At 33.3% G+C, this 72,089-nt stretch overlaps 1 protein-coding gene across 2 annotated transcripts; it reads right to left on the bottom strand.

The window, feature by feature from the left end:
- Window positions 1-34,860: 34,860 nt before the first annotated feature.
- On the bottom strand, window positions 34,861-69,217 carry LOC118180008 (acyl-coenzyme A diphosphatase NUDT19-like). 2 transcript variants are annotated; one of them, XM_035349162.2, is made up of 4 exons: window positions 69,062-69,217; window positions 56,964-57,715; window positions 47,688-47,895; window positions 34,861-39,612 (listed from the first exon to the last, which is right to left on the bottom strand). In XM_035349162.2, exons 2-4 carry the CDS (start codon window positions 57,708-57,710, stop codon window positions 39,392-39,394), a joined length of 1,176 nt encoding a protein of 391 aa, XP_035205053.1. In that variant the 5' UTR covers window positions 57,711-57,715; window positions 69,062-69,217; the 3' UTR covers window positions 34,861-39,391. The 2 variants fall into 2 exon arrangements, with proteins under 2 accessions (XP_035205053.1, XP_035205052.1); XM_035349161.2 differs by lacking the exon at window positions 69,062-69,217 and adding an exon at window positions 68,778-68,935.
- Window positions 69,218-72,089: the final 2,872 nt, after the last annotated feature.

Below are 72,089 nucleotides of genomic sequence, written 5' to 3'. Positions count from 1 at the left end.
GCGGATCCGCAATTTGGAACACCTAACAAAATAGATACGTTATTAGGAGCCGAATATTGTTCTTTGAGATTTTAAACCAAGGAAAATTTCAATTAGAAAATCAACCGTTGATATTCCAAGAAACAGTTTTTGGATATATCGCGTCTGGTGCATGCAAGAGTAACTCAGAAGTATATTATTCTGGTTTAGTTCTAAATAGTGAAGAAAGAGTAGAAAAAATTTTGCAAAGATTTTGGGAAGTTGAATCCATTGAAAATTTCGAGGATGCTTTGAGTGAAGAAGAAAAATATTGTGAAGAACATTTCAAGCGTACTCACTATAGACAAAATGATGGAAGATATGTAGTTCAGTTACCCATAAGGGAAGGTGTAGAATTAGGAGAATCGAAAACGCTGGCTGAGAAAAGATTGCATCAAGTGTGGAATCGACTAGAAAGTGATTCGAATATGAAAACATTATATAAGAATTTTATCAAGGAATATAAGGATCTGAATCACATGGAAGAAGTTCAAGAAATTGAAATATTGACTTGCAATTATCTTAGTCATCATGGAGTTTATCGGCCAGAGAAAGCCTCTACCAAGCTTCGCGTTGTGTTTAATGCATACGCGGTTACTAGCAATGGAAAATCACTTAATTCAATATTAATGAAAGGGCGAATACCTCAAGAAGATTTATTTTCTATTATTATTAGATTTCGAAAGTACAACTATGCATTAGGAGCTGATGTTCAGAAGATGTACAAACAAATACTTATTGAACCATCTCAACGAAACCTGCAGTTGATCTTGTGGAAGGAATCAGTTGGTAGTCCTGTGCAGACTTATCGTCTAAGGACTGTAACATACGGAACAGCAAGTGCACCATTCCTGGCAACAAGGGTCCTGAAGCAGTTAGCAATGGATGAAGCAACTGACTTTCCTCATGCCTCAAGAGCCATACTGAAGGACTGTTACGTGGACGACATTATCACTGGAACTAATACGCTGCAAGAAGCCAAGGAGTTAACCTGTCTTATAGACACAGTTAACCTGTCTTATAGAATGTGGTGGAATGCAGTTACACAAATGGTGTTCAAACAATCCATAATTATTGAAGAATAAAGAAAGTGCAACTCATGATTACTCCTTTCAAGTTACGGATAAGCCTCAGATTACAAAGGCCTTAGGAATGTCATGGAATACGTCTACAGACTGTTTTTCTTACGATTTAAAGATACTTGACTTTGAAGAAACAGGAACGAAAAGAGATGTCTTATCAACAATAGGTCGCCTCTTTGATCCGTTAGGTTTAATTGGACCTGTTACGACAAAAGCTAAAATATTTCTACAAAACCTTTAGCTTCTAAAATTAAATTGGAATACACCTCTTCCTAAAAATTACTTTGAAGAATGGAAGGAATTTCTGCATAGTCTAAAAATAGTCAACGACTATCGCATACCTAGATTTGTTCTAACCAATGGATTACAACAAATAGAAATTATAGGATTCTGTGATGCTATTCAGAAAGCCTATGGTGCTGCAATTTATGTGAAATGTATGTCATCTTCGAAAGTATGTTCATGAAGACTTCTGTGCAGCAAGTCTCGTGTGTCACATCTGAAGTCAATTACCATTCCTCGTTTGGAACTTTGTGGTGCAGTTTTGTTGGTAAAACTAATGAAAAGAATATTAGAGGCCATTCAGCTGCCTATAGTCAAGGTGTATTACTTCACTGATTCGTCAATAGTGTTATCATGGATTAAGAAGGAACCTTATCAACTAAAGACATTTGTTGCTAATAGAGTATCTGTTATTCGCAGCATGACTGCTGTTCATGAGTGGTACCTTATTAGCACTCACAATAATCCAGCTGATTTGATATCACGTGGAGCTGAACCTAAAGATCTTCTTCATAATGATTTATGGTGGCATGGACCAACTTTCTTGACTAAGGAGAGGTTTTTGACTAATCCTTGTGAAGTAATTTCATCTGATATGGATGATGTGGAATATGCTAAAGAACTCAAACATAAGGATAATGACTTAGTTAATTTAAATGTGAACTCCAATTCCCTTGTTTTAGATCATATTCTTAACATTAGTAATAACTATATTCGTATTATTCGTGTATTAAGTTTTGTTTGTAGATTTATAGCCAATTGTAAGGGAAAAAGTTAATAGGTTCTTTAACTGTTAAAGAATTAGATGATGCTGAGAAAATCATGATCAGGTATGTACAGTTACAACATTTTAGAAAGGATATTCTATCTTTAAATAATAAGAATTGTGTTTCTTCCAAAAGTAAGTTAAAATTTTTATGTCCATTTTTAGATAATAATTCTCTTTGGAGAGTAGGAGGCAGACTTGCCAATAGTAATCTTAATTACAACCAAAAGTTTCCTTATGTAATGCCAAAAGATCATGTATTTACTAGATTAATTTTTCAGTATTACCATGTTAAATATTTACATTTTAGTGCTCAAGCACTATTGCATCAGGTTCGTAGTAAATTTTGGGTTATTAATGGTTGAGATATAGCTCGAAAGGTTGTACATGAATGTGTAACATGTTTTAAGGTTAAATCAATTGTATGTGAACAACTTATGGGAAATTTACCTGGTGAAAGAGTTAACCCAGGGTTTGTATTTAATACTTGTGGACTCGATTTTTCTGGTCCATTCCTCATTAAGTATAAAAATCAGAGAAAGGGTAATTATGCAAAAGTGTACCTTGCTATATTCATATGTTTAGCTACTAAAGCAGTACATTTAGAGGTAGTAACTGATTTAACCACAGATTCATTACTTGCTACTATTAAAAGATTTATTGCTAGACGTGGAAAATGTAATACCATAATGTCAGATAACGGTACTAATATGGTTGGTGCAAAATCAGAACTGAAAAAATTGCATAGCTTAGTCCTCAAATCTAATTCTGATATAGCAGATTTCTTAACATCTGAAGGTATAAATTGGAAACTAATTCCACCTAGAGCACCAAATTTCGGTGGTTTATGGGAAGCAGGTATTAAGTCATTTAAATACCATCTTCAGCGTACAATCAGAAGTTATAAATTAACTTTAGAGGAATTTTGGACTGTTGTCACACAGATTGAAGGTATTCTCAATTCTCGTCCAATTTTACCTTTATCAACAGATGCAAATGACTTTGGAGCTTTAACGCCGGGTCATTTTTTAATTGGATGTTCCATTACTTCATATCCTGAACTAGATTTGTCTCATCTTACAGATAATAGACTTTCTAAATGGCAAGTTCATTCAAGTTATTTGGAAACGTTAGAAAACTGATTATTTAAATCATCTCCAACACCGCGCCAAATGGTTTATTAATAAAGAAAATTTAAAGGCAGGTATGTTAGTTGTGTTAAAGGAAGATAATCTTCCGCCATTTAAATGGTCTTTAGCTAGAATTCTAGAAGTTTTACCTGGTAGAGATAATAAGACCAGAGTTGTTAAAGTGAAAACATCAAATGATGGGTATGTTTGATGTATTAGTAAAATTTGTTTATTACCTATCCAGGATAATAATGCTTAGTTTACATTATTATGTTCTTATTGAAAATTGTGCTTTACATAAAAATGGAACTGTTTAAAGAATAAGGTGAATGTCATAGTGAATGTTAATGTTCTCAAAATGTTTATAATATTTTATATTATATTCATGATGAAAGATTATCTATTAGCTTTCATATTGTGTTGTAGAATTAGTTATTTTTGGAATGTTAAATTGTATGTTTGTTTGTAATTTACATGTTGAAATTTGTAATTTCAACGGGCGGCGGCATGTTAAGTTAGAATACAGCGCCACCTATTGGATAAGGAGAGAAACTCTCACTTGGCCATCTGGATTCGGCTAAGTAACATGCCAGAGCATGTATTAGATCTGAATAGTTAATTACTGTTAATAAATTAGTTAGTTTCTTTTGCTATACAGTCCACTCATTAGTTTAGAATCATAGTACAATATTTAAACTATAATACTTGTCTATTGTTTTTAAAATTTTTGAAAAATTTATCTTGGCCCACCAAACTTTTTTTTTTCGATTTTTGGCCCGTTGCCGAAAACTTTTGCCCATCCCCGTGGTTGTCTCTTTATTATGAAGGCACCTAATAAATGGACCATCTTTACCTCCTATGAAGGGACAGACAATTACATCCATGCCTTCTCGGGGATTCCAACCCGGGCCCTTCAGTGAAATAACAGCACTGTCAAGAAATAAATTGCAGCTGTCTTTATAGTGAAAAGCAATAAATTAGTTGCTTGTCGAAGAAGAGTCTCATTAATCGCTCCCACCAGCCACCCCTCCTTGGGGCAGCTGGAAATTTGAATTTCCATGTTATGTTCTTTACAAGAGCTTCGTAAAAGGTCGTATTTAAGTCTTTACAATTTCCTCGTCATTAGCTTACCGGCTACATCTGCACCTATAAGTAATTCTTTGGAACCAAGGCTTCTAAATGTTTCTTAATATCAGACAAATCATCTTCACATAATTTGACAAATTGTAGTCTTGTTAAGAACATCAAAATTACAATGGTAATTGTCACAGACATATGAGAGGTAAGCTTTGTAAACGTTGTGCTCGCGAGGATTCTTGTTTGAACCGCCAAATAAAGAGTGTTTCAATTTTTCCTTTCTCGGCAACTTCTCGCCGAGCTTTTTTTCAGTGTTTTCTAACAGATAGGACCTTGGGGAGGTGGAGTCGTTTATAGCACGGATTTTTAAACTCTTGTTGTTATTCCTCAAAACAGCAACGAGGTTTGCAACAGAATACTTGGAGTTAAAAAAACATTAGCTAAGGTATCGTCTTGCTTGGCAGTAGCTTTCTCGCTCCTAACATTCCGTGTATTTGGAGTTAATTTTTGTGTGTTTCAGCTGAAGGCTATGATGGTATTTTCCACAAATCTTGTAGTCAAATTTACTTTTGCGCAAACTAGAAATATGGCTTAGTTTTAAAAATTTAAAACAATCTCCCCGTTTTAGAAGGCATTTCTTTCTTTGCTCGTAAACTAAATTTGCTATATTTCTGCATGCTGCACAAGGATGGGGCTTATCGCGGAATACACACTCGTGTTCTTTACTCTGTTTACCCTGGGATGAGGTTAAAAGCTCCATATGCGTCGGGACTACTTTATTTTGATTAGAAAAATATTTGGATTTATCTTCGAACGATTTCTTTCTTTTGTTTTCAAGCCAAAAACAAATTGTACCCAGATTAATTCTCTCTTCCTTTTGAATTTCATATCATAAAAATTGCATCAATGTTTCTAATTTATTGAAAGTTTTATCACCAGATCCAACAGAAACAGAATTAAAGTGCCGCCTTTTCGATATGCGTAAAACCTCAACTGGTAGGATAGATTCAACTAAGCGGTACAACATAGATATATACTTGTCACTAGTAACTCTAAGTATTTTCAGAGATCTTAATTGCGTTTCTAATCTGTCATAAAGTTTCGCAATAGGTAACTTATGTTTTTGATCTAAAGTATTATTAAACACAAAGCTTAACAATCCCCTGACATAAAATTCAACTAAGATATATATTCTCTCAAAACGTATGTATAAACACTCAACAACCTGTTGATAATTTTCAGCTGTTACAGGAAGCGATTCCACCACTTCCCTAGCTCTTGACCACTTTTGAGTAGATTGGAGGAGATACTGAAATTTGTCTACCTCCGGAATTTTTACATCTTCATAAATTTTCTTAAATAATCCCCCAAACGAAAGCCAGTCCTTTAAGTTCCAATCAAACTTTTGTGATTCAATCTCGGTAAATTTAAAATTTCTTTTAGAGTTAGTTTCGCTTTCAATTTGTGTTCCATTCAAATCTCTCGGCGAATTCAATTCAAGTTTCGTTTTATGGTCAATAAATGTACTGCTATACCTGTCCGTATTTTCGATTTCATCATCCAGCATTTTCTGAGAACAATTGTCATCGCTCCGCAACGTGTTAAGAATGTTCTCATCAAGGGATTCTGTTTTAGAATATTTTTCTTGCAACTGTGCTAAAAATCCGGCACAAGAATCAAGATCAATAGTTTTTAATTAAAAAAAATCCTGTGCCTTTTCTGTAAATTTCGGAACACTATTTCAATAAGAGCTGCACAGTTTAGTTAGCTGAGCCATAACTTAAGGCTTATTTCCTTTTAACAGCCGCCCAGACGGTATAGTGGTTTGGGAAGCGTGACTGCGATACCGAAGGGCCTGGGTTCCAGTCCCGGAGAGGGCATGGTTGTAACTGTCCGTCCCTTCACAGGAAGCGATGGTATCCCACCTATTAGGTGCCTTCATAAGAGACCACCACATCTGGCCTTGTAATAGATTCATGGACTGTGTTACACTCTAACTGTTCACAATCTGCCATTAGAAAAAAAAAATGCTTTTAACAAATATTCATAAATCGAAAGTATACTAAATGAAAGTACAATGTCATGAATTCAGATAAGATAATAAATACACTACCCGACATTGAAAATGCAACACCAAGAAGGTGTGGCCCGTAAATTATGCAGATTTCAGGGTAGACGCACGTTACCGAGTTATGCGAATGATGTGAAATGCGAAGCTCTCCAGCGCACGTTGAAGAAGATATAACGGAACGAACCTGCAGAATGTTCAGTTTTGGTGCGGTTAGTTCTATTAGGGAAATCATTGTAAAAAATTTGTTCTTGTCTCAGAGGACGCGCGTAGTAGCAAAGAATGCCAGGCCGTCGACAACGGAGGTAGTTTCAGCAGACAGACGATTTTAGGAGGGGCATGGTAGTCGGACTGACAAGGGCAAGTTGGTCCATATGGAAAATCTTAGCTGACAAACACTTAGAGAAACACAGTGCACCGGCTGTGGCGATGATGGTTATACCAAAGAAATGTGGCAAGTTGGAGGGGTGTTGGTGCAGCCAGAGTGATGTCAGCACGCGTGAATAGACGCATCCTACGACAAGAGGTGGCGCACCCGCAAGCCATTTCTACCTCCATTCTGCAGCATGTTCAAGACACTTTGGATGTTCCCAAATCGACTAGAATCTTTTGCCGTCGATAGGTGGCTAGTGCCCTGCACTCGTGGGATCCCTCAAGAACATTGTCATTGACCCCACATCATAGACGCCAACGTCTGCAATAGTGCCGGGCTCGAGCGATGTGGACGACGGAATGTCGCAGGGTCATGTTCTCAGATGAGTCACGCTTCTGTTTCTCTAATGATAGTCTCCGCGTACGAGTATGGTTTCGATGTAGAGACAGGCCTAATCCGGCAGCAATTGTGGAATGCACCACCGTGCGACAACGCGGCATCATGGTTTGAGGCGCAATAGCGTACGATTTGAAGTCACCTCTAGGCAGGGAAGGGCTATTCAGGGCACTATGACGGTCCAACGATACGTGGATGATATGCTCTGGCTGGTGATACTCCCCTACCTTTAGGAAGTACCCAAAGCCCTAGCAGGATAACGCCCGACCACACACTGCTTGCATCAGCCCACGTGCTGTGCAATGTGTACAGATGCTTCCCTGGCCACCGTTCTCTCCTGATCTCTCACCAATCGCACACATTTGGATGTAATTGGATGCCATTTGCAGACCCTGCCATTGTCGCGTTCAGAAGACGAACTGTGGCAAATGGTTGAAAGAAAATAGAGAGTCATTCCTCAAAACACCATTCGTAGTCTCATTGACACTGTACCTAGACGTGTTGTTTCGTGTTTCTTCGTCCAAAGGTGGTCCTATAGCCTATTGAGTCGACGCTGTTCTCACTCTGTACTATGCATATCATTTATAAATAAAGATCACTTATTGTTCGTTGCTGTCTCTCTCTGTTTGCCGAGTTTCATTCCTTTCTGACCACTCCTTGGAGTTGCATTTTCAATGTCGGCTAGTGTACTATTCTTCACTAACTTCAGATTATTAAAAATCCTTTATTTGTAGAAAATAATTATATTCAATATTATGAAACATTTCATCAGTATAGAATATATCTACTCAAAATTCAACATTTTTTAAATAAACATCTTCGTAAATACAGAATATATTCCATTCATTTATGCAGTCCGTCAAAGATCTATCATTGCATCAACGTTTGTAATTTATTTGCAGTTTTATGATCAGATTCAAGAGAAACAGAACTTAAGTGCCTTTCGGATATGCGTAAAAGCTCAACCGGTAGGATAGATTCAACTAAACGGTACAACATAGATGCATACTTGTCACTGGTAACACTAAGTATTTTCAGAGATCTTAACTGTGTCTCTAATCTGTCATAAAGTTTTGCAACAGGTAACTTATGTTTTTGATCTAAAGTATTATTAAGAACAAAGCTTAACAGTCCCCTGACATAAACTTCAACTAGGATATCTACTCTGCCAAAACATGTGTATAAACACTCAGAAATTTATTAACTAAGTAACAATTTACAAACTAAGTAATTTATTAACATTTCTTCTCATAAATTTTATTCATACATCATTTAATCATATGTCATCGACTCTAATGTCATTTAACATGGAATGTTATTCTATTCATGCATTTGACATTCAAATTCTTTTACTTCAAAACAACTTTTTTGAGACCGGCGTCCTGTTCGAGCGCCATTTATGTCCCACCAGAAATTCCAAAACTCGTAATTAAATAGATGAACAAATAAATCTCATTTACCTTACAGGTCTTTTGTTTCCGTCGGCGTTGTTCTAAATCATGAGTCACTTTACGATCCTCTTTAATACAATCACTTTATTAACATAATATTTACAGGGAAAAAACTTGAACATTTCGGTGAAATAACATCGCTGTCAAGAAGTAAACTGCAGCTGTCTGTTATAACGAAAAGCAATAAATTAGCAGCACAGTGAAGAAGAGTGTCATCATAGTAGTGCTGCCTTGGAACGTCTTCTCCCTGAAGCCAAAACTCCACAGATAAAAAATCATGGAGGTAGAATGGCCCACCACCTGACAGCAAGAGCAGGACACTAGGCTAGTCCCCTAACATTATAGGCAATAATACTTTTCTGTAATGAAATTTAATCAAAAATCTTAAAAGGAATATCATTTTACATTTTTTTGAAATTGTGAGCTGTTCGACTGAAGTTCGGCTTAAAATCTCAGATTGCATCGACTCTACACGAGAAAAGACGACCCAATTGCTATTTGTTTTCATAGCCGCCTTAGAAATGCTGTTAGCTACTGACGGTAGGTTATAAGAAATTTTAATTTTCGTATAATTCTTATAAGCGAAATTAATCTAATTTTTAATGCGGCATTTTGTTCTGTATTCATGAAATTATTCTTAGGATAGACTTAGAATATATTGATTCAGCTCTTCCGAATTTAAACTGCAGTGAAAGAAGTGGTAAGAATTACGAGTCCACACTCAAGAGATCATTAAACGAAACATAAACAAGCAAGTTCTGAAGTCTCTTTATGAGAATGTGCTGATCAGCTTTACCATCACAATCATATGATTTCAATTGCCTGTCTTACATCTTTTGAGATATTTTCAAAAGAATGAATCACGAAAGGTGCATCTACCTCAGATGATGTCATTTATACAAGAAAAAAACATTATGTCTGTCATTATAGAGTGTCCTGTAATGCAATTTAAAATTATTAATTATATAGAAACTGACAAATGTTCTACTTTGCTGGGATTGCGTTATTTTGATATTGTTATGGTATGACACTTTGATTTACCTTCCACATCTGATTTTTACTATTTAATCAGAGCATATTATGCTGCATTATAGCACAAGTGTGTGCTTCAGTGTTTGCATTTTATCCCTACTATTCGTATTCGAAATACAGTAAATCTTGTTGCGGTAACTACTTCCCTAAGACGACCCTCTCTGAAAGTGACCCGTATTTCTGAGACCATAATGAGCACTAATACTGAAGTTCACTTTGCACACTTTAATAACAACATTAATACTAAATCTCACTTTTCACCGATAACTAAAAGCATTTGGCCGTCTTAGATAGATTAGGTTATTTAAATATGGCAACCACAAGAGCTACCTACCTAAGAGGAAAGATGCCTTCGTGGAGGATTTTCTGAGGGAAACTTGCTTGCATTCATGTTACACATGGGAGAAGCCACAAAAACTAATCCCGCAGCTAGCTGTTTTGCCTGGATTTGAACCCAAAGCAAGCCGAACTACCAGTATTCAGCGGTCTTAAATGATGGAGCCTTGTCTTAGAGAGAGAATTCTAATTTTTTTTTTTCATATCTAGTTCGCTTCTGTTAAAACCACAGCAGGATACTGGACTGAATATTTTGCTTAAAAAAATGAAATACTTTAACTGCTAAGATAAGTAGTACTTCGTTAAATGGAATTGAATATCGAAATGTAGAGTGCGAAACTAAAATTTTCTTAATAAACTGAAACTTTCATTAATCGAAATTTTTTCCGTTGACTTCCATTCCCATTTCTAACGTAAGGAAAACTGTCAGTTAATTCCAGAAAAGACCAAGAATTTTAGAACTTTGCAACACTATGTAATCTGTTCAATTTTTCTATCAAGTGATCAGATACCCAATTCCAAATATTATTCTATTTATGAGAAGGAAAAAAAGATAATGGATTCAAAATAAAAATGACCTCACGCACGTCCTGCAAAGCTTTCCCGATATGTAATTACTGTCTTCAAAATTGTTTACTTAGATTTAATCTCATAATTTTTTTTGCAAATTTCGTTATCCTTCTTTAAGTAATAATTTTTTTCCTTCTTCTAAAAAGAAGGAAAGAAATGCTAATGACCTATTCAAGATAAAGATCGATGAGATAGTAGTTTAATAACTTTACTAAGATTATAATAAGATCATGCACACAGTACATACAATGAACATACATTTTAGTCGAACCATCGTCTTTTTCCTGCAAGTGAATACAAATTAACTATTTTAACAGCCTAATTATTTAATTTATTTCTAGAAAGGCACTCAACTAGATTGCTAACTGTAAACAGAATAAAATGTGTTGAAGAAGTATGTAGATTGTGGCATGCATAAGGATGCCACAGGCAACTATTCCCTGAGTGACATTAAGATGAATAACAGGAGGAAAATGTTAAAAAATGCCTCTGCAGATTACACTGCATGAAATGATGGAAGAATAGAGATGATAATACACAGGCTAGCCATGCAATGTGTTACAAAATACCAGAAGAACATGGAGATGAAGATAAATGGATTCATCTTCCTCTCCATATTTGTTTATATTCTACAAAAATATGCATCTGCATTTAACTACAGTTCTGTACAAAAAAGAGTGATGATGAATAGGGGTTATAATAAACAGGCCCGATGGCAAATAGCACTCCCAGAAGTCACGATGGTAGATTACTCACAGGAATGACACGCCACATGATTGACATTATCACAAGATTAATACCAGCATTATCACAAGATAAATATTAACGTACGATTAACAAAATTAAAAAAAAATATATCATAATGACTAAGTAATAGGATGGTGTTGAGGGAACAAAATTAATGAAATTTTAGGACATAGACTGTAATACATTGTAATACATTGGGGGTTCACTCAGACCCACCTGGCCACGAAGTGGCCTCATTGTCAAAAAACGAGTGACCCCAAAAATACATCAGATACAAAATAAATAATACATAATACAAAATATAAATAAGATACAAATAATACTCAAATATAAAATAAAAAAAGGTAAAAACATATAACAAGCATTCACGAACATGCAAATAAAAATTAACACAAAGGGCAGCGTCAGATCAGAATTCCAATTACATCTCGATTTGCATTAATAAATTTAAGGACATCTTGTGCAAAAGATATAAAAGCCTTGACATCAAAATTATCATTATATATAGCATTATCGATTTTGCAAAGCTTCCTCTGATCAGCGAAAATAGGACAGTCCTCCACAAAATGTTTCGCGTTTCCAATTGCATTACAAGAACCACAAAGTTCATTATTTTGTAAGTTGAATATCTTAAAATAATAAAAAAATCTCCCGTGGCCAGTAAGAATTTGGTTTAAATCAGTATTGTTAAAAATAGCCATTTTGTTAGAAATTCTGATAATTTTCATGTATCCTTTATTTTTTGGTGAATTTTCCCATAGGATCTTCCATTTGTCAATGTAAAATTTCTTCATGTGTGGGATAGCCATCTGTTTCTGACCATCTGAAATTTCAATAAAGGCGATATCCATATCGGAGGCTGCCTCCTTGCCCGGACAGTCGGCCCTCTCGTTTCCAATATGCCCCACATGAGCTTTGATCCAGTGCAGTTTTACATCTAAATACCCGTTCAAAGTTTGTAAAGAGTTTTTGATTTTCAAGATGATGGGATTGGTGCTGTCTGGGCAGGAGAGAGACTGAAGCAACGACAAACAATTTGTATAAATATTAATCACATTTTGAAACGCAACGCATCTGTTAATCCAAAGCTTGATATAGAGCCTCGCACTCTGCCTGAAAGACAGAGTTATGGTTATTTAATATAAATTTCATATAGTCGATCTCGACACTAAAATAATATATAACAAATGCTGCTCCAATCCTCCCCTCAATCCCAGACCCGTCTGTATATATATATCGTATGCACTAGAATCAACAATCTCTTTGTCGTAAGAAAAGCCAATTCTTTTAGAGGGGTGCAAAGGTTGAATATTATAACGCTCAAAAACTTACTTTGTGAGATTATAATCATTATATATTTTAAATTCAGTTCGGTTGGTACGTAATAAGAATTTTTCCAGAAAGAATTTGTAGAGAATTGAAAAGGACGGCCATCCGGCCAAGACAAACAACCTCAGTAGGGTCTGTCCTAAAGCATCTTGTGACCGCTAAAGCCCAAGCTCTCTGTATGCTATTAAGCTTAAGTCTCAACCTGACAAGCTCCCCTGCTCTATGCCGTACATGATCATTGGCAAAATAACATTCTGGTACATTAAATCCAAGGGGGAGGATTTCGTTACTAAGACGTCAGCTGAAAAAGTCCTTTTATAGTACAATAAAATCTGATCTGTTCGCCTTTGCAGTTCTTTAAAATGTTTGACGAAATTAAATTTATTGTCAATGATAACATCCCAAAATTTCATATCTTCAACAAAACGTATTCTTTTCCCTAAAAATCTCAGTCGTGGTGTTCTCACATTCCTACCACCTCTGCGGAAAAATAAAGCATTAGTTTTATCTAAATTAAATTTAAATTTTTCATTCCTTTGCCAACTTTCTAAAATGTTGCAAATGTCAGTGAGAGATCTCTCAATTTTTTCTAATGAATCGTGTTTAATTAAAATCATGATATCGTCAGCATAAGCGTAAATCTTAACATTCTGGGGGACTTAACATTTTAGTAATTTATCAATGATAACATTCCAAAACAGGGAAGCGCTGCAGGATCCCTGTGGGCAACCTTTATATATATTAAAAGCAGAATCCTAATTTTTATCACCAAAACAATTAAACAAGATTTTCCTATCGATGAAGAATTTTAATTAGATTAAGTAAATTTTTAAGGATTTTCAGTTCTATCAAACGCTGGAGCAATGAAAACCAATCCACCGAGTCGAAGGCCGCCGAAATATCCAGTGAGATTAATACCACACGTTGTTCCTTCTTATTATTTCTAATAAATTCAATAACTTCAAATAAAACATCTTCTGTAGACTTTCCAGAGACAAATCCAAATTGACTGTCACTAAATGGACAATTTCTGCTAATAAAATAAAACTAATCTATCTGTAATTAATCTATCCAAAAGTTTTTTAAGAAAATTTAAGAGCACTATGGGCCTTTGTTTCCCATTGCTTTTAGAGATCAAAATGAGTCGACCTAACTTCTAACTCCGAGGGAAAACAGACAAAACAAGCATTATATATGTCCACGAAAAGTGATGGAAACATGCCAAACAGTCGTTTAACTAGAACTGAATGTATTCGATCCGGGCCGGCAGCAGCAGAATTCCGAAATCGAGAGATAACGCAGGAGATTTCGTCCGCGGTGAACATTGGATCCTCCTCATCGCACTGCCAAGCACTATTTTCCAAAGCTTCAAAGTCAACAAAAGAGCCCAGTTCAAAGATGTCATGTATATAAAACTCGTTGATTTCCTCTATGCTGCCCCCCCCCGAACCATCAGGTTTTTTAACAACGAGACGAGATTTCTGTTTATTGACCGCTGTCTTATAATAGCCATCGAAGTACATCCTGTCTATCATAAGAAAAGCTCTCGCCAGTTAGTCTGCAGCTGTCTGTTGCCATAGAAACGAGTCTTGACCCATTTTCTGTAGGGGTGTCTTGAAGACGAATGATAAACTATTTTTCCCTCAGCAAGCAGTCGCCAGAAACAAAATAACAATAAAGCAACCCTTGGTTCGCCCCTATTTGAAATATACTAGCCCTGTTGCTGTAGCGACAGCCATCCGCCAGACACTGTGGCGGGAGCTATTCTTCTTGTAGACAGACAGTAGTTGGCGCTCTTTAAAAAATAGTTCATCTTATTTACTCGTTTGGATTTTTTAATCAGTAGCTTGTATTGCCTCTCCCGGGCTCGTTCTTAAAAGCTGAGCTCGAGAGAGAATTACTCAAACGTTGGCAACATCTGTGGGAGACAGAGACCACCGGCAGAAGAGTTCATAGATTTTTTCCAAAAGTCTGCCGGCTTCTAAAAAATGGCTTGTCTCACTTCCTCAGTTTCTAACAGGACATGGTCTCTTCATGACTTAACCTGCATCGCTTTAGACGACGCGAAAAGGACCATTGCTCATGCGGGATGGTTGGAGATCCGGACCACTATCTGTTCGCTTGCAGACAGACCGCCAAATATCATCTTAGGCCACCAGTAGCAAACCACATCCATGCATGGGCCGAAGCTACTTCGAAAAATCGCAATGCATTGAAACACATATGCAATTGCATAAATATTGCACGCAAAATCTCAGACAGGCTATTTCTCAGCTGCCATCCTCGTCACCAGCACGGCCCCTGTATGCTCTGTACCTGAAATGAAGTAATTTTATCTTAAGTTAGCTTATTCGGCTTTTCTTATTCCCCGTATATACTTATCTCCTTGAACTGTAAACCCTGAATTATGAACCTTGAAATATGTATTTTGCCTTATTTTATGTATTGTTTTCACTGTTTTGCCTTTTTTATTTTATGCATTATTTAGCTTTTCATTATTTTACTTCTTATTATTTTTAGTATTGCTATTTAGTATTTAGCCCTATTTTAGATATTACTTTTACTGTTTTATCAGTCACTTTGTTAATTGCTCATATATTGCACTGTACTCATTTATTGTTCACGTTGTGGATGTCTTTTGTAACCACCTACCATAACTCTGTAAATATGTAACTGAAATTGTTCTTCTCACCCGCAATGCACCCTTCTTCCATCACTGCACTATCGTCTCGTCCAGCATTTGTTTGCACTGCCCCCAGCACTCGTCTTGAGCACAATATGTATATATAAGTGTGTTATGCTGATCAAGTTATTTCCGTCAGCGGGGCTACTTGACCGATGTGCTAACTACCCAGTGGACTGGCTGCCTCGCTGTCGGTGGAAAGATAGAAAGTAGCTTTTATTTTGCTAATTCTTTTTTATATTTTATTCTGCGCGCGGTTCTTGTTGGTTCATCCAGACCTGGACACGGCGAACTTTTCCTTAAAAGCAAGTATACATCTTTTACATTTTTCTAGTCCAGGGGTTCATTAAGTAACTTTTCTCGCTTCTTTCTTCTCAACCAGTAATTCTTTACCTATTCTCAATTGCAATAACTTCAATTTTTCAATTATTTCAAGTCGTTCTTCCTGATTATGAATTATTCTTAATTTGTCGCTGAGCCCATAGATAGTTCTCTTCATTCTATTGCATATAATCTGTCGACTCTGTACACATTTTTAGATAAGAAAAATTTACTTCCATATTGAAGACAAAAATCGTTTATTTCAAACAGGATATACCTCAGCGATTCTTCTTCATAAATCTTTAATTTGCAGTTGTTAGCATTTATATTTTTTGACCCCATGACTATATCAGTCCATCCACATCCGACAGTTGAGTAAAAAGTGGGAATTGGATTAAATCATTGGCAACAATAAAATCAAGGACTCTTGGACCATTTAAACCTGCCACCCAGCTAAAATGCTTAGAATTAAAAGCATCGAAAATTAAAAACGTAGAATATAAGTTAAGAATGTTAGGCAGATAGCCCTAGTGTGCTTTGCCGTATTCTCAATACACGCACACAATCTAATCTGTATAGATGGGAAGCAATGTCCTCCGCTGGAGAAAAATGAGCAGAAATTATTCCAAAGCTCATATTTTACCAGAAAACAGTAATACTCACGATCTCATTGGATTCATAAATGCATTTTCGTCACAGACTATGTGTTATAACAGGCGTATTGCCAAAAATGCGTAGGATAGACAACTACACGCCATTTAAACAGCGTAGGATAGATACAAGCACAGGACGCTGTTGCGAACATTAGTGATGTAAGAAGTGTAGGATCTGTTGATGGACTCTATTTTCTCTAGTGCGTAACTCTATTTTTTTTTTTATTTTACTACTTTATTACTATTTTTTTCGGTTTTGTTTCTCATTTTTTAATTCTTCTACAGATTTTAACGGTTAAAATGTGGCTATACTTGAAGATAAACAATCCAGATAATTCAGAAGAGACTAGCGAGGAAATTTTGAATCTCATACAAAACTTCAGAAGAAAGAAGGATGCGAAAATGGTTCGTCGTTAGAATGAAAGATATATTTCGATGGACTTTACATGGTGATTCAGAATGTCGTCTTCCATAGTGTTTGGTTTTTGGTAAAAGACTTTCGAATACAGCAATGGCTCCCAACAAAATTGAACAGACATTTCACGATTTCATAATAATATGAAAATAAAACTGATCATTTTAAAACTCTATTAAAATCTCAAAATAAACAGAATATAGCTTTTGTAAACACATTCACAGGTAGTGAAAAAGCTCATAAAGCAAGTAATTTGGAAGCAGAGTTTATTGCACAGAAAAGGAAAAGTCACACAGTCAGTAAGAAACTGATAATGCTCACATGTAAAATTAAAGTGGGTAAAATGCTGGGAGACGATGCAGTAAAGAAAACTTAAAATGTTCCACTTTCGTATAATACAGTAAGTGGCCGAATCAATGATACGTCACGTGACACTGAAGAGGTTTGTGTGGTAAACTGAAGGCAATTGTTCAATTCAGGTGAACGAGTCAACAGATTTAACCAACAAATATTATGTTCTAGCATTTGTAAGATTTGCTAATTAGGGAGTAATAAAGGAAAAATTCCTTTGCTGTAAATAATTACTCGAGACAAGCAGAGGGATAGCTGTATTTAATATTTTATCTGCGTATCTGGAAAAAAAAAAAAAAAAAAAAAAAAAAAAAGTTTCAGATTTTAAATTACTTTCAAAGGAACGTTTTTTTTAACGTTTTGTGTGTTACCTTTATTTATTAAATACCATGCCCATTCTTTATTTATTAAATACCATGGTGTTAAAACCATAAAATTAAGTTCAAGAGGAATGTCACAAAATAATTTTAAAATTAGCATATCTTTAGAATTTCCGATACACAGTTCCGCGGTGCAGGAGATAAAAAGGTCCCCCCCCCCCCGTAGAGTGTTGCCATTGCTGGCTTTGAAATCCTAAAGTTTGTTAATCAGAAATTTCTTAAAGTTTTACAAAATATGAAATCGATAATAAAACAAATTCCAAATTTCAAATTTGGTCTTCCACATGCCCATATTCATAGGAGGATTACGTCATTCAAAATTCGATGGCTCTAGGTACCGTTGTTTTATCACAATGAGAGAAATATACATACATTTATGCAGATTTTTCATTATTTAATTTCTTCAAATATAATGCAAGACTCTAACATTTGGTGGGAACAGTTTGAAAAGTGAAAGGGACATTTATAGTGATTCAACGCAAAATCGCAAAACGAAAGCAATAGTCCTTCAGGAACTAAGCCCCTTTGGACTATAAAAAAGCTCTTTCTTGGAAAAATTGCCATTTGTAGCGATGGTGCTGCTACCGTAGTAGTTTCCATTAAAGGCTTTATTACTATAAAGGAAAAAATACCATTGTTGTTTCCTCACACTATTTAGTTACAGAGAAGTGTTTATGTAAAATCTCTTGGTGATGAATTATAAAAGATATTTGATCATGTTATAAGAAAGGTAAACTTCATTAAATGAAATCACTTCCCTCAGAATTTTTAAAAATTCTGTGAAAACATAGATAAGGATGACATAAATCTGTTTTATACGCTGAAATCTGGCGGTTAGGTAGAGGCAGAGTTCTTAATAGGGTTTTTAAGCTTAAGGAAGAAATGCAAAGAAAGAAGACAAGATCTTACTAAATGCTTTGAGGATTAAATGTAGGTGCAGATGCTAGCTCATTTAGCAAATATTTTTCATGACTTGAATCAATTGAATAAGTTACTGCAAGTCGGCGGAGAAAATACTCTAACTTGAAATGACAAGAAAATGGACTGAAAACAAAATTTAAATTATGTGAAGCTTATGTTGCAAAAGGGAAATTTGATATGTTTGAGTTACTGGCGGGACTAAAAAGTGAAGATGGATATTAACAATTTCAAATTTTATTGTATTCCACCTGGAGGAACTGCCGAAGAATACTGATTATTATTTTCCATCCCTGTCAACAGAACTACGATCAACGATTGGGTGAAAAAGTCCATTTTCTCGTACTCCTATTCATCCTCAGAACGTAACTTTTTATTTCTTAAACAACTTTAAAACAGAACTTCTTAATTTCTCTTCCATTCACTTTTTAACTGGTAACCAATTTCTTGTTTCTTTAAAACCAGTGTAAGGCCTTTATCGCAAAACATCAAGAAGGGTTCTTTCTGCACTATTGAGAGTCATTACCTATTGTCGTCAGGGTTGTAGGGACGCTTTTTCCTTTAGGCATTTGGGGGTGAAAGTAAGACGAAAATCCGGGCTAACCGTTCTTGGCGTATCTTTTAATTCCAACAAAAACACAAGCAATCATTTTCGAGAGTAATATTTAAAATGGCATTTTTCTGTGACGAACCGTTAAGGAGCCTGCATAAAAGAACGAGATAATCCGGGTCAGACGGTTAAAGGGTTAAAGAAGAGGAAGAACTTTGTGACTTACAGTCGGATGGTTCACTGAAAATGAGATTTAATGGCATAATTTTAGACATATTCTGGATTTCCGTTGAAAGTCAGTATCCAACAATACATAGGAAAGCAAACTGATGTATTGCTACAGTTTTCAACATCGTACACGAGCGAGCAAACTTTTTCTTGTTTAATAAGTATTAAGAGTAAGGATAGAAACCTTCTTCTTTTCGCGAAAGATAAAATCCGCGTATGTACATCGAAAATCAGACCCGAGTTCACCATTTATGTTCGAAAAAAACTGGTGCAGATTTCACATTAATATTTGTTAGAGATTATTATAATAAAGAAATTTATTATTTATCTACACCTTATTATACTGAACAAATTTATTATTTATATACACCTTATTATACTTAGAAGTATATCAATTGCATGTAATTGCACGTTTTTTTGCTTTGAAATAAACGACTAAAATGATAGTCATTTTTTGTTTCTATTAATGATCGTTAAAAAATATTATGAAAACATATAGTTACATGGATGCTGAGATTCCCTAGAACTTGAACATCGTCGCAAGCGTTCCATAGAAGGAAAAGGTCGGGAAACGGTTGTGTAGACAATGCTTATAATCAATAATGGCGCGTAAACAGGAATGACAGAGTTCGTTTAAATTATTTTTTAAGGTTCTTGCACAGAATCGATACAAGCATAAAGTCGGCAAAAGGACAGGACCGAAACTGGTTTTGAGTTACCACTGGCGCTCATGTGTTGGTGGAGAAACTATCGATTATATACACCATTCCCTTCAAAGGAAAATTCCTCTACATTAATCAAAGATAACTAATTCCCATCAAAGCAAAATACCTCTAAAATTAAAGTGTTATGAAAAAGATAGGGAAGTAACGCATTTGTTGAAACGATATATGTCAATACCTAAAACTTCATTTATTGGTATATTGCTATTTTACACGGGGCTTATGTCTACTCTGTTGCTACGCCCATGCAGCTGCTCTGATCAGTACAGTATTTAGCGAAACTGACTGCCATGCCATTGGGTTCGGGTTTGAACCCAAGGGAAGGTTTGAACGCTTGTAAATATGTCTATGCGACATGAGGGTACTTTCAGTACTTGTAAGGTAAAAGTTCTGTCCAAAGGCTTAGTAGGAGAGGAGTTGGAGACCCTCGGATCCGTCACGCGAGAAATTCTCCAGTGCAAAACTAGGACGGTTGGTTAGGTGAGGACTACACTTTTAAAATCTGTTGTGCATACATATATATCACTTAGTGATGTTCTTGTGTCCCACTCACTTCTTCCTGTCCTGTTTTCTCGAGCAAAAGATCTATAACACATATGGCTGAAACATTTTAATATACTTTGTTTGTGTGCTTTATTGAAGAGTAAAAAGCTATATTATTCTATTTAAAAGATTTTAATGCTGATTATGAGTTGTTATATGAGTTGAACTCAATAGAAACTGCCCTAATGATAGCATTTCGGAGCGAAACATTAAATATCATTGATAAAAGTAATATATCACTTCAAAACTTAGGTATTACATCTAAAAGCATTGTTAGATTACATGCTTCTATAGAAACATTTTTACTCGAGACGAAATACAGGATCATTTAACTTTTACAAATCTGAAGGAATAAATTTTCCGGATGTGATGAGTACGACCGATTACGCAAAAGGGGAAAAAACAGTGTGAAGAAACTACATCCGAAGATCTTGAATTTCATTCTAATAACGAATTCTGCATAAATGCATATGCTATTATTGATAAACTTCTAGCAGAAGTACAAAAGAAGGAAGTGCCCCTACGATGACATTTTCTCAAAACTGATTTTCTCGCTGGGATTCAAAATTGAAGTTGAATTAAGTTTCCTAACGTGCCCATAATAATGAGCATTTTTTAAAATATTGCCACTACAAATTGCAATGAAGAAAGATCTTGCTCAGCAATGAAAAGAATAAACATTTATTTACGGTCATCTTCGCGACAAAGCAAATTAAATGATTTTAGTAATTTTTCCAAAGACAGAGACTTATTAATAACTTAAACCAGTTTACCAAAGAAAAAGCTGGGAAAATATTATTAAACCATTTGCCAAAGAAAAAGCTGTAAGGATCTTAAGTTTTACTAACGTTTATTTTATTTTAAATCTTTACTATCACTTCTTATTTTCTACTTCCGGCCAGAATTATAAGCGTGAAGGAGTTTATGCAAAGTTGTCTGGCGAACGCCAAGTATTTAAGTGTGGCCTTTTTGCCAAGCAGAGAAGAGAGGAAGCCGTGAGTTCGAAGCAGGCCGCTTACCTTAGAAGTTACGCAGTTGCTACTTTGCCTTCCAGGCCAGAGGTTTTAATCCTCTTGATAAATTAAACGTATTGTAGTGTTTACAGTCTCTGTGCTACATACGCTTTCTGTTATTATAAGGCCAATCTTATTCTAAAGTTAAATTAGAGTTTAGTTTTATTTTGATATCTTTTAAGTTAGACCCCGAGTGGAGGGTCATTGTATTCCGAAGTACGGAAGTCATTGTATATAAAGAAAAAAAATAAAGGGTTTTGTATACCCTTCGTCTGTATCCTGTCTACTTACTACAATTAGTGAACATAGCTTTAGTAAGCTCTCTGTTCTAGTCAGGTCATTGTATGTTTTCGAAGAAGGTTAGAAGAAACATTGAACCTGATAAAGCTAGGAAAATAAATATGTAACATACTTTCATTTTTTATTTATATAATTTGTTCACGTTCAGATATGTTTCTTAATTTTCTATTAATTTTATATTTTCATTTTGTGTAACTGAATCTTTTGTAGTTCTGAAACTTCGTCCGTCGTCCCGCTTCCGCTATCCTTCCCGTATATTTTATGTAGAAGGTGCAATATTGTTAGAAACCAACTAATGACGCATATATTAAGACGGCTCTCGCATACTTCTCGCAGCCATTGAACGATTTCTGGTTTACACACTCTCTTTCCATGAAAAGAAAATGATTGCTCTTCGGATCCTCCATAATTGCAAAAAAAGTTACCTGTATTAGTCGGAGAACTAAACAATATCGCGCGATTGCTGCGTAAATATGTCGAACCTTGTCTGCGCACCATAGCTTTGCTTATAAATACTAGGCTCAGTTCCTAGAACGTAGTTCATAAATTAGTGATTTATAATGGATCGCTAAATGAATGAGAAAACATTTTCATACTTTTGTCTCGAGAAAGACGACATAACTGGGAACACGGCTGCACCCTATAGCGACAAATGACTTAACACACGAATATGCATTCTATTTCTTTTCATGTGTTCACCTCAAAGTTTATTCCTTGATTTGGTTTACTTGATTATGGCAAAGCAATCAAGGGCTATCTCCCTAAGAAAAGGGATGCTTCGTGGAGGACTTTCTAAGGGAAACTGGCTCATATACACGTTATAAATGGGGAAAATCACGAAAACGCCCATGCAGCCAGCCCGTTCGCCGGGATTCGAACCCTGGAGCGAACTACCAGTATTCACAGACTTTACCGGTAGGCCGATTAAAGTTTGTTCCACTAGTTTTGAAAACTTTTAAGATGTTTCATAGTACAAGGATTGATGGGAAGAGTTAGCCTTTGTTTTTTACTGCATGCCTTATAAAATAACATTTTGTAGCTGCATTTACAATGAAATCAGAAACTATAACTAATTTCCTAACAACTTCTCTCAGAGCATCTGGGTAAATCTGCTTATCGCGAGAGAGCGCCACTGTGTGTTTTCGTGGAGATGTATTAGATTCTGATACACTCACTTCCAAAAGTTAAGCACGGAGAGGAAAATGCTAATTTCCGGAAGCCAATCAGAATTGAAGAGGATACAATTAGCTGCAGAGGTAGATGGAAGTATGCAAATATGTTAGGTAACGGCCAATCGCGCTTTCATGTCAAGAAATATGCAAAAAAGGCAGTCTTATAAGAAGCCAGCTTTATGAAGGGTTACAGAAGTTGCTTGTAAGTGCTGATAGAAGGCGTTTAAAAATTTCGTAGAATTTGTTTTCAAGACATACGTGTTTCTATGACTTCCACAAGACGAATGGAAGATTCTGAGCGTTGGTATGCTGTGGCGCGCATTGAAGGACAGTCGATCACACATGTTGCTCTTTTCTTCGGCGTTCATCATTCTGTAATTTCACGTTTATGGAAACAATTCCAAATCACACAGACAGTGGTCCGAAAACACGTAGCCGGTCGCCCAAGGGTAACAACCCTCGCGGAAGATCCATATATTGCTATTGTAGCCAAGCAGAATCGCAGAGCGACCTCCACACTTGTGACATCTATGGTTACAGCGTCCATTAGTAAGGCTGATCTGCAGCTACTGTAAGCCGAAGATTACATATGAGTGGACTGTACGCCTGGGAACCTCGAGTTTGTGATCCTCTATTCATCCAATCAAGAGGGGCACGATTACAGTGATGTCGGGAACATGTCAATTGGAATGTGTCTGACTGGGGTAATATCATGTTTACTGATGAGTCAAGATTTGCTTTGGAGCCAGATGACAAGCGTATAAGGATATGGCGTGAACAAAGAACACGCAATCAGTCCCAAAACATCACCGAACATCACACATTCCGAGGTGTAAGCATTATGGTTGGGGCAGGGATTTCATTAGGATACCGCACCGACCTGCACATCTTTAAACGGGGTTCTTTGACTGCTGTCCGATATCGAGATGAAGTCCTAGAACCCATTGTGAGATTGTACGCTGCAACAGTTGGCCCTACGTTTGTTTTAATGGACGATAACGCACGTCCCCATAGAGCTGACGTCGTCGCTGACAACCTGGAGAGTGAAGGAATTGCGCGTATGGCGTGGCCAGCATACTCGCCCTACCTTAATTCCATTGAAAAATCTTTGGGATGCTCTCGGCCGTGCTGTATGTTCCCATTTCCCACCTCCAGCCACTCTCATTGAGCTGGAAACTGCTCTACAAGAAGAATAGCGATTGCTTAATTCTGCGGTGGTTGATCACCTAATTGAAAGCATGGTTACAAGGTCTAAACTTTGTATACAGATGAGGGGGCATCCCATACCCTATTGTTCCCATACCCTATATGTTCTTTTTTTCATTTTATGCTGTTTATTTTCACTTTATACATAATTCTGTTTAAGTCTCCAGTATGCCATTATCTGATAACTTACAAAAATTTAATATTGTTTTCATTTCAGTATATAATTATTAATTTTGTTTTATGCTTAAATATATATGCTGCTTTCCTGCCGAAATTTGTGTCAATCAAAGCAGTATTTGTTGATTTTTTTGCATTTTACATCTTCGTGCTTAACTTTTGAAGTGAGTGTATATTGATTATTAATTAAATTAAATGTATTATTATTGATTTGAAAATTTGACATAACGAAAAGATATGATCACTAAATCACTACTGATAAGAACCTGTGTAGGAAACAGCATTTTTTTTTTTTTTACGCTTGGCAAAATCTATTAATAGCGTTAGGCATTTAGTATTTTGTTCATCTGAGTATTTTAAATACTGCCAGATAAACAGATTTTGAATCAAATATTTATATTTGAATTTGCAGTCTACAATTAGTAGTGAAGCATATTAGTTGATAAGTAAAAATTTGCGGTAAAAAAGAATTACTATCGATATTCAGTTATTAACGAGATCAGAAGCAAACGTAATAATAGTTTTTCTAATAATTAAAATTCTAATAGTAACTGGAATTATAAACTTTTCATGATTAGCAGTAGCTATATTTGACATCGACTGAATGCTTCACACAGGGTTGCCACTCAAACAGGAGAATGAAATTCCCTGACTTTTCCAGGTTTTCCAGTTGTGTTTCAAGAAAATTCCAGTCTATCCGCGTAATGTACGTTGGCTGTGCTAAGAGGTAAATTAATTATGGTATTACTTGTATTGTGTAGCAAATTCACTTAATTATTCAATAAATCCCAGAGGACATTTATTCTTAATTATTCTTGGTATACTTTGTTTGATAATTTTGTTTAGTTTTCCACTTAAGAAACTTAATAAAATTTAAGATATATATATTGGATAACAAATGTATGTTTTATTTAATTATTACTCATGATCATCACCAGTTCAACACGAGGCTAATCCAATCCTTATAAATCACAACGCAATGCTAAATAGTTAGGTTAGATTTTAGGTAAATTTAATTTGCGTGAGGTATGCTCTTAAAACCTTAACACTTGAAAACACAAATATAATTATAATAGTTGTTTTCTCCACTGAAGATTGAGATTAGAATCTTCCCAATCTGGAATAAAATAAGGCTTTTTTTGCAGACATTCTGCAGCTAAACGAAAGAAAGAAATCTATTTTAATAAATTGAGGTATTTTATATTTATTTTGCAGCATACATAAGGAAAAAATATGTGCATTAAATTTCGTGATGGTATGTCATCATACTGCTATAATTAATTTCAGGATTATGCCAGAGAAAATTTCCTGAAATTTGGAAATATTATTTACTAATAATAAATAAATTTAGAGGGAAGAAGCAACATTAAATTATATGAATAACATAAAAATAATTACTTAAAATTGAATTAGAATAATCATCTATATTTTAGCGAATATAGTTATATTACATGGCTAGCCTAGATGACTGATTACTATTTTTTTATTTTACTGCAAAATGGCAAGGTATTTATTAAAAAGAAAAAAAAAAAAAAAAGGGTTTAAAAAGATTTTGCGGTAAAATTCTAGTATACGGTAAGGCTTTGGCACGATTTTGAAAATTGTCGCCAAGACCAAAATGACCCGTTTACTGCGCATCAAGATGTCGCCAAATCCCATTATTATTCTAACCAAAGAACGTCTATGTAAAGAAGAAAAGGTTCCATACAAGTAAAATGCTATTACGCCGCTAGAATGCGGAGGGAAAATTTGCCAAGGGATTTGGCGACGGAACCTGGCGGTCAGAATTTCCCTCTCCGCGATGTGTACAGGAAATTGAGAAACACGTGTTAAGAAGAAACGCTCTTTGACAAAAAGAAAACTACGAAAATCCGTTTTTAAATTATTGCGAAAAATCCAAGAAGAAACGTTTTATCAAAGGACGTTTCTTCTTGGATTTTTCGCAATAATTTTAAAAACGAATTTTCGTAGTTTTTTTTTTTTTCTCTGAAAATAACTAATCCATGAATTAATTTACTTGCGCCAAAAAATATTTTATTTTCCTTTAGAGTTTAACCACTTGCGCTAAGACTAAACTTCACGGTTGCGGTGCCGTGCGCTACAATATAACAAGCGGTAAAGTGTCTCATTTACGCCGCTCCGCATCTGCGAGTGCAATCCAGAGCTGTAACTCGAGAAATAAACAATCTCGTTGTTAGGCGACGTGTGCACCACGTTATTTTCATTTTTGCGATAAATGCTTATCGACGTGGTGTTCACGTCGCTCGCGGTTTGAGACAAAAGCATCTTGACGTGCGTGGCACGTCTTTTTAGTGCAAGTGTTTAAAGAAATTTTAAACGATATTCATTTTATGAACTCTTGATAACGTGACCTTCGAACTTCGACACCGGTTTCGAGCTTTGGTGACAGATATATCAGACATGCACAGCTGTTTCCCTCTATGATGGAACGGAGACACAGCCACGTCTGTTGCAGAGAGGTTTTCCTTCTTTACAATACATATTCTTTGATTCTAACCTCCATAGTACCGTATACTAGGATTAAACCCATTTTGTTTTATACGAGAACAGGTACTTTCTTTAGTTCATGCACTGCACATGCGATTCTCGAGAACATTGGAAACCAAAAAATGCGGGAAAGTTGCTTTGCCTTTCTAAAAGACAATCAAATTGGAGCTGCGAAAATTGGCTCTATGCCAGCTACCCGAATGACACTCACGTGATGCATAATTCGGCAAAAAAGTTACCTCTTCCGACGTCGGCGCAAAAATCGCTTTTTTTGGCGGGATCGTTGTATGAACTTCCCTGACTTTTCCAGATTTTGACAAAAATACTTAAATTCCCTGACTTTTCCCTGAATATTTTGGTCAATTTTCGAATTCCTTGACTTTTCCCGGTTTTCCAGGTAGCGTGGCAACCCTGTTCACACTGGCTAGTGCGGATTTGTTCGGCGTTCACTAAATCTGAAAAAGACGGCAAATGATGAACGAGACCGATCCGGAAAGCTGCGATAAAAATGAAACATACATAAATATAGATATCGAAGGAAAGGGTTACTAAATGTACTGATGGGATGAAATTAATGTGCAAAGTACCAAATCCTCAAATTGCTTAGTGGTGCTAGTTTGCGGTTGCGAAATTCTTAAAACAGTAAAGGTAACCGATAACTCAAAGCACATTTTATGATTTATTTGTATCATTATGAATAAGTTTGATTTGGCTTGTCCGATTACGGCAACGCTATCTCCTATCTGCCTGAGGGTTTTCTAAGAAAAACTGGCTCGTATCTGCATTACACACGGGAAAGCCATGTAGCCGGTGAGTTCGCTGGGTTAAACTAACTAGTGTTCAGCGACTATATCGTTTGTTCCCAGCGAGCCGATTATGAATTATATCAGATACTTCAGATAATAGACAGATCATGAATTTTAATTTTGCTACAATTGTTTTTATACAGGCAAATTGCTTGGCAACTGAAAAGCTGCAGGTATTTTTAAATGGATGTAAAATTAGCTTACTAATTGATAAAAATATTTTTAGATTACAATTTGATATGGTTTTCATGTAACTAGTTTTAGAATGTAAAAAAGGCAGGTACACCTGCCCTCTACCAAAAATGAATTCTCTGATGCCAAGAGATTTGGAACGAGGGTGGGGAGGAAGAAAAGATTCGATTTAAAAAAGCCAACCCAACAATAAGAAAATTCTGCGTTAAAATTCCCCATCAATAAAACATTTGAATATGACTGCATACATAACAGAGAATGAGGTCCTGCAGTCTTAATCATAAAGCACACTCTGCATTTGAATTTGCCATCAGTCAGATGTAGCAAAACAAAACTCTTTGTTTTGCAATCTATGTGATTTATTAGTTAGCATTGCCCCATAATGGCAGGGAAGTACAAGACAAAAATATTCTGCTTGAAACAGCTAAAGCAAAACAGAATCTATCTTTACAACTATGAAACTATCCATTGAATAAGAATATAAATATTAGATTAGACTTACTAAGTTGGCCTTCTTAAGGGATCTCCTGAATTTCGGAACTTATAATATGCTAACATATAAAAATACCTATTCAATTCTGACATTTTTATTCCCTTTTTGGAAAATTACAAAGATGCATATTTACAAATAAAGACACATATTTCTCAAAGAATACCAAAATAAATAAGGCAAGAAAAACTGAAATTAGTTTGAATTCAGTTGGTAAACATATAGTATGTGAAAGATATCTTTTTTCCACCTTACATCGCAGACCCGCAAAAAATTTACTCTCTGATAAAAGCAGGGCTGTGGAGTCGGGTAGATTTTTGGGTAAAAGGAGTCGGAGTCGCTAAAAAACACGTCGACTCCGACTCCAGTTTTCGTTGAACAGTTTGAATTTGTACATTAATAAATAGTAATTTTCTATTTTATTGACATACTAGTAAATAAATATAAGGGAGCAGGATGGATGTGATATTTACCATTATTGATTAAACTGATTCATTTAAATACTAATCTCATTGGTGAATTAAGGTAAGCAGCAAAAACTCCCAAAATTGATGCCATTCTTAGAAAGCGAGCAGGAAAAGGAGCAATGCAATGGAGAAGTACATATTTGATGATATAGTGGTTGTTAGGATTAAGAACATTTTCAGAAGATGTAAATAACCCTAATATTTCACTAACAGAAAGACTGTGGAATGATCTTGCAGAACTGGAAATCCTATTTTCAACACACAAAAGCTACAATCTGATAAATTAACAGGAGACGAGAATGTTAGAAGATGTAGATAACGTTAATGTTTCACTAACAGAAAGACTGTGGAATGATCTTGCAGAATTGGAAACTCTTTTTTCCATACCGTATATAGCCACCAAAAAACTACAATCTGAAGAATGAACAAGAGGCAAGACTGGAAGAATGCGATGTTTGTTCTTTCTGAAATGGAGGGTTTATTGCAGAAGGAATCATTTCTTCAATAAAGAAAAGAGAAAATAGTTTGCTAGACAATAAGATCGCGCTGGGTTCAATATATGTAGATCCAAAATGCCCAATTTTGTTGGATGACAAACGAATTAAAAAGGCAAAGAAAGCCATCTATGAACTTTCAATAAGAATGAAATTATTCTCAGAACAACTGGAGTATTCAAATCAGGACAGTCAGACTGCAGATATTGCAACCGAGTCTTTATAATCTTCTTCCACTGATGAATTAGATTTTGAGAAATATTTGGATAATATAAAAAAGGCTAAGGCAAAGTGAATGAAAATAAAGAACCAAGAGCCTTTAGATATAAAAATGACAAAATACAAACAAGATTTATACACGGCCTTTGAAGAAATAGATGAATTTGATTGCTCTTGTAAGACACCTCTTTTAGAACTTACAAAAATCTATCCTGAAAAGTTAAAGGAAGTAGCCCTAACAGTAGCAGCTCTTCTTCCTACTCAAGTCAGTGTGAAAGTCTTTTCTTAATTCTGAAGTTTATCAAATCGGATCTATGGTCCTCTAACAAAGAAGATCTTGCCGAAGTTTTGCTGTTTCTTAAAAATTACTAATGCCAATTTTTCCATTTCATAATAAATGCTAATTAATATAAAACATTTGCCATGCATCAGTTTTTATCTGTAGCATCTACTACTTTTTTATATTAAAAAAATAAAAAGCTGTACCTATGTTTATATGTTTACATATATATGAATGAGTCGGAGTCGGTCATTTTCCCTACCGACTCCACAGCCCTGGATAAAAAAGCCCATTGGCCAAAAGTACAAAAGTACAAGTAATAACACCCCTCCCACAAATAGATGATTACCATACAACAAATACCCACATGGATTAAAGGACACACGTTTTTTTTTTAACTATATAAAAGGTGTTTACGATTGTAATTATAATAAATGGAACATTTGATTCTTTCCAACATCTTGAAAATATGTCTGTTTATATACACTCTTAGACAAAAAAAAAAAAAAAAAAAAAAAAAAAAAAAAAAAAAAAAACTCACCAAGAAGATATAAAGCAAATTGGACACAAATTGATATGCATACAGGTTTCGACGGAAAGTGCAAAATTTTACATTTTGGCTGCCAATGAATGAACGGTTGTCGCTACAGCGCATCTGATCTGCGCAACTGGCAGGATATTTAAGAGGAGAAATTACGATTCCAGGTATAAATTCTTCACGAATTTCATTTCGTATACTCTGGTAGACAGTAACTATGCCTCGCATACAGGTGCGCGAACGATATGCGCAGATGTTAGAATTTGAGAGAGGTCGTGTAGTTGGGCTCAAAGAAAGCGGTTGGTCTTATCGGCGAATAGCTCAACATTTGAGCAGGAGTGATGCCGCTATTAGACGATGTTGGCAGGAATGGGTGAACCATGGCCGCACACAGCGTCAAGAAGGAAGCGGTAGGGAAACGACAGAAACGTGAAGACCGAGCAATCGGTCAGAGCGGCACTCACAGCCCCAGATGCATCACTATCATCGATTGCACGTGCAACTAGTGCTTCAGTGACAGCAAGGCTCATTCATACACGGCTGAGGTCACGGTGCCCCTTGCGCCGACTACCATTGACTTCTGTACAACGTCAAGCCCGTTTGCAGTGGTGTCGGCCTCATTCGCACTGGAATGTCACAGACTGGAGTAAAATAGTCTTCAGTGATGAGTCTCGCTTTGAAATGAGCCCCGATGACCAGCGAAGGCGAGTCTGCAGACGCCCCGGACAGCGGTGTGATACCAACCTGACTGTCTTCCGGCAGACAACCAGGAGTGATGGTCTGGGGTGCCATTTCATTTCATAGTAGGACCCCTTTGATTGTCATCCGTCACAACCTTACAGCACATCGGTACGTCGATGAAGTTCCAAGGCCCGTTGTGTTGCCCTTCATGTCAAGCCACCCTGGGCTTACATTTCGGCAAGATAATGCCCGCCCCCACACTACACACGTTTCTACTGCTTGCCGAACATTACCTTGGCCAGCTAGGTCGCTGGATCTCTCTCCTTTTGGGCACGTTTGGAGCATTATGGGCAGGGTCCTCCAACCAACTCGTGATGTTGACGATCTAACGTGCCAGTTGGACAGAATTTGGCACGATACCCGTCAGGAGGACATCGGCGACCTCTATTAATCGATGCCAAGCCGAATAACTGCTTGCATAAAGGCCAGACGTGGACAAACGCGTTACTGACTTTTTCACTTTGTAAAGCTGTATCACTTCAATAAATCATACAATTTTTCTCATTTTCTGTACATGTACATCATTTCTACCGATTTTCGTCCCATTCCGATAACTCCTTGGTGCGTGCTTTTTTTTTTTTTTTTTTTTTCTAAGGGTATATATTTTATCACTACTTTATCTGTTCATTTTATTTGATGGAAAACAAATTTTCTGATTAAGTGCTAGTTTCAATGATAAACCTGAGAATACATTTTGTTTATTTATCTTGTGTATGTGTGAGAAAATGGAAAAATATCACTGTCGAGCTATTTTTAGCATTATCGACTGAGACTAATTATATGTCCATTTCAATATTAAAAAAATAGAGGAGCCAGTGGCGTAGCTAGGATTACAGCGCCCGGGGACAACTGAAGAATTTGCGCCCCTTTCTGTGTGCCAATAATGGAAAACATTTCATTAAAAAATTTCGTAGCATCAATTTGGTGCCGCCTGGATGCTGCGCCTGGGGACAAGTGTCCCCCCTTGCCCCACCCTAGCTACGCCACTGAGAGGAGCTACATTTATTCAAAGAACAGAATAATTATTATTGTTATAAAAGAATACTTTCTAGGCCTCCTAGTTCTTAAACTATGAAGTAAAGCAGTATCTTCGAAGATTTATTTTCTATTATTATTTTAAATAAAATTAGATGCCTATATCAAGAAATATGACTAAAATAATTAATTGTTGTTCCTAAAATTTTCTTTCATTTCAAAGACAGATTTCTTTATAGCTCTCATATTTTTATTTAATTTCTCTATGTCCCATTGCAGAGACAGGCTATAAAGCTTATGTGAAAGTGTACATTTGCTTATGGATACCCAGGATGCTACACTTTATCTTTGAATTATTACACTATGAGATAATTGGTCTTCATGGTTTCTGAGGATTTATTTATTAATAGTACAATTAATTTTTTCCAGCTGAGTAGTGAAACCAGAACAGTATTAATGACTGTTCTGGTTTCACTACTCACAACCACCTTTATTCCCATATCTCAAGAGTGACTTATGTTCAGAAATTACTAGGGAATTTTAGCTTTTGTAGCTAGCATTGGGTTTCATCTTTCAATAAAATGTGAGGTAAGTGATTTTTTTGTCCTTTCAAATAAATTTATTAATTTAGAATATGGTATTTAATTATTTGCTAAGTATCAGAAATATCTTTTACTGAAATAGCTGTTGTTTAAATATTCTGCCTTATTTGCAATAAAAATAAGGCAGAGGTCTTAATAATTTTTATCTAAAAAGTTGTTTCAGTATCGATTTAAATTTCTGGCAAATGAAACTAGTTATAATTGAAAATTGTTGGCATTAAAAGAAGACTCTGAAGATGTGCAATATTGCAACAGCTTAAAAACAGAAAGTAGATATTTTCCTGAAATTTGTCTAGCAGTATATAACACACATAATTTTTAAACTACTAATTGAAGTAGGAATTTCATATGTACAACAAGTACTCAAGCAGTAATAAATGTATTATAGTTTAAAGCATGATTTTAATATTGATAATTCCTTTTATCATATCTATATGAGCAATGGCTTTGACCTTTAAGCATTGCTATAAGTGCTGTTGATCCAAACTACTGATTATGTGCAATCTGAAATTGCAAAATTCTAACAAGTTCAAAAGTTTAGTTTTAGCCATATAATGTTAAAAATAGCTTTTGGAGAACATAACAACGGAATTTTTTATTGTCATTCTTTCAGACATAAAATACATTAAAACAAGTAAAATAAATTTTCATATTTAATAGCAAAACATTATAGCTAACTATTTAATTAGAAAGTTTGTGACCTAATAAAATAAACTGATAAAATTATGTTGATGTATTTTAACAAACTGATTTTTAAAATAGTTAATTTTCATCTAATACTTTCCCAGCATCCTGAATTACAGAAAATATATAAAATTAAAATATAATAGCATTTAAAATTTAAATCGATATTGTAACATTTTAACTCCACAAATTTTAGCAGCAAAAACCTACTTTTAATATTTTTGTATATTAACACAAGATTTGAGATAGAAATCATTTTTCATAAAACAGCAAAGGTATAATTTTTTCCCTCTTTGCATATTATATTTGATATAAAAAAAGCCCTTTTTGGCAACTGTCCAGAGCTTCGTCAATTGTTTTTATTATAAGATTTATTTAGGAAATAAAAATATTCATTATTTTTAAATTAAGTTATATTTAAAATGGAAAAGTAATAAAAATCTCATGTATAACAAGCAGTAGTTATAAAGACCACCTGCAATAAAAATTTATCTTTTTCCTAAAGCTGACTTGAATTTTATGTTTAAAAATAACAACTGCATCAAATATCAATTGTTTTATTAGAATTTTAAAATAATAAAAATGATGACAGATATACTAAACAAAGAATTTTCAACATTCAACAAATGTATTAGAAACAAAGATTATTAAATAAAATATATACAAAAATATACACTTTTTTTAGGAATCATGAAAAATCAGTTTTTAAAAGTATGGCAAGTAATAAAACATAAAATAACAATACAATGTAAATAACAATAAGTATCTCTGCAGCATCAAATAACATTCATTGAACAGTTTTTTTCTTAAAACTTAAATTTCAATAAAATCAAATCCAACATAAATAGACATTTGCTGCCAATCAACAATGCATAAGAACTATCATTTAGTTTTAATATTTGCAATAACTGTGTTTTTATTACCCAGAAATGCCAAATAAAATATGTTTTCAATACTGATTACAAAACACTCCTAGTGTATCTTAGCATCTGCATTAAAAATAAATCTAAGTTATGATGAAATTTTGTAGTAACAGATTCCATTTTCAGCCTCTTTATATATAATTCACAACACTGGAGAAATCTTATCAAGCAAATTAACATTCCATCCAATACATACTAACTGTTGCTACAAAAAATTAATAAATAAATATGTAATACTGATATCAAAACTGTTAAAAATCGAACTTATATTCCTCCTGAAAAGCATAAAAATAAACCTAAACGGGCAACAGTTAAAGATATAAAGAAAAGCAAATTCTATAGAGGAGATTTAGAAAATCCAGATTATGTTGTACGATTAATTGTCATTTGAGTGCAACCAAAGCATATCACAATCCACTGCTTTTCTCATATCATTTCTCAAACTAAGAAATAGTCAGAGGGAAAAAAAAAAAAAAAAAAAAAAAAAAAAGAAAAGAAAATTACGTAAAATATCAATTATAAAGGTTTAGTTTTATGAGTTGGCAAACATTAAATATTTTTATTTAAGAAGAAAAGAAAAATGTTTAAGTGATTTAAAATATGTTTTATACATTTTTATTTAAAAAATTTTCAATGGCAATTTTTTTTGCAATATAAAATTTTCATATTGCAGTTTTTCTAACATTTCTCATTTTATATACGTAGTGTGAGAAAAGTGAATATATTTAAGCCTAATTAGTAAAAAAACAAAGAAATTCAATATAAAAATTGGATTTTTTTTTTTTTTTTAAATCAGCAACTTCAGTTGTAATCAGCTTCAACACTCTTCCCTTCTCGCTCTTGTTAGAGCATAGTCTAAGATTCTCAAATGTTGCTGTTATGGTGATAACTATAGTAGAAGTATGCTGTGGTTTCTCTTCATCATTCGAACTATAGTAGAAGTATATTGCTTGGCTGAAAGAAGCACAATGAGGTTTAGAAGAGGTTTTCACATGCCTGCAATAAAATTTGAGTCATTACGGGAAACACAGAAAGCCCTGTGCAAAGTCCCATCTCTCTTCTTTTGAACAGGCACTACAACTTTCATATCAAGTAATACCCTTTACACCATGTTTACCATAGTAACACAATGCTTTAATGATGTTGAAATAAGGTCCAATGAAACTGCAGTCAGTTATTTAAAAAAACTGCTTATTTATATAAATTATTACAATATTATATCCCTTTTTTCTTCTATTAGACTGCAAAGTTAATTTCCTCACATATATATATATGCAAGATAAAAAATATAAAGCAGGTTGTGCTGTCATTACATTTTTGGCAAAGCTGATTTTCAAACTGACAGGCATGTCTCAAGTGTGTGGAACTCTCAGTGCAGAGTTTATTCAACTAATCTAATGGCTAAAATAAAAAGAAACTGTCGATCACTACCTGAATTTCGAATCAGGCCAAGATCACTATAACATGGAACTATGGTGCGTGAAAATTTATTTTTAACAGCATGTTTAACAATTTATTTTTAACAATGTGTTTTTCAACAAGTATGAAAGTGATTTAACAACATCTGCAAAAGTGCTCATCTTATTTGGAAAGTGAAATATTAGTAAAATCGGTATCGAAATGTGATTAATTTCTTCGGTATCAAATTAAAATGTATAAGTATTTTAAGATTTTATTCAGGGAAGATTATTAAATTTTATTGTTATTAGTAAGTTTTGTCAAAATTTCTGAATTAATGTTAAAAATTTTAGCATTATTTTATAAATAAGATTATTGTTTTAAAATTTGAATTTTAAGAACTTTCTAATTTTGAGAATGATGTCTATATGAAATATACATGAAATAATTATTAAATGGGAGAATATTAAATACAGTTAAAAATTAACATAGAAATACCAAAGATTTAAGAAATTGGATAATCGTAATAAAAATTCTATGAGAATTTAATTAAGAATAAAATGTATTAAAATTTGTTTGGAATTAGGGTGTTTGAATGTTGTAATTATCAATAATTGTATGTTAAATATAAAGTATGTTGAGGGAGTACTGGTTCAGAAACAGAGGCCTGTTTTATCTCTGCATAATTATTCCTTTTATCCTCCTCATGAAAGAAAGTATAAACGTTGAATGCTTCCATTTTATTTAATTTTTTATACAGGATTTTTATTTGCCAAAGTAACCCTTAACCACTCATGAAAATTTAGTATATGAGTTTGTTACAAAGTGGTTAGGCCCAAATAACTGGATTAAAAATCATAATTTCAATAATGATATTACAAATGATAAAATATTATTTAGAAATGTGAAAAATCAGTATGGTGTAAAATTTTAAGATTTATGATTATACGTAATAATTAATGGGTATATAAAATTTTTATAATTGTGATATTGTGGGCAAAAATTTTTGAAAACCCTTCCCTGAAGTATCAAAATTCTGATGTGAATGTCTCAGAAACAAGAACTTTTTACAGACTTGACTCAAATTTTAATAGGAAATTTTAATAGGAAAAAACGTGCAATTGTTTTGAAAGAATATAGTGCTTAAAATTATTACTGAATTCAAAATTTCATGACTAATTACTTTTTAATTGTTTAAAAGTTAATTTTATGTTTTGTATTTTCAAAATTATACATCTCATATTTTGCTGCTCTAATGCTTTTTCTCTCAAAAAGGATATTCTATCGCTCCGCCTTTTTCTCTTTGAAAGGAGGGATGTGTAAGATAAAAAATATGAAAGCAAACTTCTAAATTTAATTGGCTATAACCTCTTTTATTTTTTTATTTAATTTGGGGACTTCCTCTCTATCTTAAAAACAGAATAATAAAAGTCTAAACTGCATCATTCAAATTAATCATGCGATCCTATGTAACGCTTAACGCAGATAGTACCTCTTGCCCAATTAAATAATTGTAACCCAAAACTTTCTAACTCAACTAAAACTTTTCGACTCCCTTCCTCTGAAGTACTGCGACATTCTTCTTTCTCGCTTATGCTTTCATCCTGGCATGACGCTTAAGACAATGTAGTACTTTAAAACCTGTGTACATGGAAATTATTGCATTCAACTATGATTGAAAAATATCTTATCTACAGAAAGATGATATGATGTGATATCCTGCAATAAAATTATGTTTTGAAATGGCCATATCTGCAAGTTGTTAGTTTCTGCATTCATCCTTCCAACTACGCAATTAAAATTGTCTTCGGAGGCCAGAAATTAAAGTACCGGATTCCGTCATCTACTCATTAAAACATGACTACACTTCCATTTCAGTGTTCTTACATCAGTGCTTCCAAAATTGTGCTATCATTACATATATACACTTTTAATGCCTAAAATATAAAACTTAAGATTATTGCAGTACTATATGAAAAAATGCAGCACTATACCTTTAAATTAAAATATATAACATCTCAAACAAGAGTTTTATGATAAAAAATTTTAAGATGTTTAAAAAAAAAAATTATTTTGAAAATATAAAAAAAAAAATTTAAGTGTAATTTGATCTTTTTTACTCGGACTCTAGTTTATCAACTAAAGCAGTTACAATGGGCCCACTAGTTTAAGAACTAATATCCAGCAACTTGAAAAAATAAAATCATATGTTTAAAAACAAACTGATCAAGATAGCAACACCAAATAAAAAAAAATCACTGGTGAAGGATTTCAGTTCTAGTCAGTTTCATCTGCAAAACAGAGGCTGAATTAGAGGAATTCACATGATGAAACAATGCAACAGTTGCCAAATGAGTGTAAAACTGGTATGTTCAGCCAAATTATCAGTGTTCCTAACACAATCTCCAGCACTTTTACTACTGAGTGACAACAGTCAGTTTCATGTTCTACAGTATGCAAGGTGACCTAAATGGTTGTTTTACTCATTGGTCACAGGATTAACTGAAGGTGTTTGGAAATGCTTTGAACATTCATCTTAATGATTAATTCAATATTTAAGGTATCAAAAAACTGCTCTCTCTTACTCAGTAGAAGGAGAGACATTTTAGGTTAAATAATCATTGCTGGTTTTAGAACTTAAACTTAGTCTTTACCTGGGAGATTTTTCTATCTAGAGCAGTGGTTCTCAACCTTGCACCCTTTTTACCACTGCTAGATGATCATTCCCCCTAACCATCTTTTTCAAAACTCGAAAAATATATACACACTTATTAAAAATTAATTTTAAAGTGCTTTATAAATTAAAGAAAAGATGATAAATATCAAAACTTAAATAAAAGTAGTTTTTATATTCATAAATAAAAACTAAATACTTAACAGGTAAATAAAAGGCTGACCAGATTCCCTTCCCTGAACCTGTGAAATCATACCCATAAACAAATTTTTATTGATGTAGTTTTCACAATTTTGCTCAAGATCACAAACACACAATCTTTATAACAAATATTTCCTGCAAGTATACTGAAGAAAATTTCCATTTTGCCAGGTCACAAAATTTGTGTAGTGGAAAACATTAACAGCTTTTCTTAGACACTTAAAAAAATTCAAGCTTATATTAAAAGTAAATTAATTACACTTAATATTTTCTTTCTGATAAGGGCAAAACACTCTCTATCAAGAAATTTTCAGCTTTTTTAGAAATATGTTAACTGATTGTTAAGAGAGAAAAGATCTTAAATTTGACAGATATCACTGTAATCGTTCCCAAATGAAAGATTTAAACAATGAAGCAATATTTTAAAATCGAATTTCAAATGTCTGGTGTAATTTTTCAGATAATACATATGATACTTAAACATGAGATGCATTAGTTCAAGAAAGTTATTCTCCAAGCCAACACACACATTAAAAATATACAGTATATATGAATACGACACAAAAGGAAAATTCTTTTAAAAAGAATTATTGTCCTTTTTTTTGCATATTAATGTCTCTTTTATAAAAAAACAAGGATTTCTTTTTATTAATAATACTAGAACATTTCATTACACATCACATGCATACTGAGTTAAAATGAAAATATAGATTGCATTCACCTAAAATATAAATAAATTTGAATTTGTTTTAACATATTCAATTTCATAGAAAAATAAACTTTCCTTACCTTTTAACAAATTAACCATGGAATTAAATTTTAAATACAAGAAATGCTAACAGATAGAATGATGCGAGATTAGAAAACAATAAGATGATGAAATATGCTTTACAAGGCAAACGGTTGAAAATTATAAAAATGACTGTATTACAGGTTGTGATGATTTATACGTTAGAGGTTGCAAATGTCCACATGAAGGGGAAACATTGCAGTACATAGTACACTGAGGGCCTCTGATTTCCATGCGATGAAGATTTTTTGATCGTGATCTCAAGTCCTCCAGTGCATGTGGGAATTCAACAGGCTTCTGGACACCTTCATAATCAGGTTCTTCAGGGAATAAATCATCACCTAAAAGTTTTAAATTATGTAAAACTTATTTTTTTAAAAATTTAAACATGAATAAAAAGGATACTGAACATTTCAACTTGTAGATCATTAATTATTTGAACTTCTACAGACAAACTGAGAAGTCATGCACATCATGTGAACATCTTATAAATTTAATTGTGCTTGTAAGAATTGTATCACATATTACTAGATGGAACTTTATCTCCCCCCTATGAATGGTGGGGCAGCCGATCTACTGGTGCAGTTAGCATATCAGCCAGGTGGTCTCACTGACAGAACTGACTTAAATACTACAAAATTTCCTGGATTGCAGGCTTCCCAGTGTTATGTTTGGCAAAGACATACGGAAACTAATGCATTTCAGTTCTTTTCAAAAGTCAATATCTGGTGGGTACAAGATGAGTGATTGGTTCAGAGATGGAACAAGGGTGCAATGCAGGTGAAGAGAACAATTTCAGTTTCCACATGTACACAGCTACACATCAACATACACAACTTAAATACTGTTAATGGGCTTCCAAAATTTGAACAATTAATGACTTCTGCAGTAGAGAATTACAATACAGTCCTACAAATACACTGCTTGACATTGAAAATGCAACACCAAAAAGGAGTGGTCAGAAGTTTATGCAAGTTTTAGAGTAGATGAGCGTCACTAAGTTATGCGAATGATGTGAAATGCCCAGCTCTCCGATGCACGTGAAGTAAGATATAAGGGAAGGAACGTGCAGAATGGGCAATATTCGTGTCATTATTTCTGCCAGATGAATTATCGAAGAAAGCTGGTTTTTGTCCGGGAGGAAACGTGTAATACGAGAGAATGCCAGGTCACTGTTAACAAAGGACTTCCAGCAGATAGATGATTTTACGAGGGGTATGGTGATCGGACTGAGAAGAGCGGGTTGGTCCTTACATCAAATCACAGCCGATACTCACATGGATGTGAGCACAGTGCATCGGCTATGGCAAACATGGTTGGAACAAGGAAATGTGGGAAGAAGGAAGGGTGCAGGTGCAGCCAGAGTGATGTCAGCGAACGCATCCGCTAACAAGCTGTGGCGGTCCCGCAAGTTACTTGTACAGCGATTCTACAGCATGTGCAAGATATCCTGGATGTTTCTGTGTCGACCAGAACCATTTCCTGTCGATTAGTTGAACGTGCCCTGCACTCATGGCATCCGTTAAGAAGACTGCCATTTACCCCACAGCATAGACGCCAAACTTTAGAATGGTGCCGGACTGGAGTGACGTGGATGACAGAATGGCGAAACGTCGTGTTTTCAGATGAGTCACGCTTCTGTTTATCCAGTGACAGTCGCCGCGTACGTGTGTGGCGTCGCCGTGGAGAATGCTATTTATATGTTAGGCATCATATATTTATTAATCTGGGATAGGGCTCTGGCCCAGGAATTTGTGCCTCATGGCCACCTAACAGAAGTAGGTTTGGTTTCGCTTAACTTATGTAATTACAAGAGAGCCAGAGGGCTATCTGCCTAAGGGAAGGGATACCTTTGTGGAGGACCTTTTTAAGGAAAACTGGCTCGTATACATGTTACACATGGGTAAAACCATGAAAATACCCATGCAGCCACAGCTAGTCCATTCGCAGGATTTGAAATTTGGACCAAACTACCAGTGCTCAGCAACTTTACTGCTTGGCTGCTGCTGGGCCTGACAGAAATATAGTGACCATTTTACTTAATATATAACCAGCCTCTTCCAGTGAAAAGTGAATTTTTAGGCTAGACCTTTATAAATGCATTGCTAGAAAATGAGAAGAATGTTCCAAATCTGAATGCTGGAGTAAAATTCACTATTATTCTTGAATTATGCTTTTAAAGGAAATATTGGCAGTGGAGTGTTAGATTAGCAACTTTATTTTATTTTGTTATTAAAAAATAATAAAAAAAGGAGAATTTTCAAGATTATGGTAACTGACAAGAGATGCTTAAAAATCATTGTCATCAGGCAGTTCATTTTACCATTCTTAAGATAAAAATAAGCAACTCTATTAAAATGTGGAACTGTTGGAATCAGGCATATTCATTTTTACCTACCAACTTTAGCCTTTATGATAAAACTTCAAAAGTTAATACTGACAGAGCTGAATTATTGCATAATTTTTATTAAGGAAAGAAAAATTATTGTATATACTACATATACTGAAGTTTATGTATTAAGTATATGTATTATACTAACACAGTTTATGTATTATACTAACACACTTCATTCTATGTTATTCGTAACCTCTCTAATAGGGCGATGTTTCGTTCCGCTAGTTTTAAACTAAGAATAAGCAATTCATCTCCTGTTTGTGGGATTAAAAATCTTGCAATACGTGGTTCTGCGACATCATTCTTATTGACCATGTTTCTCGCTTAAAATGTTACTTAGAATGGTTTAAGTTTAGAGAAATAAATTGTTGTATAATGTCGTATAATGATAATTTAGAAGAAAAATTTTATATTATTCAGTATTGTCTTTATATTATTGTATAAGTCTTTATATTATTCAGTATTGTCTTTATATTACTGTATAAGTCTTTATATTATTCACTATTGAAGCAAAACCTAAATTTTCACTCTTCGTGTTTAGAAAAAGCTGATGACATCCAACTAGCTTGTCCAATTCCAGCTAGACTTTCTTCTAAAACCCACCTGCTAAACAACTTGGGTCGGGTTATGCATACGCATTTTGAGTATTATTTACCAAATTTCGATGGTGCTAAAAACATATCTATAATTGTTAATTAAAGTAATATTTTTATATATATAGTTTTGCAAGTCGTGATGAGTATTTTCAATATAATCAGTTATATGAATTTTTTTCATGTAAAATGTAATTTTTTTTCAATATGTATATTTTCACAGTGTACTTTTTTAATTGTTTTTAATAACCAAATAAAATATATTTGCTAAACTAACCCTTCACCACCAATTTTTCTATACAAAGTATAATTCAAGAATAACAATAATTTTTATTGCATTATTCAGATTTTTCATGACAGGGAGTTTTATAAGGGAAGGAATGTAGCATGATGTGTTGAATAAAATAGTAATGAAATGCAAAAATATTAAAAATTTGAAAGCATTAAGAAGAACGAGATCGGAAAATTAATATAAGTAAACAGGAAAATTATTAATGATGTGAAGTGTTCAAAGAAACCCAGTTGACTAAATGAAGAAGCTTTATGTAATATTTTTGCAGATCCCATATTAAAATGTAACTAAGTGATCATCCTAAAAAAAATTCTAAAAATAGCTAAAACAATTCTTTTTTCCTTTTTGAAAATTACTTCATATTCCTTGATGAGAAATTTCAAAGCTTTTTCAATTTGGCCTATATACACCAAACAGCACGATATATATCAAATTATGCTAAATTACATAAGAATTGAAAGCACATATGGGATCTTTAAGAATCGAAAAATGAATTTTACTGATAGGTGAAAAAAATGACTTAAATATTGAACTTATGGAGAAGTCGAGAAATTTGTAATTGATAGTAAGTTTAAATAATTATTGGGTACATGTCAGCTAAACGTTGCTGTTGGCTTAATGTCTTGACAGTTAAATGTTCCGTAGCCAAATATCCTGACGGCTAACTCTCTGTGTCGGCTAAATGTCCTTGTCAGCTAACTGTCTGTGTCCTGTCAGGTAAACGTCCATTGTTGGCTAACTGGTGTTGGTTAACTATCTCATCTGCTAAGTGTAACAGACCCAATAAAAAATATGTAAATCAAAATAAATTAATACAAATAAAAAAATGCAAGCATACTTGAAGGGTAAAAGTGACGCTTGGTCACAAGTGATGATTGGCAGTGTGTTCTGTATGATTCATATTTTATTCGCAATTGTTGATATTTTTAAACTTCAGTGGCCAACTGCTAATAAATCCAAATTTGCTCAAACCAACACCTTAATTAGGGGATGTTGTAATGATTGTTTAATTCCTGGCATATGTTTATACATGTTTTACTTCTTATTCAGAAAAATAATGAGATTACGATTTGTTTTGCTACTGTTTTCTTTAGGAAATCCTAAATATTTATTCTCAAGATAAAGGTCTTTATCAAAATGAATGAAAAATATTATACTTCATCATTAAATATTGTTGCACATAGGTACATGTTTAACATGATATGATTTAGTGATGATATGGGTATAACATTGGTCAACTTCATTCAAGTTATCCAAATATGATAATAATTACAATACAAAGTCTTTAATCCAGACGACCATAATCTGGAATGATCTATAATCCGGACCTCAAAGCTCGAAACTTTCTGCGCATAATACCTTTACGCATGTGCATAATGTGTTTATGCATGCGCGTTTAATGTATAACAGACAATATAAGCTAGACTAAAATGATCTATTTCAATTAATGTTGCAGATTGTGTTGTTCCTTAATCTTTTAATTGGATCTGGCTGGATTAATTTTGCAGACTGTTAGAGCAATTTTATAAAAAGTAAGCTTGAACTTTCAATTATGTCAAAAAGAGTTTCCGATTATGGAGCTGCCAAAGGATCTACAAAGCGAAAGTATGTTGCGATGTCCATCAAACAAAAAGTGGAGTTGCTGCAAAAAATGGATAAAGGCATGAAGAAAGTGACTAAGAGGTTAGTGAAAACGAAAAAATTTCGATTGACGAGTTAGTTGGTATTCTCGGCACAGCAATTACAGGACTTGAACAGCGGAACTTTGTAACTGAACAAGAAATTATCTATGTTTATAGAATTAAAGAGAAAGTATTATCACATAAAACGAAGCAACTTACATTGAAAGAAATGTTTAATAAAGTAAACAAATAAATATTAAGCTTTTTTTTTTTTTTTTTTTTTTTTTTTTTGTAAATTTTGATACCCTTTGGATCATAATTGCTCTTTATTTCATAAATTATGGTTTCATATTTTTAATTTTATAATTTCTGCATGCCATCTTACCAGATTTAAACTGATGATCTATAATCCGGAATCGCCGAAGTCCCGATGAGTCCGGATTAAAGACTTTGTACTGTATTAGTAATACAACAGATGCTTTTGCAGGAGGATTCTGATCTTCGAACTTACCATATATCACCTTTCCATACACTCCATTTAGGTACCCCCAATAGTTATTCAGCATACCAATAATTAGTGGAAACTGTCTACTCTAACATAGCATATCACACAGATTGTTTGAATTACAACTGCACTATTTTCAACAACAGCCATAAAAGCTATGAGAAAAAGACCAACAAAGGGCATTCTCATTGATAGTATAAATATCAGGTTTGTTTAATTTTTAAAAAATAGTAGTATTGAATTACTCTTCCTGATTCCTGCATATGCATTAAAGGTTACTGCAGCAGTACAACAATATTAACATTGCATTAATAATGATATGGACATTACCAAAACTACTAATAAATTCAAGTATTTTTCCCCAATGGCTGGCAAACACTTGCCTTTTCAACATTGGCCATTCCCAAGGCTGGACATGGTAGCCATTTTATTGTGGAGGCACCTAATAGGTGGCTACCATTGCCTCCTATGAAAGGATGGGCATGTAGCATCTTCTATGTTTCCTCTTCATCTTACCTTTAACTTGTATATTTTAATTTTTTTAAGATGGTAGCAAAGAAAAACTGTTCAAAAAATAAACATTCATTGGAATTTCATTTCCAAAATGCTACTTATCATTTGTCTCAATCAATATGTTCTCTCGTTAATAAAATTATTTAAAGAAGTTTGTTCTTTATAGCATATTAATAATACTTAAGATTTTATTCAACGAACTTCAGACAGTTACAATCATGCCTTCTCTGGGATATGAACTTGGGCTCTTTGTTATTGCAGTCGGCTCCCCTAAACACTATACCATCTGGGAGGCACACATAAAGTATAGGAAGAATATTTTAAAATCCAATTTTTAATCTAATAGAGTATTATCTAAATTAATTTTCAGAATAAAATTCTCAGAAACAAAATATAAGGAGACTGCTCTTATTTACAATTTATATCATGTACCTAACATAACAGACATGCACTATTATAGCTGCATTAAAAAAATATATTTTAGTTTAGTATTAGCCTTACTCACATAGAGAATATCCAGTTAGACTTTAGCTGGTATTTTTGATGAAAAACATACTAGAGAGAAAATCAGTCTCCAATTACTCTTTTGATATTACCAATCTCTTGAAAGAACATCTGATGGATAGACTTTAAGAGCTTCCATTCCACAAAGATACTACTGCTTAGACATGATCATAACTTGAATCTAAGCCTATTATTTGTTAGTCCAGTCATACAACATTAACAAAATCACATACATGTACTGGAAACCTGCCTGAAAAGTGGACAATTCAAATGAACATTGATAACTACTGCTATATATATTATTTAACAGAAAGAAGATGATACGCAAAAATCTTCAATTCTAAAGAACAACTCTGCCCTGAGCTAAGGAAATCCCTTATCTTGTGGCGATCCTCGCTAATTCTCTCACATGGACCACACATAACATCTATGATTCAGAAGTTTCCAGCATGTAAACTACACTCTACCCCTTACTTGCTCAAAACAGTGTTCTGTCTAGTGACTACAAGTTACTCATTTAGAAATTAAATTCACATTGCATGCTTTGTTATGCTTACTAATGTAGAACTAACAGAAAGTAGTTAGAAACTGGCCAGAAAACTGTACAGAGGCAAATAGTTAATTCCTTTGATACATTAGAAACAATATAATTAATTCACAAGAAACTTAAAATTGTCCAATTAAGGACCCATTATTACCACCTAGCCAAGAGATTTCATGAGAATCTGGGGCAAACAAATAATTCAGCAATTAAAATCTATGACTTCCATGACCATTATAACATCAAATTGCCAATGACCATTTTTAATCTACAATTAATCATATAAAAATAACATACTTGTGTTGTACTTGGTTATTTGTGTATGCCTTCCAATTTTTGTTTATGTATCTTGTGTACTTTCTGTATCTCTATGGCATCACTGAACTCGCACTTTCCTGTGAAGAACTAATCACCAGCTTGTCAGTTTTCTGCTTGTAATTTACTAAAATGGCCCCTATTGTTTTCTTCTTTGTATTAATAAGATACTTAAAAAGTTTCATAACTTTTAATATTTATTAAATTAGTGATAAGGGAATAAGCTCATGCACCCAGGTGTCTAAAACCATCTAAAATCATGGGACCAAGCCCACCAGCAGCCAAGTGGTAAAGTCGCTGACACCGATAGTTTGTTCCAGAGTTGAATCTTGGCAAATGGGTGGCTGCATGGCCCTTTTCATGTTTTCCCCCCATGTGTAACATGTATATGAGTCAGTGTCTCTTAGAAAGTCCTCCACAAAAGCATCACTCCCCTTAAACAGATAGCCCTCAAGTGCTTTGCCATAATCAAACCAAACCCATTAATGTGTTAGTTAAGTGGCACATATTTTTAATTATTTATTAACAATATTTATTATTCCAAAAGAAAGTTTGGAACAAATTATGATACACTGGGAGAATATTAAACAGAAGAAAAAACAAAGAATTAAAAAATGTTCTGACACTGTATGATAACAAATATCACCCATGTGTATCATAAATTTTTTTAAAAAAATGAAAATAATTGGGAAAGCATTCAGTTCAACTAGAAAAGCAGTAACTAATATTTATAATTTCAATCAAGGTAGATTTAATAACTGACAACTGAAAAAGAAAATAATGATCAGAACAAAATCAGTTTATCCTGATAACTGCTTAATGTTTTATGTCAAGTAAACATGCCAAATTACAGAAGCTTCACTAAACTGTTAAAGTCACAAATAGCAAAAAATTTGAAATCTATTTCCAATAGTAGCACATACAAGGTATTTTTAAAATGCAACTACAAACATTTTTTTTTAATTATTAAGTTTCCTAAAGTAGTGCAGAATTTTACAGAAAAGCAATCTCAAGGAAATAAAATGTGAAACATCTATTCTTTTGAGAGAATTCCCATATTATCACAAAATATGTGATTTATTCTAAATATACCATTATTGAGAAATACAAGATTAAAATTTGTGTATTTAAACTACCTGGAAGAAGTGATACGGCACCATCTATAGCTGTAGCTATGATCGGCATCCATCTTTCACAACCGTTTGGCTCTCGTTTCTTAGCAAATTGCTTTAATTCATGATATGACTGAAGAGGTATTAATCTTGATAATTCATAGACTTGTGGAGGGGCAAGAAATACAGTATGAGTAGAATTATCTTCCAACATTTCTTCTGGAGTGCACCACTATAATGAATAGAAAGATATCATTAACTGTTGCATATTGCATAACCAAAAGATAAAAGTTACAGAGAATAAAATTATACTGCAGTACATTTGAAACAAATCTTATTACATACATTCAGCTGCAATAAAATATTAATTATGATATGATTAGAAACATGAAATATAAATTTTATAATACTAATATGAAGTGTAAATTCAGAATAAATATATTTTGCAAAAGAAACACATTGTAAACAGCTAGTGTCTGCAAATCATGCACCAGGACTGAGTATAAAGTTGTACATAAAAGTGGATAAAGATAATTCTTATAGTATCAAATAGAAGCATGTGGTCCCCTCTAGCATGTAGGAGGCTTAACTCAATGCTTTGTACCACAAAAGTGTCACATGCCAATATACATTCTTTCGTTTTTCCTCCAAGTATATTTAGACTTCAGAAATGGACATTACAACTCATATGTATTGAAGAAAAGCTGTTCCAGCTGGTCTCATAGATGCTTTATTAGCAAGATCTCATGACTTCACAGGCCAAGGTACGACATCAATATCTTGTACAACCTCATGAACAATGACTATGCTAATTGAGCACTGCTGGGCAGCAAAATGTCATTTGGCATGCATTGAAGATACTGTAAAAACGAACTGGACATATCAGTAAGTTTTCAATGAACTGGGCACAAGCAAAACTGATAAGTTCAACTCTTACACTGTCCCATAACATTAGATAGCTACTTCGACATCTGAAATATTACTTCCTTATTGCACATCTTTGCAACCTAGAGTGGAATGTGAGACAAGGCAATGCTCAAATGCTCATGCTGTCTACACACAACAAATGACACTGAGTCTGAATAGGTCCAATAATAATCTCCAAAGCAATGATGATCACTTGACCCTTACCAACACAGCATGTGACCTTTATTTGTTCTTGTGGTAATATGTAATGTTATGATGCTCAGTCCATTTAATAGGATGGACTGCATGAATGCACTAGTTGAGCATGTTTTGTATAAGACTTCATTCAAATAGAACCAAATGCCGAGGTTATACATGTTGCTAACAGCTTGGCATCTTTTGTGATAACAAAGTTTGCCCTGACTGCCTGTAAAGTCATATTTACTCTTGTATAACACATATGGCCTTCTATATCATGTGCTCCTGTGATGTAATACTGTCTTATGATCACTTACACACCTGCTTGAGCATCACTTACAAGCAATATATACTATTCTGTTTCTGTGACATTGAATATTTTTGGTTGTTTCAGTTTTTCTGATCAGTATGTATATCTTATAAAAATATATATCTGGATTTAAAACAATAACTGTTACATTGGTATTTCACTTAAATATATGAACACTTTATTAAATGAAAAACAACTTAAAACCGACAAAGAAATTTACACATTTTAATATGAAAAATAGGATAAATATCTTTTCTTCATCTAATTAATTTCAACTATTTACACAGTTTCAAATATTAAAGATGATAATTATGTCACTGAATTTGTTGTTGGCAATTTTTATAGCATAAATGTACATGCATATTTCATCTTGAAGAAATGCATATGTTTATCACAAAAATTAGCAAAAATGCTGCTGAGTTATTTTAAGATTAATTATTTTACAGAAAAAGATGAAAATATTACAAGTGATGTTTCTTTTTTTCCCCTCTTCCCCCCAGCAAAAGATGTTAACAATTACATATATTTTAAAAACATAATTTATGAATTTATGTATAAAAAGCTGGTTATTTAAATATAACTGTGCAATTTATTAAATGAAAAAATTATACTTGAATAATCTAAACAAAGCACAAAGAAAATAAACAAAACAGCTTTTAAAGCTATGCTTATTATAAATGTAAAAATTAACATCTTAAATGTTAAGGCATTAAAAAGTTTGGTACTTTCTGATTATCTCCATTCTCATGAGAGTCGCATATGAGTTGCCAAAGAAACATTCATCTGAATATTTTTATAACTTACAGGTACTATTCTATTCACAGATAACAATAAAAAGGAAGCATTTTATAAGAAACAAACTTTATGAGAGGGGAAAACAAAAATCTACTTGTATATAATCAATAATTATATTTTTATACTGTTGGATACAATTCAACTATGTCCTTCACATGCATTTCTTCTGCTTAAATAATTCTGAAGAGTTTCTTTCCATTTTCCATTTAGCTGTCTTCCTTAGAAAAACAACTGTACTTGTAATTATTCATACATACTAAGTTCTTTCATAGAAATTTTCTAAACTAAACTCAGAGGCATAATAGCGCTAATGGGCCAAGGCCTGCAGTGCCCGAAATCTGCTTTCTTGAACGTGGGCCCCAGGGTGCATAAGCATGTGCTCTGAATAAGTGGTCAGCTTGTCGCAGGACACCCAGTGTTTAATGCCCAAGCGAACTTGGTACTCATTTTATTGACACATGTGATTGAAATCAAGGAATGAAAGGCTGAGTCAACCTTTCCCAGGCCGGGACTCGAACCCCGGACCTGTATTGCTACTGCACAATACGCTAGCCACTGCACCACCGGGCCTCCATGGAAATTGTCACCTACTTAAAAAGTTAAGTTACCAAACAAGCATTTTAAAATATTTCTCTCCACAAAACACACATTTTTCTTGCGAGTGTGTGTGTGTGTGTGGGGGGGAAATGAACTTCTTTGAAACAATCGTTCTTTTGCTCATTGAGCCTTCAATCATATAAATCCATGTAAATTTAAGCATGGGTGTGGTATACTAGTATGTGGATTGGCTACAGGTAAATGCAGACCTGAAAATGTGACAAAAACATGACAATTCTAATTCAGTTATCACATCTAATAATGCAAAGAAGCAATGAAAAACATTTTTAAGAAATTAAGTTTTCCTTCTCCAACCACTGCAGTATTCCTAGCAAAAACAGTTTTGCTTGAACCAATGTCTTGGCTAGCTACACAGGATATTCTACATTATAGATGAAAATGTTTCACTTGAAGATTTGTCCTTTGTAGGTTTCCTCCAAAGAGCTGGATTTCCAGTAAATCAACCAATAAAATAAAAAGCTAAAATTCTGGAAATGCTCCTTTCAGTGTGCTTCAGTATCAGAGAGTATTAAAAAATTGAATACTTTAGAATTATATTAATGGGACAGGAACTCAGTCCCAATTTTTAAAGAAAATACTCTGAGAGAAAGATCTGAAGGTCTAGCCACAAATACCGTATTTGACGGCATATAAGACACACTTTTTTTCCTAAATTTGGTCTCAAAAAAAGTTACCTGTGTCTTATATGTGAAGGACACAGGTTAACTTTCAATACTGAATGCTATTTTTAGCCCGGATAAAGGTCTAGACACACATAACTTTTTCTACATCTACATGTGTGTGGCCTTCTAAATAAGAGTGCGTCTTATATGCCGTCAAATACGGTACCTCAAGAGTTATTATTAAGTATTTTAAGTACTCGCATGTTTATACACTTACAAAAATGCATACCTTCTCTGCAATTTGAAGTTGAGCTTAAGGCACATTATAATACCAGCATGCCACAAGGCAGCTTTAGTTTACGACATACATTTTATTTCAAGAACATACGCACATTCTGCTTTGAGAATTACAAGTACAAAATAGCTACTTAAATCACAAAATATTAAAGAAGGTTTATCTAATTAAAAACACAAATATGTATTTTTAAATTTTAAATTTCTCAAAGAAATTTAACAAAATAAATAAATAAATAAAATAAAAAAGTCCTTCAATTACAACTATAAACTTCCTCTGTATCACTAATTCCTTTTAAATTCATAAGCATATGCTAAACTTTGTAAAACTTGATTGCAGATTGTAAAGGTAAAAATTTAAGTATAAATATGTAAAAATTTCTACCTTTCTAATAATAAATTAACAACAGCCCTTTAACTCCTCTTCATTCTAAAAATAACAAAGCATTAACATAATCATTTACTCCCTCTAATTTAGAAAAAGATCTGCCATCTAATCTCTGTTGTGCACTTATCCATGAAATCTTAACTCAGTAACCAACTATTAATTTGCTATGTATCTGAAATTTAATTCACTTAATGTAAACATTCTTGTGATCCAAAATGTGATCAGTATAAAAAGTCTTTGCTGTGCAATCTCTCTCTTTTTTGGATTGTTCCTTCTCTTTGCTCACTCTTCTTTGTTCGCTGCTTTTTTTCTTCCCTGCTTTGCTGTGCTGCCAGCCACTATTTACTTTCTGCTTCGCCCATTGTCTAAGAAAATATAAGCTGTACAAAATTGCGGTGTGCATGTCGCACCCACAAATGAAGCTTATGAATTTGTTTATGCCCACAAAGGCATGCACTATTATGAAAATAAAATTGTGTCTTCAAATTAGCAGTCTCGTTTGAAAGCTTTTTCTTTCCTATTCTCTCATCTTAAGTATTCACACAACTTTTTTCGAATCCTCAAGCCATTTATCTAAATCATTACATCTTATTTAGCCAGTAGGATACTATTAGAAATGTCAGAGGATAAACTTTGTGCATTACACATAAATAACACACGGCGAATAACAGTTTCAAGTTCTGTGTAATTTCTGGAATTTCGGCCAAGATCATCGATTTACTTAGCGAAGCCTTTCCATCACCACTTTAATAATGCCTAAATTGTGTTCCTTGCCTAAATTGTGCAATTTGTAGATGTTTTTTTAAGTTTAAACAGGATGATGTGTACATGGTATTCTTTGAAATTTATTGTTGTTATGTTAATTTATTAAAGCGACGTGTGCGCAGTTCGTAGATTCGTTCCTTGCCTAAATTGTGCAATTCGTAGATGTTTAAGTTTAAACAGGATGCTGTGTACATGGTATTCTTTGAAATTTATTGTTGTTATGTTAATTTATTAAAGCGAGGTGTGTGTAGTTCGTAGATTCGTTCCTTGTCTAAATTGTGCAATTCGTAGATGTTTTTTAAGTTTAAACAGGATGCTGTGTATATGGTATTCTTTGAAATTTATTGTTGTTATGTTAATTTATTGAAGCGAAGTGTGCGTAGTTCGTAGATTCGTTTGTTGCCTACATTGTGCCATTCATAGATGTTTTTTTAAGTTAAAACATGTTGCTGTGAACATGGATTCTTGTTAAATATTTTTGGTTAGAAACTTTATGTTTTTGCTATCTAAATTTTTTGTTTTTGTTTCAGATTTTTAGCTTAAATCGTGTGTTCAAAACGTAGTTTTTGCATGTGCGAAAATCGCGTTTTTGGAGACATTTTAGGCTTAAAGTTCGAAATATAAACAAAAGATTTAGATAGTAATATGACAGCGTGAAGTTTCTCGCCAAAAATGTTTGGCGAGAAATTTGGTGACTTGAGGGTGCATATCAGAGTAGTTCCTTAGTTTGTTGTCCAGCAATAGAAACCATGTTTAATTTGACTATGTCCGTCTACAAGTCTCTCCTTTCTCATGCATAATTCAAACTATGCAGTGAAACACCTGCCCAAATTCTGTTACAGCTATTATCCAGCATGATAATTACAATTATTATTATTACACACACATATATATCTAAGATAAAAAAATATGTGAATCAAAATTATAATTTAAACTAATGGAAAAACATTAATTCTCCCTCTCTATTCTAAAAATTGCAATAACTTCTCTGGATTGCATCATTTCTAGATCATTCTATGGCCTGCGCAACTCTGATGACATAATAATTGGGGAGTGAAACTACTATTGTAAACCAAAACTTTTCTCTTCGTGTGCTTCCATCTTCCATAACTACACACTTCAGCTTCTTCAGCTGTGCTTGGACGCAATTTCACTACGCTGCTTCCTATTGCAATAATATCAATAATGTAAATTTTCTTGAACAGGGCACGTTTACGATGCCAAGTGATCTGTGGCCACATAATGTCAATTAGAAATAAAAATGGAATTAAAATCGTCCCGACTGCCAAGTTTTATTTACGAAGTCAAGACACTCAATCAGACGCTTATGACGCAATCAGAATACTTCTTCAATATAGGATAACTACGCATCAACAGTGCTCTGTCTTTTCCTAGCTTTTGTTATGACATATATATATATTTAAAAGCAATTTATACAGATGCTCTTTAATATTTATGATGAAACAAATTGTAATTCTTAAAAAATCCACGTATTATATAACATATTATCAAATGTCAGATATTTATAAACAAGAAGGTTAGGTTATTTGATTACGGCAAAGCTATAACGGCTATGTGCCTCAGAGGAATGATGCCATTATGAAGGACTTTCTGAGTAGGATTAGCTCATATTAACATTACACATGGGCCATGAAGCCAGCTCATTCACCTATGATCAAATCCATAGCAGGTCAAACTACCAATATTCAGTTGTCTAAAGCACTCATTCCTCGGTGGGGTTTAAATAACAGAAAATCAAGAGGAAAAGATCTAAAATATGCTGAACACAGTTACAACACACATTATCAATAATTTTTAAATATTACCAAATACTAAAATTTTATTACATTAAAATTTAATGCCTTGCTTAACTGAGCAATGCAAAGAACAAAAGAGTTATCTACCTCACAGGAAATGTACCTTTGTAAGAGCACATTCTACAGACAACTAGCACTCGCATTATACACTGACAAAATGATGAAGATATCCATACAGCCAGGTCAAACTATATTACTCTTTGATTACCCACACAACACTTACAAGAATAACCAGGCAAAAGCACTATGTCACCCAAGTAGGCAATCCAGAATTTTATGAAAATGTAATCATCTGGCAACTCACTAATGTTTGCACACACATTATGCCTATGCATGATATACAGTTTTTTTTTTTTTTTTTTTTAATTTGAAGGTCTTGTTGTCTTGTCATTTTCTTTTAACAAAATGTAATGCCACTGTGGAATTGTTCTGGTAATGATAAAGAGAAACTGTTGCATTTTTACAGAAATATGGCCTTTAGTCTGGTAGCCGAGAGGTAGGAATGCAAATTCCATGAATTGTGCAGTTCTCTCTCTCTCTTGATGTGCATATGGAAAAATTGCTGTATGTTACCAAGAATTATGCAATTCTCTGATGATTTCTTAAGAATGCTGAGCACATGCACAGATGCAAAGAAAAAAGAAAGATTAAGTGCTTTACTTTGTATATTTGCAGTGTTCTTAATTTAGTTAATTTATTGTTGCTTCATATAATTTTGAGTTCTTCATTATGGATGTTTGTTTTGTGTAATTTTTGGTGTTTCATTATGGATGTTTCTTGCAGTTTTTGTTTTGTTGCTGTTTTATGCAATTTTCAAAGTGTAATTTTTTTAAATGCCTACTCTTTCACACACATTAAGTCAGTGAAAAATTAGTCGCTAACACTTGATCACTTTGTGGGAAAGTTGGTTGGATAATCAGAGTAACCAAACTACTAGTATTCAGCACTCTCTTCCTTTTACCTGCTGGTGCAGAAAGTATTCCTTGACTATGTTGTAAGAAGTGAAATTCAATGCTTTTTCCACCACCCTTAGTTCTCACTTACTTAATGAAAAAAGTTAAAAAGAAACAAATTATCCAAGAGAAAAAACATATGTTTATTAATATGCCTATATAATAAGGATAGATAATCTATAGAATTTTTTTAATATGCCTGCTTATAAAGTACATTATTTTTAAATTTTTGATTATTCAGCATTTCTCCACCAATTCCTTTGGTACATTTATAGTATACTTTCTACATATGCATAATAGTTTTCTTAATTTTTTAAAAAACTGTGAAAATTATTCCTCTGTACCTTTAATTTAGACTATTAGCACAACCTTCATTCACTTATTGCACAGATAAATCATCAGTGATTTACAACATAATACTTATAAAATCTGTGTGAACATTACTAATTAATAAGTATGCAAATATCATTATTAAAAGCTAATGTTGTAACACAATGGTTGTTTCAAATATTTATTTGGATGAGTCACACACAAAATTAAGCAAAAATTAACATTAGATTAGCCAATGTCTTTTGGAAAAAAAAAAGTTTTAGCTGAAAAGAAATATGGACATTTCTTCCAACAATCAAAATATTCTGACCTATTGGAATACTCCCCCCCCTCCAATCTTGAAGGAAAAGACTGCACCAGTCTTTTTTGAATACTAATTTGAGGTTGACTTTTGCATAATTTTTTAAAAATAATTTACCTTTTTCATTTTTATTATCTTCATTTACAAATAAGATTTTATCAAAATTTAATAATTTCCTGAAGTAATCTGATAAGATTTAAAGCAAGAGTGATCCACATGCCATTCCAAAAATTTACAGCAGTCAATACTTAACATCTTAGTTAGTTCAAAACTTAGTAAAGACCTTGAAAAAATATCGGTCTATGATAGATTTAAATTTGTATCATGTACTGCATTCGTTTTGATTAGATAAATCTTTTTTCAAAGATGTGATTACATTACGTCTACTAGTGAAAGGTTAGCACACTTATGATTTATCTGAAATGATTATTGATGAAATCTTATCTGAAGGATTTATCTGAAATGCTCAATACAAAAAGTGGATTAAAACATACATAAATTAACCATTATGTTCTTTTATTTATTAAAGCTATTTTACTGCATTCATGTTCAAAATATTAAAACCGTATTGAATTTTTTTTTTTTTTTTTTTTCATTTTAAGAAGAATGCTGCCAATTTAATTACATCCACCTTCAACAATGGAAAAACATTTTAGTTTACGCTACATTTAAACATGCCAGTTTTTCTTCTAAGTTTGCTTTCCAGAGAAAGCAGACCAATGTTGTGTTGTTGCCAAAATACACTATTTTTTTAATTAAAAATTAAAAGCAATTAGTAGCATTCAGTCAATTACAAAAATGATTAAGCTCAACCTAAAACATGATTTATGTTAAAAGAAAAATATTTTTCATAATAAAAGAAATTGGTTCAATACATAGGATTCAAAACATAGTTATAAATACAATTTTTGTAAATACAATAGTTGTAAATACAATTTTAACTTCCACTTGAAATAAAATACAGTGTAAAGTAAATTTTGTTTTGAGATTAAAAAGTAACTTGAAAAATTCAGTGTTACATACCCTCATAACGGTAACTTCTCCCTTGTCTAACAACACATCAGGCTGACGAGGCAAACAGCATAAATAAAACATTGTATCATACCGTCGGTGGCCAACAGAAGTTGGTGTGAGCCAGTCAGACCACTCATACAAAGACCAGATGTCTGGACACATATGAGATTCTAAACATAAATCTATAAACATATGTGGATCCTTATGTATCTTCTCCTGCCACATCTGAATATTAATATTCTGAGTCAAGAGAGTATGTGTCATAGCTTCTTGTGTAGTTTCAAGAGCAGGATTGGTTAATAATAGAATGCCAGTCTCTTCGAATGTTTCTCTAAGAGCTGCAATACGCAAGGCAATATCTGGTGGGAGGTAGTCTTCATCTAAAGGAGCTCCCTTAGATTCTAATGTTAAAGGGTTTTTTATTATAGGTGGCCTTGGACCATGATAATGGGTACAAAATTCCATAAGTTCTCCTCTAGTTATTCCCAATTTTTCAAACACAATCCACCAAAGTGGAGAATAATCTGCAACTTCCACCAGACCTCCAGGAAATACATAAGCATTTGCCATAAATGAGCTCAAACCACTTCTTTTTACCATCAGTAGACGATAATCAGTTACATTCTGCTTGGTGGTATAGTTCCATTTAGTAGAACCCATTACATTGGCTAAGTTCTTTCCTTTAGCTATGACATCATGTAGAGATAAGCGAGATGCTATGATTAAACTTGATGCTTCTCTCCATGGCCTTTCCATTTTCGCTAAAAAGATACAAGATAAATATTAGTTTCAGAAATAAGAAAATGCATAAAACATATAAATAAGACCAATATTTGTAATACAATGAATACTAAGAATAATACTGCTGATAAAAATCCTAGGTACTTTTCCATTCAAGCCATCCCACATCATACTTTTTTGTCTTGGTGTTTTCCCTCATTGCCAGGGGCTGAAAGTTTGATAACTTTCTTCCCTGCCAAAGACTATCTTCATAACTATCACTAATGTAATCATATTTTTCATCCAATATCTTTTTCAATTCTTTTTTTTTAATGCAATAGATTCTACCAACTTAAAATTTATCTAGATATCAAGAAGTGGCTATTCTGTTTCTTCACTAATGTAATCATATTTTTCATGCAATATCTTTTTCACCAATATCTTTTCACGATATTTTTTATCCAATATCATCATCTATACTTAAAATTTATCTAGATATCAAGAAGTGGCTATTCTGTTTCTTCAAGAAAGAGATGCTGTTCACAGAGAAAGATTGTGTCCAAATAATTCTCTCATGAAATTAAAATGTAACTCAAAGCCAAAATAATTATGCAGACTTCACTCATGCTGAGAAATTTATGTCTGAATACAAATGTGATGTGTTGGACCATGCATTCCTTTCATTACTGGCATGTGATTCACATCCTTATGGAATGAGGGGTGAATATCTATCGAGTTTTGAGAATCAAAGCTTGATTCAAATGAATCAATATAATGGTTGACTGGAATAATAACATAACCAGAGGTATATATATGCCAACTGTTATCTCATTTTAATGTTAAAATCAATGCAAGGTACCAATATTGGGAGAATCAATGAAAACGTATTAAAAAAAAAAGAGAAAAAAATAATGTTGGTAATGCTATTCTCCCAATTTTTTTTTTTTTTTTTTTGGTGTGTGTGTGTGTGTGTGTGTGTGAAATTACAGAATGTTCCTTGTTGCCTTTCCGGATCCCTTTCATCTAGCAATGAGGCAAAAGTATGGGAAAAGAAATAAACCAAAATGTATGAATACGGTGTTGAAAATGTACAGTATGGCTTTAACAGAAAAGATCCAATTTTTATAATCATCACATTAACACTTATTACACATCATCACATTTTCATTTTTTTATCAGATTTAAATGCCTCAACTGCTCCCATTCTCAGCATGGTTTTGTTTATGAAATCCACCAAATTTAAAATCATTCTTCAAAACCCAGTAACTCAAATTATTTTTCAAGTGTCATGAATTCATCTTGTTTGAAAAATCCAAGTTATAGTTCTAATGCTTTTTCTAGATATTAATGCAGCACAGAAAATCTGATGTCATTTTTTTAATTACTGTAAACTGTAAGAAAGTAATTCAAGAATGTTATGAAATAAGTTCTATTACTTATGAAATAAGTTCTATTACTTATGAAAATTATTAGTAATTTTAGCTCACTGTATTTATTTGGTGAACTCTTTTAACTGATCTGAAAATTACTAATGAAAGGTTTTTACTTAATTTTTCTTTAAGACTTCTGTAATTTAGTAGAAAATGGTGAAATTTCAGTGAGTATAATTACACAATTTTTTTCCTTAAATTTCTTCTTATGCAATTTGACAATTTTGTAATCCAAAACCTTTATCCTTATTTTGATTTCACATGTAAGAAAACAAAGCCTTACAATGAAACACTGCTAGAAAAGAATACTTTCACAGAAAATTTCTGTGGAAAACTGGTTGACAGATTGACTATACATAGCTAGGTACAAACCTATTACACTGAAATATCAAGATATTTATAAGAAAATCAAGAGTCAGAGCAATCTCAGTGACTAAAATAATTTTAAAAAAATAAATAAAAATAAGCAATTGTTTAATTAATGAACTAGCTTTTAATAGTATTTAACAAATGATTGAATATTCTATCACTAAGTCTTAAATGCAAACAATATAAAAATATTTACCTTGGAATGGCAAATAATTGAATGGTAATTACTTACTTAATGACATTCTAAAGATTACATTAATGAACATATGGAGCAAATAATACTCTTAGTATAAGGATATATATGATCAAGTGCATGTTCCTAAATGGGAATATGCCAAAACATTATGCAGAACTTCCTCCTCCCCCTTATAATATAATAAGAGCGCTTTTTACTTTGCTAATTCTGAATAACTGAATTTGGCTGATAAATGACTAGCCTAATTCTGGAATAAGTGTTAGTTTTCAAAGTCAGAAAAATAAAACTACAGTACATATAGTATACTGAATCAGGCTTATTGAGAACATAAAAATGTCAGATTTTAATTTTGGAAGTGCCATATTTACTTGTATTTCTTTTAGTTTTTTTTTTTTTTTTTTTTTTTTTTTTTTATGATTTAGAAACGTTTTATTTATGACAGCAACATACAGGATATGGATATATAGTAAAAAGAAAAAAAAATTAAAGTAATAGCTAATTTCTTAGTAATATAAAATATATATAAGGAGTTCCAAAAGTCTGTGTCTTTTACAAAGTAAAGAAATAATATGAACATAACTACAGTCAAAAGTCTTTAATCCGGACTCGTCGGAACTTCGGTGATTCCGGATTATCGATTTTTCCGGATTATAGATCATCAGTTTAAATCTGGTAAGATGGCATGCAGAAATTATAAAATTAAAAATATAAAACAGTAATTTATAAAATAATGAGCAATTATGATCTAAAGGGTATCAAAATTTACAAAAAAAAAGCTTAATATTTATTTGTTTACTTTATTAAACATTTCTTTCAACGCGCGCATGCGTAAAGCATACATTACGCATAGCCGAAATTAGAAAATTGCAACCAGAAAACTATTTAATTTGTATTCGTGATATTTGTAATGACCAGGAATTTGATTTAAATCATATCAAAGACGAAGTACATTGAGATGAAATACTACATTTAATAAGGAATTATAAGCCGAATAAAATAAAAACATCTGCCCTGAAGATAACGATAGTGTTGACATATCAACTTCCAGTTCATTGCGCGCCGCCACGTTCCTCCTTCCCCCCCGCGCAGAGCAGCGTGAAATTGATAAACAGATTTCCGAACGGTTAAATAAACAAAGGATATGCCTTTATCCATTTTTTGGAGCAATTCCACTTTTTGTTTGATGGACATCGAAACATACATTCGTTTTCGTAGATCCTTTGGGAGCTCCAGCATCGGAAATTCTATTTGACATAATCGAAAGTTCAAGCTTACTTTTATAAAATTGCTCTTACAGTCTGTAAAAAATAATAAGCCGGATCCAATTCGAAGATTAAGGAACAACGCAATCATCAACATTAACTGAAATAGACAATTAGATAATTTGAGCTTATACCGTCCGTTATACATTAAACGCGCAGTGAAAACGTATTCTGCGCTTGTGCACACGCAAATGCGCAGTCGTAAAGGTCTTACGCGCACGCTTAAACGCCTATGCGCATGCATCAACGCGGCGCATGCGCAGAAAGTTTTTAGCTTTGAGGTCCGGATTATAGATCATTCCGGATTATGGGTGTCCGAATTAACGACTTTTGACTGTATTACATTTTCAGAAACCCTGCTTGTTGTCTATAATCCTAATAATAACCACTGCTAACCTAAACACAATTTTATAGCCTGTATATTCACCACTATGGAAAATCATTCACCACAGTTCTGAAAATCAATAGAGGTCAGTTTTGCCTGTTCTTCATACTCTGCTGAAATCACATCTTGATGACTCTTGGAATCTTTTTCATGCATGCTTGCTCTGATTTTTAGAAAAAAGGACAAAATCATATGGGAGAAGTTCAGGCGAGTGAGCTGCCATAAGATTGATTTTAGAAGCACAAATGCAGTTTATGGTTTAGGCTGACCAATAGGCTGTGGTATTGTGAAATTTTTAATACTGAATACACTAACATTTTGCAGAACCTGCATCAAAATCCTTCAATTATAAAGAGGAAAATGCACTAAGTTTTTTAACTCAATGTATGGTAACATTAGTACACCTGTAAGTAAGTATAGGGATAGTAAGTAAGTATATTAGTAATTATAGGGATGCATTTATAAAGATGGCACACCTCACCAGAAGTTTTGAAGGCTTCATTTGATAAGTTTACTTAAAACAAAATATGATTCTTTTTGGTATATAATGCCTATTGATATATTGCCAAAAATACCACCTGTAACTGATTCTTGCGAGTGTTTGCCAACCCTGTCCTTGTTCCCGAGCATTTTGAATGTGATTGACAAGTATTACCCACTGGAAATAAATATATATACATATACATATTTCATCAACAAAAGGAACTAATACATCATTCTGGTGTATAGGCAGCTATCAGAATGATCTGGAGGCTTCTTGGAATACGGGAGCCTTAACAACTTGATGTGCGTGACCCTAGAAGCTAACCTCTGCACAGCAACTCATGTTTGTTTGATAACTTTTTGAATTCTGTCTTCCTTTAGAAATGTATATTGAAATATAGACATATTATAATATTTTCTTCTTTCAATTTTTAAGAGATAAAATTAGTAAAAATGGCAGGAGTATGTGAGTAAATGCAGTATCGTAATGAAAATGATGATAATCTACATATGCCTTCTACTACATCAGCCCACCAGTAGCCAGATGCTGAATACTAATAATTCAACCTAAATTAAAATGTCAGCAAATACGATGGCTGCATGAGCATCTATATGATATTTTCTATAGGCAATGGGAATAAGAGATAATTTTCCTTAAAAAGTTCTTTTAAGCAGGTAATCTTTGTATGCTTTGCCAAATATACAATAAATAAGCAAAAAATACTACGTACATCAAACATCAATAACTTATCCGTTTAGGCAAAATAAGTACAAAACCGACTAAAATACTGAAATTAAACTGCACCTAAGATGCATTAAAAATTCTAAGGTATAAAATACAGTCAAAAGTCGTTAATTCGGACACCCATAATTCGGAATGATCTATAATCCGGACCTCAAAACTAAAAACTTTCTGCGCATGCGCCGCGTTGACACATGCGCATAGGCGTTTGCGCGTGCGCGTAAGACCTTTTACGACTGCGCATATGAGTGTGCGCAAGTGCAGAATACGTTTTCGCGTGCGCGTTTTATGTATGATGGACGTATAAGCTAAAATTATCTAATTATCTATTTCAGTTAATGTTGATAATTGCGTTGTTCCTTAATTTTCGAATTGGATCCGGCTTATTATTTTTTGCAGACTGTAAGAGCAATTTTATAAAAGTAAGCTTAAACTTTCGATTATATCAAATAGAATTTCCGATATATATTTGTTAATATGTAAAGGATCTAAAGCGAAAGTATGTTTTGAAATCCGAAATCTGTTTATCAATTTCACGCTGCTCGGCGGGGGGAACGCTGCGACGTAATGAATTGGAAGTTGATCTGTCAACACTATCCTTATCTTCAGCGCAGATGTTTTTATTTTATTTGGCTTATAATTTCTTTACCAAATGTAGTATTTCATCTCGATATGCTCCGTCTTTGATATGATTTAAAACAAGTTCCTCGTCATTATAATTCGCTTCCGATAGCGAAGAAAAGTGACAGAGGTTATTGAAAACGAAAAAATTTCGATTGACAAATTAGTCGGTGTTCTCGACACAGCAATTATAGGACTTGAACAGCGGAACTTTGTAACTGAACAAGAAATTATGTCTGTTTAATAGAATTAAAGAGAAAGTATTATCACATGAAACGAAGCAAAACTTAAACAACTTACATTGAAAGAAATGTTTAATAAAGTAAACAAATAAATATTAAGCTTTTTCTTTTTGCAGATTTTGATACCCTTTAGATCATAATTGTTCTTTATTTCATAAATTACGGTTTCATATTTTTAATTTTAGAATTTCTGCATGCCATCTTACGAGATTTAAACTGATGATCTATAATCTGGAAAAATCGATAATCCGGAATCGCCGAAGTCCCGACGAGTCCGGATTAACGACTTTTGACTGTATATGCTTTGAGTAGAGAAACATGCAATTGCAACACATACATATCTATTAAAGGTAAAAGCTCAAAATCATTAATAATGCTTTTAAAATAGATGTTGAGTAGTTCTAGCTGGGACTATGACTGTCAATGATATATTAATGATCTTTTGCTGTCTCATGCTTGAATGTTCCATGGTACTGTTGGTGATAAATTTTTTTCATGGACGACAATGCAACATATCACCAAACAATCGCTGTCAAGGTGTGTCTAGAAAATGAGGATATTCAGCTCCTCGTATGGCCAGAACATTCTCCAGATCTGAAGCCCATTGAAAAGGTTTGGAATGCTTTGGGGGATTCTTGCTGGTCCACAATGCCCTCTCCAATAAACAAGGACACCCTCATCCATGCACTGACAGAGAGATGTGATAAATTAGCCCAACAGATACAGGATAATATTTTTCAAAGCATGACACGATGTTTGGAATCTTGCATCACACTTCATAGTGATCATAGCGCATACTGACATCTTACACAAGAGATCCTGTGGATAGTAACTGCATTTTTTTCACTTTCACATATTCAGTACAAAATGTCCATAGCAGCCTGGGTTTCTGAGAATAATAAATTATCTTTATTGTTATGTCCTAGTATTTTGGCATTATTTTATTTCACTTGCCATCCAACCACACTTACTTTTTTATGCACTATATAGCCATTTGTGATCCGTTCTCAATAATTTTTCACCAGTGTATTACAACAAAGCACATGATGGTTATCTACTTAAAACTTTCATAAAAACCAAACCATCTACAATTCTTCTTGGATGTATAATAATTTTAAAATGTAGTTACCTGAATTCAATTTTTCAATGTGCATTATATTCTTTTAAGGGGAAGGGACTTCCTTTTACTATTACGCTTATGTGACTTTGCTTTTTGATTGCAGAACAAACTGAAAAATCAGAGTTTCATTTTTATGGTATTCACACAAACTTTTGAACAGTAACTTATACATTATTTTGAATAACAGAAAATATCCAAGAACAGCTCTACTTACTTTTTCTTCTTTTACTTGGAATGAAAAAATTGTATAGCATTTTACCTATTTGTGCTAGCAGATGACATCAAAATCTCTAACTAGCAGCTTCTGTTTTCCAAAGACACTTTTATAATTCCTCAGACGACTTAAAATATTATTACTTCCCTTTTATAAAGCATTGCAGGTACTTTTATTCACTGATTTATAAAGAACTTTTCTAGATTGCTCAGAGTGTGAAAAACTAAACTAGCACCAATATAACAGTGAAATTTTTTCATTTTCAGATTCTAATTACACAAACCAAGTTACTAAATTCATCTTTAATTTAAGCACTTATTCTGTTACTATCATTCAAAAAAAAAAAAAAAAAAAAAAAATCTCAAAATCATAAGTTACTAAACAGGCGTTTTTTTTATTATGTAGCTTTAAAGTGTCTTATCCTTCTATTTTTATATTTTTTGCAAATGCCCATTTAAGAAGAATAAGATCTATCATTTTTAATATATTTTCCAAGAAAGCTCAAAAATTAAAAATCTGTTGAATTATGTCCTTTAAAAGCATCTTGGTTTAATTTTCAGTCATGCTTCAACATTCTGGCTGAAGACACAAGGACTGTCCGCACATTTTTTAGGCTGCTTTGCGATATATAGATATATATAATTATAATTTATTTACTAAATTATATTGATTAATTGATTAGTTTATCTCCTAAGTTTAATAATAGTAGGATTATCTTAAAAGAGTAAATCCATACTAGCAAGTTATATTTTGAAAGATGTGTTAAAGTAACTTGAAAGTAAAATGTTTTAACGGGGACTGAAATTAAATCATGAATAACAAAATTTCAATTGTAAAAGGAATAAATTAAATGCATGTAATCATTGTCGTTGATCGGAAATTAGTTGACTTGGGGAACAAACCAACTCCCATTCAATGAACAATAATTTATAAATAAATATGAAGGTGTTTCGTCTTTACTCAAGCAATAAGGCTAAGCCAAACTGGCAATTCAAGTCAGGCCAAATATTTCCGTGAATAGAAGGGATTATGAACCAATGCTGATAATCAAAGAACTTATTCCTATTAAGCATTTTAGCCAATTCTATTTTGAGTGAAAAGCAATTTCTGCAGTAAATTTCGATAATGCTCAAGTAACCGCTTCCCAACACCCTCGTGTTATGCATTTGAGTTCAATATTATTTGTAAAAATTAAACATTGGAAATTGTCATTATGAAATAGAATTCAAAGTAGTTGAAATAAACATTAGAAAATTACAAAATATAAGATAAATAATGCAAACTTTGTAAAAACAAATAAAAAATAAAAAAATATAACTTTGTAAAAACAAATAAAAAATAATATAAAAATAAAAAAATATAATAAGAAAAGTGAATGTACATGAAGATATAAAGGCCAGAAAAAGTATTAATTAACTTACGTTCTTTCTAGTGGGGAGTGAGCAAAGTGTTCTCTTTGTGTCTGACTCAGAAACACTACACTTCTGAGTCAGACACGAAGAGAACACTTTGCTCACTCCCCACTAGAAAGAACGTAGTAAACAGGAGTTGGTTTGTCCCCCTTGAAAAGTCAACTAATTTCTAATCAACGACAATGATTACATGCATTTAATTTAATTCTTGCCTTTAATTTATTCCTTTTACAATTGAAATTTTGTTATTCATGATTTAATTTCAGTCCTCGTTAAAACATTTTACTTTCAAGTTACTTCAACACATCTTTCAAAATATAAGTTACTAGTATGGATTTACTCTTTTAAGATAATCCTACTATCATTAAACTTAGGAGATAATATAATCAATTAATCAACATAATTTAGTAAATAAATTATTAACTTACTTTGCAGCAATTGCGCAAGTAGTAGTAACTTGTTTTCGCACTAAATGAATTTAAGATCATACAACATATATATATATATACAACTATATTTTTGAAAGTATAAATTATCGTCTGCTGTTTGACAATTCTGTTTGCAGGCAAAATGGTGCTTTTAAAGAAGAAATACATGGAAGGCTATGTTTGTGCTCTTTTCGCTGAAAATCATTTGTATTTCATTATTAATAAATGCTGTGATTTTTCGGTATTTAAAGTAACGATAGATAATATTGTCAATAAGAAAGGAAAAACATGCCAAAGTTTAGCTTCAAGGAGAAAAATTATTAAAGGAAAAAAATGGAATGTTTTGAATGTTGCAAAAGTAAGACCTTTAATGTTAAAAGGAAATCTTTGAAGTTTAAAAGGACAGTCACATAATCAATAAAATACTCAGTGCCAACTGCAAATAAAATGATTAGTGCTCATTTGAATCTTAAAAGAAAGGGGAAAAAAGGGGGGGCGGGGTAATGTGCATCATTTTTTCCCATCACATATCGCCAAAAGAAGCATTCTCTATGAGAAACAATTATTCGGAAGAATGTCACAACAGATGAATCTTAGGTATATTTAAATGACTGCAATTAAATGAAATCCATTTATCACCATCAAAGAGAAGAAAAATTCTTAGAACATGGTTCAAAGAATCTAAGGAAAGTTTTTCAAAGGGATTTATGATTGTTGAGGGTTTTGATATAATGACAAATTAAAATTAAAGAGAGTGCAGAAAGCTGTTACAGTCAGTCCCACATATTATCAAGAACATATTTTTTTTCAAATAAGAAATACTTTCTCTTTACCCACAGTGCCACCAATGGATAGAACTGCATCAAGACAAAGCAAGCAGCTGCACGTCAAAATCTACTGTTAATTTTCTGGAAAAAAAAATGGAACAAGAAACGTCTATCAAGGCCATAGCCTTCATTCATATCTCTACTAAATCTCCTGATGTATCATCCACGGATTTTTACACTTCTGGACTTTTAAACAGCAGATTGTCCAGATGCCAACCTACAACCCACCTTGGACTTTGGAAACCTGTTCAAGAGGAATGGAATAAAATACCTCTTCCACTACTAAAAAAAGCTTTAGTGTCTTGGAAATTACAATACAGAAAGATAGTGAAGAATAAGGGTTATATAAAAAAAGATTTAAAACACAAAAATTTGAAGTAAAATATTTCTGTAAATACAATGAAAATAGTCTAAAAAATGTACGAACAGCCTTAGTAATGTCACAGTGAATTTTGAAATAAGTTTAAAAATAAATATTATCTAGCCTTAAATTAAATATATAGTGAGTGTTCTCTCCTAGTAGCGGTAAAGCCACAGCATGCAGTTTAACCACTCTATCACATTATGGGAGGGAAGAAGAGGACAGGAGCAGAAACTGACTACATATGAAAGACAGCAATTATTTATCACTTAAATTAAATATACATTTCTAGCTTACAATTTAACTGTTTTTATAGCTCTAAAATACACAATTTCTAGCTTTGAAGAAGGGACCATTCAATATTACATATCAAGGAAAAATTTCTTAAGGACATCAGATTCCCCTTGCATGTGGAAACTATATATGTAATTGAGAAGATAAAAACTAAATTTTACTTTTAACACATTTAACGCTCTAATTATCCATTTTTTCCCTTAAAATTTATCTAATTAATTTACTAAAAAAAGTGAACCTAAAATTTAATTTTTTGTATCACCTGTTAATAATAATATAATAAATATACATAATAATAATTAACCATAATAAATATATATAACAAGAAAAATTCCATGCATTTGGAAAGTGATTTCTGTTTTGAGAAGCAAATTATTCTGAGATATATTGCTGAAATTTTACTGCTTAAACTAACCGGAAGAGCGGTCCAGAGAGAGAACAAAATTTAATTTAATTAAAAAAAAAAATCTGATAGGTTTCAAATTTTAACAGTCTCACAAAAGTATTTGTTAACGTTTTTTAAGAATATATAACACAACTGCTAATAAGAATACAATAACAATAATAGTTGATTCAAAACTAAAGAGCACTCAGTCTCACAAGTGAACTTGCAAAAGAATATATTATATCATTCTGAATAAAAAAATTACAAATAAAAAGTTATAAATTTAATGAAATAATGCAGTTAGAGAAACACGTCATACAATTTTTACTCACTATCAGATAAAAGTCTTATCGCATTATTTAAAAATTTGAGTGTAAAATTATTAGTTTTCAACTTGTGATTACTTCCGTTATCAATTACGTGTTTTAAAACTCTAAACATCTCCGGTTGGACACATCAGTCTTATTACCCTACTACGCCAAAAAGCATGTTTTCTCGAATACGTAGATAGTACACATCCACATGAATGGGAGAAGCGCCATCTAGTGAATAATATTGGAATGAAATGTGACATTGCTGCTTTAAACCGCAAGTAAAATACAGGATGGAATTTTACCTGGTATTTTCCGGAGCCTTGCGTGTTCCGACACTGATGGAAGCTAGTAAGCAACTAATCGGTGAAAGGGACGAAGGGAATATTTTAAGCAGCAAGCTGCTGATGACAAACTTTCCTTCGCTGCGTCTGCATTGGTTGACAGAGCAATCGGAATATAGCTTGGTCAAGGCCGAAAGAGGAGTGCTAGTAGGTCACATACTTATTAGCGTGTGGAGCCGCGGGGAAACTGGTTTGTTTTAGTTAGGAACATCTTCGTCTTCCGTCGGAGCGCGCGGTGATAAATGCGAGTAGGGATGAACGCAAACGTTCTGATGTAGTTTAAAAGTAGGGAAAACCGGGCAATTTCTTATTTGCTATATTTTTTAATAAATTAAGCAGAATTCGTATTTTTATACAGTAAAATTTCTTAAATAATTAAAATTTGCGACAGTCGTTTTGCATATAAATGTCTCTAAGTACTCCCGTTTTTTTTTTTTTTTTCTAATAAATGGATAAAATTCCACGTAAAGTGTTAAAAATGTACCCCATACTCCCCAGCTTTTAGTTAATTCTGTCTGTGGAGGGAATTTAAGTAAAATTCCATAAATTGGCCCTGTGATAAATTCTAAACTGATAATAGACTAGTTTTGCAGAAAAATTCCACGCATTTGGAGAGCAATCCTTTTGTTTTGAGAAGCAAATTATTCTGAGATATACTGCTGAAATTTTACCGTTTAAATTAACCGGAAGTGGGGGTCCAGAGGGAGAACAAAAGAAAACAAAATTTAATTTAATTAAAAAGAATCTGATAGGTTTCGAATTTTAACAGTCCCTAAAAGTGATTTTTAAGGTTTTTTACGCTCGCAGTCCACCAGTCTGTTCTTGCACTCATTCCTGCTAACTCTTTTTTTTTTTTTTAAACTTTATTATTAAACACCATTTTCTTCCCACCTGCACTATATACAGTTCAACAACAGAATCACTAAAAGTTGCATATGTTTAGAATTCCCAATGCAGTGCTTAGGGTTGGCATACAATTCTATATTATGAGAGTCTTTTCTCAGTTCATCATATCAATATTCAGTTTTTTTAGTAAGATGGCTAACAATTTTAACTATTTATGTATTAACTTATTTACTAAATATCACTCACGCCACATAAAATTCAATTCAACAGCAAAATCCCAAAATATTTAAAAACAACATATCTTTCGAGTTCCTGATAGTGCTAGAGGCTGCCATACATATTTTTTATTCGCTATATTATTTCTTTAAAAACTAGTTGCTTGCGCAGCCAGCCGGCTAAAATAGTTATCATAAAAAAGAAGTACATAATGATTTTAATGAGTCCAGTTAGTGTAATTACATAAAAATATTGAATATTTCTAATTAGACATCTCATGATTTTAATACATGTTTATTTAAATAAATTATACTAAAGAGTAGAAAAAATATTCTTAAGAATTCAGTTTATTGCTTTTAAATCGTTTACTCAGTAGCCTCCCAGATTAAATTTGAAAGTATTTAAGGTTTACTGAATGGCAACACGCTGGCGAGTGGAGGATAAAAGTATTTTATTTCCGGCCGCGGCAACACATTAATTTCATAGAGTCAAGTTCATTAATTAAAATTGAAAGATAAATATCTTATATTTTTCCGAATGGCAAATATCGCGCGTTGGAGGTAAAAATATTTCATTCCAAGCAGTGTTGCCACTGCTTGCTTTCAGATCGTTGAATCTGTTAATAGAAAATATGAAATAAATAATAAAATTAATATGAGATTAAAATTTCGGGCTTCCAGTTGCCTCATGTTCAGGTGAAGAACTGCGTTACGGCAGGTGCATTGGAGCATTACGTTATTCAAAATTCGATGGCTCTAGGTACTGCCATTTTTTCACAATTCGAAGAACATACATATATACATGCGGTTTCCTCATTATTCAATTTTTTAAAATATAATACAGGGTAGTAATATTTGGTGACTACAATTTGAAACGCCGTTTATAGGGAACCAATGCAAAATCCCATAATAAGCCCCTTTTGGGCTACTAAATAAAAGACTAAACGAAAGAGAAGGAAAAATTAGAGAAAACAGTAACTGATTAAAATAGTAGCGCCACCCCGCATTTATGGTCATGTGATGTGGTAACTGCATATATAGCTAGTGCTGTGGTTGTTGTTAATCAGTTATTTCAGTTGCCAGTATGGCTAAAACTTCTGATTTCCAGAAGCCTTCGATCGTGGACAAATAGTAGGCGCTTGACGCATGGGTCATTCAGTTACCGAAATCGTCAGAGAGTTAGTATTTTCAAAGTCGACAGTGTCAAGAGTATACCGAGAATTCACGGATTGTTGGGAGAAAAAAAACTAGCGATTGGGCAAACTGCAAAGGACAATTAGCCTTGAACAAGCCTGGTGTGAGATGACTCGGCCGTATTGTACGTAGCCGGCGAAGCCAAATATTAGCTCAACACCCAAGCTGAATCAGTTCTCCAGTTCCCACCAGAGTATCATTGCTCAATGCACGCCATCAGGCTGCACGTCTTGCCTGGTCAGAAGAACACAGAGAATGAAATCTAGCGGACTGGAAACGAGTAGCACAGAGTGATGAATTTCTTCGATTCCGTCTGCTTAACGCTGACGGGAGGCTGAGAATATTGCGTCAGGCTCATGAAGCCATGGATTCTGCGTACCAGGTGGGAACTGTATAAGGTCATGGCTCGATCATAGTCTGGGGTATTTTCTCTTGGCAGTGTTTGAGATCTTTAGTACTTGTACCAACTTCCTTCAATGCTATGCGGTAGGTAGATTTGCTGGGCGATCACCTAAATCTATTTATTTCGTTCTGTCAATCAACGGAAATGGAGTATTCTAGCAAGATAACTAACTACACCTCTCAGAGGTCTTGGTTGGATGATCATTCCTCTGACTTCTCTGTCCTAAATTGGCCATCTAGAAACCCTTGCTTAAATCCTATTAAGCACCTTTAGGATGTTTTGGAGAAAGGTGTGAAAGCATATCATGCAACACTAGTGACCCTTCCTAAAA

This window comes from Stegodyphus dumicola, chromosome 1 (genome assembly GCF_044657685.1).
Source record: "Stegodyphus dumicola isolate Sdum_Otavi_A_Nest chromosome 1, ASM4465768v1".
NCBI lineage: Eukaryota > Metazoa > Arthropoda > Arachnida > Araneae > Eresidae > Stegodyphus > Stegodyphus dumicola.
The sequence above is the reverse complement of the archived record's forward strand: the minus strand, read 5'-3'. Positions and strand labels throughout refer to the sequence as shown.

Excerpts from the sequence above, each read along its gene's own strand:
- LOC118180008 (XM_035349161.2), bottom strand. The coding sequence starts at position 68,886 with ATGTTTAGAGTTTTAAAACACGTAATTGATAACGGAAGTAATCACAAG. Across the intron at positions 47,896-56,963 it reads GAGAAGTTACCGTTATGAGG|TGGTGCACTCCAGAAGAAAT; the intron begins GTATGTAACACT and ends TATTCATTATAG. Across the intron at positions 39,613-47,687 it reads TGCCGTATCACTTCTTCCAG|GTGATGATTTATTCCCTGAA; the intron begins GTAGTTTAAATA and ends TAAAACTTTTAG.